This window comes from Helianthus annuus, chromosome 11 (genome assembly GCF_002127325.2).
Source record: "Helianthus annuus cultivar XRQ/B chromosome 11, HanXRQr2.0-SUNRISE, whole genome shotgun sequence".
NCBI lineage: Eukaryota > Viridiplantae > Streptophyta > Magnoliopsida > Asterales > Asteraceae > Helianthus > Helianthus annuus.
The window spans coordinates 102,676,207-102,748,295 of record NC_035443.2 but is presented as its reverse complement, the minus strand read 5'-3'; the positions used below and the strand labels follow the sequence as shown (position 1 = coordinate 102,748,295).

At 40.0% G+C, this 72,089-nt stretch overlaps 2 protein-coding genes across 2 annotated transcripts; both read left to right on the top strand.

The window, feature by feature from the left end:
- The first annotated feature begins 54,353 nt into the window (after positions 1–54,353).
- Positions 54,354–57,297, top strand: LOC110888176. The gene is made up of 2 exons (XM_022135716.1): positions 54,354–55,785; positions 55,901–57,297. The coding sequence occupies exons 1-2, from the start codon at positions 54,354–54,356 to the stop codon at positions 57,295–57,297; spliced, it is 2,829 nt and encodes a 942-aa protein (XP_021991408.1).
- Positions 57,298–69,465: 12,168 nt separating this feature from the next.
- Positions 69,466–70,635, top strand: LOC110888175. Its single transcript, XM_022135714.1, has 3 exons — positions 69,466–69,948; positions 70,164–70,186; positions 70,293–70,635. Exons 1-3 carry the CDS (start codon positions 69,466–69,468, stop codon positions 70,633–70,635), a joined length of 849 nt encoding a protein of 282 aa, XP_021991406.1.
- The last annotated feature ends 1,454 nt before the right edge of the window (positions 70,636–72,089 follow it).

Sequence of the window (72,089 nt, the reverse complement as noted above, 5' to 3'; positions counted from 1 at the left end):
CGGGTCCTGATCAATGTTTTGTTGAATCACATCCAACTTCAATCTAAGTTTCTCAACTTTCTTATGAAGATTCCCTTGCTTAAAAAGAAGCGACCGAAGCGGATTTTTCAGCAAACGCAGTTTCTTGACAACTTTGAACTGATGCACTCCATCAACATGAGTCCCCCACCACTTATTGACAATCTCGAAGAATTCGGGCTTAAAGACCAGAAAATTAGCAAATTTAAACGACCTCGGTTTCAGTTTCATAGCTTCCGGGATAGACAAAATGCAAGGGCAGTGATCCGAGAGCCGATAAGGTTTGAAAATAGCAACCGAATTCGGATAATCAGCCAAAAAAGGAGTGTTCCCCATTACCCGGTCAATTTTCTTCAGTAACCCAACCCCTTGCTTTGGATTTTGATTCCAAGTAAAATGAATACCTGAACGATTGATATCAACCACTTCAATATCATCTACACATGCCTGGAACTCCCTCATACCGATGGATATAGAAGACGTGCCCATAGACTTATCCTCTATATTTAGCGCCGAATTAAAGTCACCCATGATAAACCACGGACTATCCGCCACAAGGGTTTTGTGCATAGAAAGTTGGTGCCACAAATCCCTACGAGTTACATAATAGTTGGCTGCATAGACAATAGAACAAAAGACCATCCGCTTATCCAGTTTAAACACCAGCTGGAGATGCATAACCTGATCAGACTGAGCCAATATCATCACATCAAAAATCGCCGGATTCCATCCAACAATGATTCTAGTACCTTTGTCACAACAACCTCCATTTGAAGTCCAATCCCACGAGCGGAACACGGACTTACACACACTCGCCAAATTAGCAACATTTACATGGGACTCTAGAATAGCACACAAACTCAACTTATAATCCTTCACAGCTTGTCGAACCGCCAAATTAGCAACATTTACATGGGACTCTAGAATAGCACACAAACTCAACTTATAATCCTTCACAGCTTGTCGAACCTCCATTTGCCCCTTGTTTATTCTGTATTTTTTCCGTGCCTTGCTGCAGAAAATCATCCATTTCATTATACACATCTTCAACCTCATCATCCGTATCCTCCAGGCCCGTACCCGACTGCTTATTGCTTGTACCCTCTCCCGAATCAACTTGATTTAACACATCAAAAGGGTTATTCAATTTAACAGGCATCGAAGAAGGCCCATTATTACCTTTCGGCTGAGGTTTTGAGACCACCGGCCGATATTCAAATCTATTTTTCTGTTTATTCACCGGAATGCCCGTCTTTCTAGCAGCTTTCTTCCCATGAACTTCAGTATACCCATCCTGATCAACAATCGGAACCTTTTTCAATTGCATGCTCTTTTGAACATTACGAGTTGGCATGTCCTTCCTAACATTTTTCATTGGCCTCTTTGGACACATCTCAACCGTGTGACCAAAGACACAACATGTAGAGCAACGATGCGGACTCCATTCATACTCCACATACATAGTTTCCTTAATAAAACCCTCCCCTTCCGGTTCGGGTATCGCCATTGTAATCTCCTCACGAAACTCCTTGTCAGCCGAAATTTCCACCAACGCTCTAGCATAGCTGCTACGGCCCCACGAATCCGTACACATAGAAGTTGTAAAAGAATCCAGCATTTTTGGCTCACCTATTGTTGTAGCTATCAAACTAAGGCCATCTTCCGTGTATGCCGCAATAGGGACCTCATGAATTTTAACCCAAACCTGCACCTTCTTAACTTCTTTCTTTTCTAGCTTGGTAGTAGGAGTCCATGTGTTAAGGAACAGCGGTTGCGACCTGATAATCCACGGACCATCTTTGAGGACATTCATCATCCCACCTTCATCATTAAACTTAAAGAAGAAAAAACCATTTGCATTCATCATCGTCTTTTGCAAACCATACTTCTTCCAGTTACCTTTAACAAAATAGTCAACAACCAGGAAAGCGACCCGGTCCCCCAAAAAATACCCATATAAAGTATTAGACAATTTCTCCTGCACGGTTCAGACAGATTCCTTGGGTAGAACAACGTCACACCCTTCATGCACAACCGAGCTAGACAAGGAACGGAAATTAACTTTCTGAATGTTACTAGCTACCACCGAATCCGCATACGACTTAGGAGTGGAACTACTTCCATGAACATTAGAAGAAGCATGCCCAGCCGAATTAGGGTTTACCCCTTTAGCAGTCGACATAGGGTTTGCATGGGGGGCTCCCATTGCCGCCACATAGCTCCCTCCACATGCACGATCCTCGTTTAATTCAACAGGTTTAGAAATCTCGAACAACCCATCAATAACTGAATTACTATTAGTTGAGTACATACCCCGCCTAGGAAGCCAATTGTTGCCCTCAATATTCGTTACTCGCAATCCAATACCCCGAATCGGAGGTGACTTCTCTTCCGTCCCCGGAGTGACACCCTCCTTCAACGGATTTTGACCATCACTTCTACCCTCCATGCACCCGAATCACTAGAACACCAAAAACTTCCAGCCGAACCAAAGAACAATGACAAAACAGAAACCCTAATCCTGTAACCCTAGAGCCGAAAATCAATTCTTAGCACATTAATCCAGAGTATCAATCTAGCTAAGTTAAACTCAGTTAACCGCGACCAATAAACCCTAGATTAATACACCAGAATCTCTAATACAGCTACTATGGCGGCGATTCAAGAAAGAAAACGAAAAAACCCTAGATTCAGATTGATTACTATTGCTAACGAGTTCGTTATAGAGATTGAAAGAACAACCTCTAATCACAGACTGTTATACAAACGAATCTCAAAGAAAGTTAGGGTTCATGATGTGCAAAAATCGCCCAGGAGAGAGGGAGGGTTCCTTTATATATATATATATATATATATATATATATATATATATATATATATATATATATATATATATATATATATATATATATATATATATATATATATATATATATATATATATATATATATATATATATAAAATTGGATTCTAAAATAAGATTCAATGAATTAGAAGCATTCGCATTTTTCAGTTCGTTTGTCCTCATTTTTTCTCCTCATCGCTAGCCTGTTTCCAAGAGGGGGAAGAGAAGGTCTTTCAAGTTGGAGAGCATATGAGATTTCTCCGTCGTAGCATTGCATCTATCGACTGAACAAAGTAACTTTCGAAGTGGACTAGGAAGGTATGCGAATAGGTATTTCAATTGTTGGACTAAATGAATAGGCAAGGAAGGCAAGGCACTTGACTGAAAGGTCCTACCCGACTCATTCTTAGGACAGGCTTAGCTCCAGCTATCTAAAATGAAGAAATTGTACAAGGGATCAATCCTATTTCAAAAAGTAACTTCTCAAAGGTCGAAGGCGTAGTATCGATTACTTGTGTTGGACTACCTTTATAGGATAGATCTGATATACTGTTAGGTTTTGGTTGGGCTGCTTGGTATCTGACTGAACTAGCTGGTTTAGATTTCATTAGTTGAAAGTCTCGCACTATTTACACTATTTAAACAAAGATTGTGTAAAATGGATATGATATATAGGAAGGATTGACCTGTTGGTTGACTTCTCAATTGAGAAAAGACTGGAATGAAACTGGCAATGCTCTCTTCGGTTTTCATCCGGTTGGCAATCCTCTCTTCGGTCCTAGCTGAGTTCTGTCTTAGCTTTACGGTAAAGGGATAGGCTTAGCCTATTGAACGGGGAGAGCTAGGCTAGGCTGCATTCACCATCGAATAACGAGGTAAAAGGCTACTTTCAGATCTCTTTCCCTATAGTCGTACTATGACTTTCTGAGGGATTGAACTCTAGTCGTACTATTCGATATCATCTAGCAAAGAAGTCAGCTATGGGCAAGACTTGGGGCGGGCCACCAAAGCGGGTTTAACCAGTTAGAGCTCAGCTGACCCCTTCTTTATTCGATTTGGAAGAGCTCTTTTTCTCTTTGGCTCGCGCTTGCTCTATCATTGAATTTCCTCGTTTAAAGATCTCGCGCAATCTAGGGTTGAGCTCTGATTTGATCTCGATGGCCGATGGCAAAGGAAGCAAAGCGACAACCGCGACTATGTTCCTAATGTAGAGGAAAGAAAATGGAAGTTATGGAATTTCCCACAATGGCTTGCGGAAGCGCTGTTCGTTATTATAGATGCATCTGAGCAGCGGATCATGATGCCAGGGATTTGTTCACAGCGGAAGAAGATAAGTCTTCCTCAAATGGATCAGACAAGTATGTTTCACACAAAAAGAGATCTTTTTAGCTGCCATATTCCCTGTGTCTCTACTGATTTTAGTGCTCTGCCAAAGAAAGCGGTTTGATCCAAAGTCGGCATTAAATCTAAGGCTTTGAGCTCTTTGTCCGAGGACGATCTCCTAATTGCTAGTCCGAATAAAGGGCGAACTCACGATTTGACGGAAGCTGTACGACTGAGTAGCGGATCTCCTGACTCGACTAAAGAAGAATGGACGCACTCTGCCCCCAGCAAAGGACTTTGTTGGAGGAATAAAACCTAAACTCGATCAAAGAACTGAGACGCTTATAGAGTCTTTTTAAGACAAGGAAGTTCACTCCTAAGAAAGGCCTCCAGAAGGAAGCAAAAAGAGTCGTTACGCCGCATCTAATGCTGAGTAAGGCGACGGAACTTCTTAACCACGGTCTTAGAGAAAGAGCCAAAGTAGGGACTGAAATGTTGATGGCTGGGATTGATGCCCATAATCGGATGCTAAAGAATAAGCCAATAACAATCAAAGGGCATGGACTTCTTATTCTTAGACGCCTGCTTGATAAAGGACTTGTTTGCAAGCTAAGGGCGAGACAGATATTTAATTAATTAACAGATTTCACTTTGACTTCATCTTACTTCTTTGCACTAGTCTCATGGCAATATATCTTTAGCATCCCGACATTCCTTATTGCCCTAAGGCTAGTCACCTCAAGTCTTTGTATGGGCAATGTCTCTTGTTGTATAGCTATTTTCTTCGGGTTCTTCCCGAAGGGGCTAACCGTATTAATAGCTTATTTAAGGTAGTTGCTACTTCGTTGTTGAAAAATGGTTTTCTAGGGTGAACCATCCCATTAGGGTTGTTATCGGTTTTGAGTTCTCGTTGTTCTCTAAGGAAGTTGAGTGAGAAGAAGTAAGAAGTCAAAATCATTGGAGCAAGGCCCTTCAAGCTTAAAGACTAGCAGTTCCTCTCTTTCATGTCATGAAGCAACTGCCCAAAGAAACTCCTCGGCTAGGGGTTTATGATCAAACCCTAAAAGGGTTCTTGCTAAGACTGCCTTCTCTCTTCCGTATGTGAAATTTTCCTTTCAAGCAACCAACCACATTCAGCAGTGACATCGAAATGTGAGATTGAAACTTTTTCCTTCGCATTTGCTTGTTAACAATGAGCCAACCTTCTGAGGGTTGGGTGAAGGTCTCGTTCTTGGACTGTCCATACAAAATAAGAGTCTTCTTAACCATAGTAACAACAATTATTTATACTTCTTCTATAAGAATAAATCCGGAAAGACAGCATTAGATACCTCAGAACTAAGAAGAATGGCAGCCGATGAGATTTAGCCTATCCGGCCTAACTAGCTTGTTAAAACAACCTGATCGGGACCACTACCACTCTTGTAGATTACTGAACTATGCGCCTATCTTCGCTTTTCGATCAGCCGTTGCTCCCTAGCCTACGAACTCCGGCTCACTTCTAGCACTTCTGGCTCGCTTAGCCCTAGCTCGAAACAGCCAACTCACTTCGCCTATGCAACGAAGAGAAGTAGTTTACTTGCTTAGCTCGAACATGCTTCCGTTCACTTATGCAAGATTCACTCGTTTACTTGTTAGCTAGCGCTATTCCACATCTTAGCTTTTAGGGGTGAAAGAACGTAGTGGTGAACGAAGTTGACTTTGACATATAGCATTTCTCCTTCTCTTAGCTGAAGGCTTATCCATGAATCCGGACTTGAAGAACTTGAGAGCATAGGATTCAATCCAGCCACAGGATCTCCCTATGGCTACCTTGTTGCGAACGGATCTCTATTCTTCCGAGAAAAAAAGAAAGAAGAGAAAGAACTGGGAGTTGGCCTCTACATAACTGCTTGCTTGCTTACCAAGCCATCCTGGCAAGCTCCCCCAGTTCGATTATGATTCTTGACTTGACTTATTATAAAAACAACTCACTATCCAAATGAAAGACGATCGATTATCTACCCAAGAAGATAGAGAGTCCCACATACGAGAAAAGGCCACAAATAGAGTTGAACCAAGTAACATTGCAAAGGCATAATGATAGTAGGGTCGGGATATCCCTGCCCTCCGAACCGGACGTGAGGGTCTCCCCTCATCCGACTCTCTGTAGGGGAATCTCCACTCACTGCTTCCCCTAATATCCTCCCTTTACCACATCATGGGGGTTTACAGGAGATCCCAGAGGCTCGCTCGGAAAGGCTGCTATTCCATACCTTTTGACTTAACTCTACTCTAGTAGTCACTAGACTCACTATAGTAGTCCGTCCGGCTGCTCTTGCTGAAATCATTACTCTTCATTCTCCCGTGCGCTAGCAATTGCGCTCCCTAGACCACTACCATGTAGTTAGGTAGGGACAATCAATCCGGGAATCTAGGAATGAATGGGGATCCCTATCAATATCAAAATGAATTAAATAGAATGAAATAGATTACCTTTCTCTCACTCAATAGATGTATCTGGTCTGAATAGACCCAACTCATTTAAAGGGCCGACTCTTGAAACTAGAAACACATTCAGTGCTTTGAATGACGTACAGGATGAGGATGATTCGGATGTGGAAGAAGTTAGACTTACTACGGATGATGGGATGCAGAACCTTATGAAAGGAAATTTTGTAGCCAAAACAGGTGCAAGCACACCTGCTGAGAAGGTTACTAATGGTTAGTCTAGCCTCCTGGAATGTTAGGGGGTTGAACCGCCCTCTCAAACAAAAGAAGGTTCTTTTTTTTGGGTAAAGGGTTACCCCGGTGATTTTATATATTCACAAAACAAAACACAAGTAGTGAGGTGACGCCCTCACTAGTTCATTCATGAGCAAACAAAAGGAGGTTCAAAAGATGCTGAAAGAGAACGGGGTTCAGCTGTTAGCTATTTTGGAGTCGCATGTAAAGGTTGAAAATTTGGACAAGGTTTGTAAAACTGTGTTTAGGAATTGGGATTGGACTTCAAATGGTATGATGTGCTCGAAAGTTACGAGAATAATTTTGGGTTGGAACATGGATAATGTGGATGTTATGGTTCTTGATGCTAATAGTCAGGTGATGCATACTCAAATTATGTTAAAAAGTGACAAAAAGATGATTTATGCTTCTTTTGTTTATGCTAGTAATTGTTACAAAGAAAGAAGACAGCTTTGGGATTCTATGAAAATGCATAAAGGGCTGGTCAAAAACAGTCCCTGGGTTATCCTAGACGACTTCAATGTTGCATTAAATTTAGAAGATAAGTGCATGGGGAGTTCTATAATTAATACAACGATGAAGGACTTTAAGGAGTGTGTCGAGTATATGGAAGTTTTTGATGTCAATTCAAATGGAATACACTACACTTGGAATCAGCGATCAAAAAGGGAATGGGGATTCGGAAAAAGCTGGACAGAATCATGTCGAATGTCCAGTTTGCTGATGTTTATTCGGATGCCCATGCATCTTTTCTTCCTTATGGGGTGTCAGACCATTGTCCATGTGTTTTAAAGTTTCCGAATAGTCACCATGCCAAACCAAAGCCTTTCAAGTTTACTAATATGCTGGTTCACTAGGAGTTTATGGAGACTGTTAGAGGCAGGTGGGAAGTCATGGTGGATGGTGTTCCGATGTTTCGAGTAGTGAAAAAACTAAGAGGTTTAAAGCATGCTTTTAGATCTCTTATGCACAAACAAGGAAACATTCACACGAAGGTTCTCCACCTTAAAAAGGAGCTGGATACTCTACAAGGAAGCTTGGACGTGGACCCATATAATAAACAGTTAAGGGATGCTGAATCGGATTGTTTGAATAAAATACCAAGAAGCTTCACTTGACGAAGAGAGATTTCTGAAACAAAAAGCCAAACAAAAATGGTTGGAGGTGGGTGATGCAAATACTGTTTATTTCCATAATGTTGCTAAATGCCGTAACCACATTAACAAAATCCGCTCTATTAAAGATGTTGTGGGTAATCAACATGATGGGGAAGGGGTGACTGTAACAGCCCAGCGTAACCGCACCATGATATTGTCCGCTTTGGCGGCCAGCACGCCCCCGGCGTCCGCCCCTCACGGTTTTAAAAACGCGTCATGATGGTGAAGGTATCCAGCCCCTTATAAGGAAGCCTTAGTTCCCCTTCACAACCGATGTGGGATATCACAGTCCACCCCCCTTAAGGGGTCCAGCGTCCTCGCGGGACCTGGCACCATCGGTCCGGCCTTGGCTCTGATACCATCTGTAACAGCCCAGCGTAACCGCACCATGATATTGTCCGAGTTTGTTATTACATTGGGCCCGAATTTAAAGAATGTATCAAGAGTCCAAGCTTATGTGTGTATCATGACAGTCTGAGTTTATTGTATGATTACATGTACTATCTGAGTTTTGAACAGGGGAGACCCCCCCCATACTTGTCTGAGTTGTTGTGAGATACATGATCCTGTATATGTTCATATGAATTACGTGAATTGCATGAATGGGTTAACTGTTACGTGTTACATGATTGATACATGATAGTGCGTATCATTGCGAACATGAACTGATTTGTTATACGTGCAAACAATAGGACTTGATTAATTACTTGTGAGTGCATAACATAGCATACCGAGCAAACCAAGGTGAGTTCACACTCTTACCAAGGCATGGGATTCCCGGGGTGTTGGGAATGGGATTGAAAGGATAAGGTTGATTAGATACATTATTGACACTATGACTAGACTACCACATTACTATCCTCGGATGTGAAGGATACTTATACTGATCACTATCCTCGGTTGTGAAGGATACTTATACTGATCACTATCCTCGGTTGTGAAGGATACTTATACTGATCACTATCCTCGGTTGTGAAGGATACTTATACTGATCACTATCCTCGGTTGTGAAGGATACTTATACTGATCACTATCCTCGGTTGTGAAGGATACCTATAGTTACGAGTAGTCTAGTGGTTATACAACGTGGAACACCACCACCAGTAACGTGGAACACCACCACCAATAGAACATACAATCGGCCCAGTAGAGCCACTTGTTACAAACGAACTTACTATTACGCATTTACTTTCTGTGAACTCGCTCAACTAGTTTGTTGATCATTCTGTTACATGCCTTGCAGATCGTTAGGTACTTGGAGCTTGCACACGGAGGAGCTGGTCGTTGTGGGGCTTGGATCGTGATCACCTTGTTAAACACTTGTGATGTCTGATACTTATTTGCTATGGGTTTTACAATAATACGCTTCCGCTAAACAATGTTAACCTACTTATGTTTTGGAAACACCTTTCATATGGAAATGGTTTGGATTATAATGTGTTTACTTTACTTTATACAATGTTCTGTATGATTGGTGGCTTGATCCTGGTCAGTCACGCTCCCAAGCGGTGATACTCCGCAGGTGGATTTTGGGGGTGTGACAGATTGGTATCAGAGCCATTGGTTATAGAGAACTTGGTTTTAATATGGGAAAACGTTTTTATTAAAACCAGACTATAACCAGAATAGTGCTCTCAACGATCCACAACGACGCTTCGCTCCACGTGCAAGACTCAACTTCCTAGGTAATAAGGTTTACGTTTATTGCCTACATGCTAGAATTTGCATAGAACTTTGCTCGTAGTATGCTTACATTACCTTGCTCACAACTTGTCATTGCATGAGAATACTTATGTGCTTACACTCTTCTGTCATCGCACTATTCGTGAACCATTCTTACTTATGCTACCTTTACTGTTCAATCATGTCTGGACGTGTTGACATGACTCAAGCCCAGTTGACGGCTCTCATTAACGAACAAGTTGCTGCGGCACTTGCAGCCGCACAAGCAGGAGGTATAACCTGCTATTCCAGACCTATTCTAGGATGTTAGATCCTACTCTCGTGACCCAACTCTCGCGCTTAACCTTGACCTATCTTTCTCGCGCAACGGGTCAGAACGCATAGCAACATGCCTGCACATTCAAGAACTTCATGGACTGTCGTCCAAACACATTCAGTGGCCCAGAAGGAGCAGTTGGACTACTCCATTGGTTTGGGAAGCTCGAGTCGGTATTCGAGATGTGTGAATGCCCTGAGGCTCGCAGGGTCAAGTACGCCACTGGTACTTTGGAAGAAATCGCGCTAATCTGGTGGAACGCGCAAGTACGGATACTAGGGTTGGCAACTGCTAACGCCACCCCATGAAACGAATTCAAAGAACGCATTAAAAGGGAACACTGCACACGTTATGACATCCACAAGTTGGAAGTGGAGCTTTACCATTTGAAAATGACGGGGTCAGAAATTGATGCTTATACGAAACGGTCGAACGAACTGGCTATCTTGTGTCCAACCATGGTGGACCCTCCAAGCAAGCAAATCGAATTGCATCACAAGGGTCTAGCCTCAGAGATTCAGAGCTATGCTACATCGGCTAACCTCGACAATATCCAAGACATTCAGCGTCTTGCTCATCGCCTCACGGACCAGGCAGTGGAACAGAACAGGCTGCCTAGTTGTATCATCCCTATTACTATCGCTACCACTTCTGCTACCGCTTCCAGCAAGGGTTCGGCTACTGTTCAGTCTCAAGCATAGCAGCAGCGCAAGAATAGTGATCACCAGAGCGCAGCAGAAGCTAAGGATTCAGGAGTCCACGACCTGCAAATCGGAATCGCCAGCAGCAACAGCAAGCAGAAATCCCATGCAAAGAAAAGAAGTTGGAAGACCATCCAGCTGTACGCGACTTTCCTCAGGTGTTTCCTAAAGATTTACCTGGTCTACCGCCTCATCGTCAGGTCGAATTTCAAATCGAGCTCGCTCCAGGAGCAGCACCCATAGCTCGAGCACCGTATCGCTTAACTCCACCAGAATCGGAAGAACTATCGACGCAGCTACCAGGAATCTTGGATAAGGGATTTATCCGACCTAGCTCTTCGCCTTGGGGAGCCCCAGTGTTGTTTGTGAAGAAGAAAGACGGTACGTTTAGAATGTGCATCGACTACCGTGAACACAACAAGGTGACGGTGAAGAACCGTTATCCTCTTCCGCGCATAGATGACCTATTCGACCAGTTGCAAGGGTCGTGTTATTACTCCAAGATAGACTTGAGATCAGGTTATCATCAGCTGAGAGTCCGGGATGAGGACGTCTCCAAAACCGCTTTCAGAACTCGCTACGGTCATTACGAGTTTCTGGTCATGCCATTCGGGCTTACGAACGCGCCTGCAGTCTTCATGGATCTTATGAACAGGGTGTGCAAACCTTATTTTGACAAGTTCGTCATTGTATTCATCGACGACATCCTGATTTACTCCGAGAGTCAGGAGGAGCACGAGCAGCACTTACGTCTTATCTTGGAACTTCTTCGAAAGGAGCAACTGTACGCAAAGTTTTCAAAATGCGACTCCTGGCTTCGTGAAGTCCACTCCTTAGGCCATGAGGTGAACAAGGATGGGATTCATGTCGATCCATCCAAGGTGGATTCGATCAGAAACTGGCCTGCACCGCGCACACCGACAGAAATACGCCAATTATTGGGTTTGGCGGGGTACTACAGACGATTTATTAAAGACTTTTCGAAGATCGCGCAGCCACTTACACTACTGACACAGAAGGGTGCCACCTATCGTTGGGGAGATCCCCAGGAAACTGCTTTTCAGTACTTAAAGGATAGATTATGCAGCGCACCTATTCTCTCACTGCCCGAGGGCACGGATGACTTCGTGGTTTATTGTGACGCATCGATACAGGGGCTTGGTTGTGTATTGATGCAGCGGGATAAAGTTATTGCCTACGCCTCTCGTCAACTCAAGGTTCATGAACGGAACTACACGACGCACGATTTAGAGCTGGGAGCTGTTGTTTTCGCGCTTAAGATATGGCGACACTACCTGTACGGTACCAAGTGCACGATTTACACCGATCACAGGAGTCTCGAGCATATCCTTAAGCAGAAGGATTTGAATATGCGTCAACGACGATGGGTCGAACTGCTTAATGATTACGAATGCGCTATCAAGTACCATCCAGGAAAAGCCAATGTTGTGGCTGATGCCCTCAATCGAAAGGACACTTTACATCGGCGCGTGCGAGCGCTACAGCTTACGATTCAGTCTAGCCTTCCTGCACAGATACAAGCTGCTCAGACAGAAGCACTGAAGCCCGAAAACGTCAAGGCTGAAGCCTTACGCGGATCACGGCAACGAATAGAACAAAGGGAAGACGATGTTTACTATGTGACAGGACGTATTTGGGTCCCACTATATGGCGGCTTACGGGAACTTGTGATGGATGAAGCTCATAAGTCTCGCTACTCGGTACATCCAGGTTCGGATAAAATGTACCACGATATCAGAACTACATATTGGTGGCCTAGCATGAAGGCCCACATTACAACCTATGTCGACAAATGTTTGACTTGTGCGAGAGTCAAGACAGAGTACCAGAAACCAGCTGGTCTACTTCAGCAGCCTAAGATACCACAATGGAAATGGGAGCAAATTTCCATGGATTTTGTTACTGGCCTTCCTAGATCCCAGCGTGGGAATGACACTATCTGGGCGATCGTTGATCGACTCACAAAGTCTGCTCACTTCTTGGCTATCAAAGAAAACGGATAAGTTTTCTACCCTAGCAGACATCTACATGAAAGAAGTTGTTTCGAGGCACGGAGTGCTAATCTCTACCATTTCGGATCGCGATGCACGATTCACGGCAGAGCTATGGCAAGCGATGCATAAATCCTTTGGCTCACGATTAGATATGAGCACGGCATATCACCCTCAGACGGATGGGCAGTCTGAGCGAACGATTCAAACCCTAGAAGACATGCTTCGAGCGTGTGTTATTGATTTCGGCAACGGCTGGGAAAAGCATCTCCCTTTGGTGGAGTTTTCATACAATAACAGTTATCATACCAGCATTCAAGCCGCTCCATTCGAGGCATTGTACGGACGTAAATGCCGGTCACCTCTCTGTTGGGCAGAGGTGGGGGATAGTCAAATTACGGGTCCAGAGATTGTAGTGGACGCCACAGAAAAGATTGCACAGATACGACAACGCATGGCGGCAGCTCGCGACCGTCAGAAAGCCTACGCGGATAAGCGTAAGAGACCATTGGAATTTCAGGTCGGGGACCGGGTTTTGCTAAAAGTCTCACCCTGGAAGGGTGTGGTTCGTTTTGGCAAACGGGGCAAATTAAATCCGCGGTATGTTGGACCGTTCGAGATCATTGAGAAAATTGGCAAGGTAGCCTACAGATTAAACCTACCTCCTGAACTCGGTGCAGTTCACAATGTATTTCATGTGTCGAATCTGAAGAAGTGCCTGTCAGATGAGACCCTCATAGTTCCTTTTAAGGAACTCACTATCGATGAACGGTTGCAGTTCGTCGAGGAACCAGTTGAAATCACGGACCGGGATGTTAAGGTCCTCAAACACAAGAGAATCCCTCTTGTTCGAGTTCGTTGGAACTCCCAACGTGGCCCAGAGTATACCTGGGAACGCGAAGATCAAATGAAAGAAAAGTACCCCCAATTATTCGAAACCAATGCATCCACTACTGAGGCTGAAGCTACTACTACTGAATTTCGGGACGAAATTCCAAATCAACGGGGGGATGATGTGACACCCCAGGAAAACCAGTGAACGATGTAACTTATCTAGCTTCCTCAGTGAGTGCGTACCAAATTTCGGGACGAAATTTCTTTCAAGTTGGGGATAATGTGACAACTCAAATTTCCAAGATTATATTTCATATTTATTGCACGTTCATGTAATTGCACAATTGATTTCCATGAAATTATATATGTTTTGATTGTTTGATTGTGTATAGTTATTGGTTAATTGTGAAACTTGTCAAATGTGTAAACTTGGTGGTGGAACTATGAAACAGTAAACTTGTCAAATATGAGATGGTGTGCATTTGTAAATTATCATACTTAGGGATGTAGATGGTAATTAGGGAAATTCTAGATACTTAACCCTAATCTCATTTCTCTAATCATTTGCACACAAAACAAAAACACGTACTTTCACCTCTCTAATCCTCTAGCAAGCATCATCACCAAATCATTTGGCACAAGATAATCATCACTTGATTTCTCTTTCTCTAGAATCATTCAAGGTAATTGTTTAATCATTGTTGTGATTAATGGATTGATTGTTTGATTGTTTCCAATTCTTGATTCTTGTGAGTTCTTGTAAACCCTAGCCTTGATTTGATGGTCTTGTACACTAAATTGAGTATGATTATTCTGATTTTGATGATGTGTTAATTGTATAATCGATTCTCTTGATGATTTAAGATGCTAGATATGATGAATGGATGATTGTTGATTGATCAGTTCGTTGTGAAAATGCATGAGTTAGGGTTTGCATCGTATAAGAACGTAACTGTTATGATTGCCTCCTGTATTGAAATCCATGTTATTGATTGTCTGAGTTTAATTATCATGTATGGTCCGAAGTTATTTACTCATGAATAGTCCGAATATAATAGTTAACAACATGTCCGAGTTTATTGAACTTGCCTTGGCCTGAGTTTAATTCAAGGGACATTAGGTCCGAGTTTAATTCAAGGGACATTAGGTCCGAGTTTAATTCAAGGGACATGTAGTCCGAGTTTAATTCAAGGGACATGTAGTCCGAGTTTAATTTCAAGGCATGTGGTCCGAACATAAAGAGTTCATATGGTCCGAACTTAATTTCTTATGTGTGGTCCGAATATAATTGATCATCCTTGGACCGAGTTTAGTGGAAGTTGTATTGTCCGAGTATAGTTAATTCAAATGGTCCGAGTTTATTATATTGATGTGTGGTCCGAGTTTAAAGACACATCATGGACCGAATTTAAATGGATCAAGAATGGCCCGAGTTTATTGTTGAAGTGTGGTCCGAATTTAATATAATTAACATAATCCGAGTTTAATTGGACACATGATTGGGCCGAGTTTAGTGAAATGATTATTGTCCGAGTTTGTTATTACATTGGGCCCGAATTTAAAGAATGTATCAAGAGTCCAAGCTTATGTGTGTATCATGACAGTCTGAGTTTATTGTATGATTACATGTACTATCTGAGTTTTGAACAGGGGAGACCCCCCCCATACTTGTCTGAGTTGTTGTGAGATACATGATCCTGTATATGTTCATATGAATTACGTGAATTGCATGAATGGGTTAACTGTTACGTGTTACATGATTGATACATGATAGTGCGTATCATTGCGAACATGAACTGATTTGTTATACGTGCAAACAATAGGACTTGATTAATTACTTGTGAGTGCATAACATAGCATACCGAGCAAACCAAGGTGAGTTCACACTCTTACCAAGGCATGGGATTCCCGGGGTGTTGGGAATGGGATTGAAAGGATAAGGTTGATTAGATACATTATTGACACTATGACTAGACTACCACATTACTATCCTCGGATGTGAAGGATACTTATACTGATCACTATCCTCGGTTGTGAAGGATACTTATACTGATCACTATCCTCGGTTGTGAAGGATACTTATACTGATCACTATCCTCGGTTGTGAAGGATACTTATACTGATCACTATCCTCGGTTGTGAAGGATACTTATACTGATCACTATCCTCGGTTGTGAAGGATACCTATAGTTACGAGTAGTCTAGTGGTTATACAACGTGGAACACCACCACCAGTAACGTGGAACACCACCACCAATAGAACATACAATCGGCCCAGTAGAGCCACTTGTTACAAACGAACTTACTATTACGCATTTACTTTCTGTGAACTCGCTCAACTAGTTTGTTGATCATTCTGTTACATGCCTTGCAGATCGTTAGGTACTTGGAGCTTGCACACGGAGGAGCTGGTCGTTGTGGGGCTTGGATCGTGATCACCTTGTTAAACACTTGTGATGTCTGATACTTATTTGCTATGGGTTTTACAATAATACGCTTCCGCTAAACAATGTTAACCTACTTATGTTTTGGAAACACCTTTCATATGGAAATGGTTTGGATTATAATGTGTTTACTTTACTTTATACAATGTTCTGTATGATTGGTGGCTTGATCCTGGTCAGTCACGCTCCCAAGCGGTGATACTCCGCAGGTGGATTTTGGGGGTGTGACAGTGACGAATGCTTTGGTTGATCATTTCGGAGCTTTCCTTGGCAATGAGGGGAATGTTATTAAGAAACTGGACCCGAGTACCTTTTATACAAGGTTAGCAATCAGATCGCTGATCATATGAGTAGACGTGTCACAAATGAGGTTAAGGGTGCTATTTTTCCATTAATGAGAACAAGGCTCCTGGCCCGAATGGATATACGTCTGAGTTTTAATCATGGGATATCATTGGTAATGAGGTTACTATGGCTGTTCTCGATTTCTTTGAATCGGGTAGGTTGCTCCAAGAAATTAATCACACGTTCTTAGCGTTAATTCCAAAGGTTGCTTCTCCTAGTATTGTGACTGATTACAGGCCGATATCATGTTGCAATGTTATTTACAAAGGAATAAGTAAGATTATTACGAGCAGGATTCTTGAAGGACTCAATGAGATCATAAGTGAAAATCAATCGGCTTTTGTTCCAGGGAGAAGGAATTTCGGACAACATTCTTTTAACCCAAGAGCTCATGCACAACTATCATCGGCAAGTCAGCCCCCCCCCCCCCCCCCCCCCGAGGTAAGCTTTTAAGGTGGATATTCAGAAGGCATACGACACAGTTGATTGGGACTTTCTTCGTGATATCCTTCATGGGTTTGGTTTTAATCAACGTATGATTGTTTGGATTATGGAATGTGTCACTTCTGCATCTTTTTCGCTTAGCATAAATGGTAATATCCATGGTTACTTTCGGGGTAAGAGGGGATTGCGTCAGGGAGACCTAATGTCACCATACTTGTTCACTATGGTTATGGAAGTATTAACGTTGCTTCTCCGTAAAGCGGCTGACTTGGAACCATTGTTTAGGTTCCATAACAAGTGCGAAAAATAGATGATTATAAATGTGTGTTTTGCGGATGATCTCCTTCTCTTTGCTAGAGGAGACACTCACTCGACAAGGGTGATCATGGATTCTTTAAAGGAGTTCAAAGATGTTTCAGGTCTGGCCCCTAGTAACTCTAAAAGTTCTGCTTGGAAGAAATTGCTGAAGTTTAGACATGTTGTGCGTCCTTTCTTCTGGACAAAAATTGGTAATGGAGAAAAGACGTTTATGTGGTTTGATAAATGGTATCTTCTTTCAAGCGGAATTATGTCTTCAAGCGGAATTAACTCTATCTCGAACTGCGTGCCCTGATTTAACATTAAACCTACAAGACTCGATACAAGACGAAGTCGACAGACGTATGCACTAACAGGTGATGACTTTCACTCAGTTATACTTTGTATTTTGGCACGAAATCTACCCTCAAGTTAGGAGTGAATCCAAATCTTGAAGGAAATTTCCATATCATATTCTAGTGGACCCTTATGTTTTGATAAGTACCAACCACATTAGGGTACGATGTTATTAAGTTAGAGGTGAAACCCATATCTTGATAACTAGTCCCCCTCATCGATTTTCAATCTCGCCAAAGTTTCGATTTTCCCAATCGATTAAGGACGTGTAGTAACTGGAAGGACAAATATCGTTAGTCGCTCCTCGATGAGAGTATTTGTCTATTAGGCCAAAGCACGTCTCCTTAACTCGAAAAGGACTTCGATTTACTTCGAAGTAGTCTCATGTTACGTTCCGTGACGATCCAATTTTTATGTTAAATCTCTTTTATGCTATCTCAATTTTAACATGTTTTACATTTGTACGATATATCATTTCAATCTTGGAGGCACAATACCATTTAAACTTTCCCTTTTCAAAATTCAAAATTTATTTCACAACAACCTAACACATGCATGCTAATATGTTATACTTGATTCGTGTTTCCGGGTGATTCTTATGTGATAAACTTGTCATTAACTTCCTACGAAGCCTCACCTTAACATGTATAGCACTATGCGTAGTGCTATAGGAATAGCGCACCACCCGTATTCTAGATGTCATGTTAAGTCATTCAAATGCGGTACATGATGGGTTGACCTGTTTATTCACATGCCGGTAATGCGTGAATCTTGTTAACTAAGTATGTCATGTGAATTGTTCTAAATTTTTATGCTAGTACTCATATTCCCAAAAATGGAAGGCTTATCATCAAGATAGGAGTAGTTTACTTACATTGGCGATTAGCTCCGCTCACTTTTCAACTTCACCAATGAGCTAGGGGTGATTTCCTTACCTCAGTGATCGTTACCAACTTTTTTCTTCTTTCACAAAGAAACTTTATCATGCCAACCATACGGTCAAGTTTTTATCTTTTATGATTTTGTCAACAACTTATACTTACGCATTTTCAACACACTTCACACTTCAAAATTTTAGCCAAACATTTTAGTAGGAATGCCACCTTTTCAAAAGTCTTCCGCTAAATTTCAGGACGAAATTTCCTAAAGATGGGAGACTGTAATATCCTTCGAAATGGGCTCCCAAAATCCGACCCGTTTTGAAATCTGGATCCTAACATTTGAAACCTTGAGATTTTTTTTTTGTGTTATAAATCTTATAGAAAACACAAAAACATAAAGTTTTGAATTTATAAGTTGATGTAACAAAAACATGATGTTGTTTTACACAGTCTAGATCTCTAAGCTCATAAAAGCAAAACTTATAAAAGAAATTCATTTATATAAGTTAAAAAGTAATTTTATAAAAAAAAAATAGAAAACTAGAATAGGAAATCGTGACATTACCAAAAGTAATTTATGAGTGTAAGTTGTTGGGATGTTTTTGAAACTAACATCTAATCTCGGGGACCTAAGCTGACACACTTCCCAAACTCTAAAACAAAAATCCACCACCCAAAAAGATCTCTTCTTTGTTTCCATCCATCCATTCCGGTTGTTTTTTTTCCCGATTTTCCGACTTCATTCTGAAGCAACCAAATCAACGCCAATCACGGTCCCTTTGATCTCGAAATCTAGTTAGACAATTTCTAATATTATACACGTATTGAATCAGATCGTATCGATCAAAATATTGTCGTATTAAATCAATAATTAATTAGGATCTCTTGCCTTTTTTGCGATTTATTCCATAAACGATTTGTCGGTCGAGTTAATTATAAAAGCAAGACACTGTACGAACCTTCACAACATCATCTCACTTTAAATTGTAGTTTTCTACTCCGTTTATGTGATCTCGGCGTCTCGTCGGAGCACACATACTCCGGCCATCTCCTTGTTTGTGCTAAGCTTCGCAAATCGTAAGTCCCCGTTCGCTCAACCTATTTGTTTTTGCATGTAAAAATCAAAGCTCTAACACCAATTCATCCATCATTAAATTCAAATTCGCAATAAAAATATTTAGAGCTTATTTATATTGATTGGGAATAGGGAATGTTTGTTGCAAGATCTTGAAGGTATTTCTAAACTGTAATCATTCAAAAAGGCGAATCTGGTTTGGTGGTCTGTCTTGCGTCCGAGATGGAGCGAACCGGGTTCGACTCCATGTAAGCTTATTTTTCTTGCTTTTTATCCCAATCGATGTCTTTTTTTTACATCTCAACAGTTAATTTTAACGAGGCCAAGGTCCTTTTATATAAAACAAAAAGGGAATCAGTCTTTGAGTTTAATAATCTTTATACTTGTTTATTTATAAGCCTAAATGTTTACTTTATTATTGACCACTAAATCATGAAACTCAAGGAACCTTGCCTTTCATATTTCATGTCAGAAAAAATGTGTTTGTACGTTGGATTATCGGTTGATATTATGCTTATTTCTAAGAATAATCTTAAATACAAAATAAAATGTTCACTTTTTCCTCAAAAGGAATATATCATATTTCATATACATTTAATTGAATATGCAAACAAAATTTCGAGCATGTAAGTTAGATATTATTTTCGAGCATCTAATTTCTGAAGTTAATCATGGAGAACACATCATATCAACTAAGAGCATCCATCCCTTTATCTTTTAACAGTAAATAACTAAGATTCTAATACAATAATTATGAAAATAAATACTCAAGTTAACTCCTTCTTTAAATAATAAAAAAAAAGAAAATAGAGTTATTTATATAAAAGATGTAAGTTGCATCTTCATATTATATAAAAAGTAAATATGGTGCTTCGTTTGTTTTTACTGGTATAAAGACAAAGTTTTTGGAAGTTAAAAATTTATTTAACCGATAAATTTTATTTAACGAGGTCGTTATGTAGTATTTTCATATCTAGTGTAATCACTCTCGTACGTTCGGTTTTCTCAATTTTTTATTCGTGCGTTATTTTACAAGGAATCGCAAACGCAACCACTCGTAATCTCGAGACTCCACCAACGTTCCTCGCAGTTTAAGTGTACTTCGTACGCAAAACTGTGAGTATACTCAATCCCATTTTTCATTTTAAACACTTTGGGTGCAACATGTATTCTATATATAAACACGCAACACTCGAAACTTATTTATATTCACACTCTATCCACATTTATACATGAAAACATTGTTGATACTTGTTAGTCTCATATGCTATGTATACATTTTGTGTCTATATGCTCATTAACTTTGCTAGCCTACCTTAACAATTATAGCGCTATAAAATTTAACGCACCGCCCTTGAGTCTTGGGGTATTGTTAAGTAAAACATGTTAACCTCCCTTGAGTCTTGGGAAAAGGCAATTTGCGTTGGAAACTTTGGTTTGACATATAATGACACTGTTTCAGCATATTGGTAACTTGTATTATGTTATTCATGTTGGATATGAGCACATTTAATCATTTTATTCTATTTTATGCTATGTATCAAACGTGTATGCTCGCCAACATTATTGATCATTATTTTAATACATGTTCCAGGTTGATAGACGAAGTGATCAAGAAAACAAGCTAGGATGAACTTAGAAACCCATCTTAGAAATAAACATTGTTTTGATTACGTTTGAATCTTGTATGACATTTTAGTATTTTATGAAATCTTGATTAAATTATATTGTCACTATCAGCTTTGAGCGATTTGTTCGTCTCATCCCGATGTTTCCGCCATCGGTTGGGGTGTGACAACGGCCCCGTGGCCAAAGTGCCAAAAACAAAACTAAACAGAAAACTTACAGTATGGTGTACATGGGGGCATGCTGGTTGGGCACGACCCGTGCCACCTTCTCGGCAGAAAATTTTAGACATCAGATAATTGGGCATGGGGGCGTGCCTTGTGGGCTTGACCCCGTGCTGCAGACTCTGATTTGCAGTTTTTGAAGCGGAAGGCTCTGGTTTACATGCATGGGGTCCTTTTTTTCAACGTCCCTTTGGATTTTTCAACTTCTTTCAGACATTTATTATTATCACCATCAAAGACACTTCCATTTCATTCAAAAAAGAAATATACAAGGAGAAATAAAAAATAGAATCCTAAATTAGATAGATAAAGTCTTGAGAGATGCCCCCACAAGATCTTTTTCTAAACCCCTAATAGCTACTTCCTAGATCTAGGACTGGTTGGTGAAAATCGAGGTTAATCTTCGGAGGGCTTCAAGCTATTCCCAGAAATGCCTGTTTAGAGGTCGTTGAGCATTTCCTCTATCTCCCTCGGAAGGAAGATAAAAGGTTCCTCATCAACTTCTTCTTGAGGTAGGGGAGCGGGATTGATCGGAACCTCAAAGGCGACATTAAGAGGAGGGGGTTCCGGTATCTCGTCATCCCATCCGGTGGGGTGGATGACCTCGTTAGCAAGGTTCCAATCTTCTTGAGGCCAAATCGGTTCCATTGGAGGCACAACCAAGATATTCAACCTTTGATGTAAAATGTTGATTTCCCTGAAGCAATCTTCCAATGCCATGGAGATGTAGTTCGCTCAGTCAAATAGAACCTGAAGGGGTATGGTCCCAAAAAACCACGCAGACCATTTTCAGGTCGCGCGCTGGACCATACTCCTTAGTCCTTACTCAGAAAGCTGATCAATCTTTAGACCTGCCCGGGCTGCTCAGGCAAAGCCTGACCTCGCGCGATGTCACACCCCGACCACGTAAAACAACAAAACGTGGCGGAAACGTCGGGGAGTGTTGTAACAGAATCATTGTTTCACAAGCATGGATTAAACAAATTTTGTTTTATTGAATTAAATGAGTTACAATGTCTTAACAATAAAGAAACATAACAAAAATTAATTAGTCTTGCATCTTTTAATGTCACTAAGGCCTCGTCCAATCCTATGTGAGCATGCATCAATATCATCATCAATAGTCATCAACTATAGCACCTGAAACACATGTGAAAATACATCAGCATAAAAATGCCGGCGAGTACATAGGTTTTATGAAAAATAGGATTCATGACCTAGGTTTTAGAAAATGTTTAACAAAAACTTGTCATGAACCCAGTTTAAGTGTTTGCTTTTATAAAATGTTTGAAAATCGATGATAGATATGTATAGTTAAAAAGAATGATGTAAGGTTAAATGAATAACCAAGTAAAATGAGTTTGTATAAAACAAACTGTCTTGTAAAACAATGTCTTGTGAAAATATGTTATTTGTGTAAAAAAATGTATAAATCCAAATGAATGATTCAAATAACGCTACGCCATGTAATATAATACAAGCACTTATATATAGGAAGTACCAGCGGCGTATCCACCATGCTTGTATCATATTACACACATCTCGTTACTTAAATCACTTACCCACATAAACCACCAATGTAAATTGCCCATGTCTAAACTGTTGTCAAATGTCAATCAAGTAATGTGTAAACAAAATGTCATGTATGGCAAGTGAAATATGTAATAACCAAACCATAGGTAAGAATGCACAAACAATGTACTAAGTATGCGACGGATGGACATACATAGCATGATACAAGGTATAAGATGTCTTGTAAAACGATGTACTAAGTATGCACACAATGGGCATATATAGCATGTGATGTGAAATGTACTAAGCATGATGAACATACTTAGCATGTGATGTAAAATGTACTAAGTATGATGAACATACATAGCATGAAATGTTATGTAAAACGATGTACTAAGTATGCACACAATGGGCATACATAACAAAAACATAATAAAATCATGTACTAATAGTGTACTATTGTACATAGCAAGTATATGATATAAAAGCATGAAATCATGAAAGTAACAAGTAGGCACATGTGTTTCACCCCAAAATGTTTGAAAAACAGTAAAAGAGAGATCTATGTACTCACTTGAGATTGCTTAGAAGTCCTAGGATAACCACCAAGCAAAGCTAGAAGATCACGGAATCAAACGGCACCTATATAGGTATCTATATTAATAAACGGACCTATCGGAGGATCGGGTAGTACGAGGGTTCGTAAACCAAATAAGTATGGGAACTTATGTGATATGGTTTAACAAAGCCTACATACTAAAACGAAACCTATCCTATGTGCTTTTGACCCATTACGACCTGTTTAGGTAGCTTACGCTACTTTAACGCGTCGATCGCGTAAAACGCGTTCGGAAAGCCTAACTAGTCCTATGACAAGTATTATATGCCTTAACACGTCTAATATTGTTGCTAAATCAGTTTAGATGTCAAAAATTAAGTTACATATGCTTAAAATGAATTTATGCGTAAAAAGGGCATTTTGGTAATTTACCTAAGGCATATAAACTACCTATCACACAACTACTTAAATGATGTGACCATAAGGTATAACCTCGGAAGGTTATTCCCTATACAACTATGGTCACCTAAAGTGTTTGGTCGGATCCTAATGATCGACCAAATGGGTCGGGTTCGAAAGTATAAGCGATTGATTAGATCGCTTACCTTTACGACCCTAAACAAGCACAAATCTAAAAGCAACGAGCTAAACATGCTAGAACATGTTTAGTAAAGTTAGAAAACAGGTTTGGTATTAAAACAAACGGTTTTAATACCCTAGAGTAGTTTGGTTACAAAATACGCGGGAAAACGTATTTTGGCCAAAACTACGACTCGTCACTGAGCCTAGATAACGTGGTAATCAGTAGGTATAGTTACTAGGGACTATAACCATCGTGATTACGCTCACGTTATAAAGTTCAAACGAACTTCGCGTTGACCAAAAACTGGTCAATGCAGAAAGTCAAACGCAGTTTGACTTAAACGTTAAAACGAACGAAAAACGTGAAAGAATACTTACAGAAGGTCCCCGCAAGGTTTGATTCCAAGTAATCTCAGGTAGGAAGTGCACAAACACAACCACTTAGAGAAAACTCAGATCAAATGTGGGAAAAGAATGAAGTGGGGTTGGGTATTTATAGGAAAGGCACAACCGTTAGGATCGTTTCTCGATAATCGAGGTTCAATCTTGGCCCTCCACTTGTGCCCATTGTTTTACAATACAAGGGGTAACTAAAAACCATCAAAATCAGCCCCTAGATTGATCAAAACATGTCCAAGTTCAACGAATACAAGCTGCTGTTTCAGAAAAATGGTTTTCTGTTACTGTGCAACTCAGGCGGCCCGCTTCAGATATGTATATGGGCTCACGCGGGCCGCATGGGTAACTATTCAGAAATGACAGTTTAGCCCCTGCACTTCAGAAACATGTGTTTTGGCCCATTTTTGGCACGTTTAAGCTCCGTTAACCTCATTTCAAGCCTCTAAAATGAAGTTAAAGTATAGGGAACTCAAAACATGCTCAAAAATATCACGGATGTCGGTTCGTTTGGTCGTACGATCGCGATGTTCGCTTAATTACGACGGAATGCGCATAAGTGCGAAAAACGATCCAAATTGCGCGACGAATGGATTTTTCTCATGCCAAACATTAAAACATAATATTTTAATGCTTACATAAATTTTTGGATGTCCGGATGTATTCAGAACGTAAGTTATGCGCAAAAATGCAAACTTATGCACTTTTTGACGCTTTTAGTCCCTGAATGAGCATAAAGTTTATTTTTGCGCACCAAACACCTCAAAGCCTATTTCTAAGCTATGTAAAGGATATTTAGGGCATATTTAACTTATGATCAAGTTTCGGAGGGTCTGTTACAGTACAAATTGACATACTTTCGCAGTTTGTCGAATTTAGTCCCTGTAAGCGAATAAACTTGATTTTGGCATACCAAACCATCCAAAACTTATTTCTAAGTTATGTAATGGTTATTTAAGGTATGTTAAGCCTATTTCACTGTTCCGGAGTGTTTGTTGCATTAAACTGGTTATATTTACGCATCAGATAACCTTCCAGAAAGCGATTTAAGGCCCGAAATCGAACAAGAATCAATATGTGCAAACGATACACATATTTATACAAATACCAAGTATGAAATACAATATTTCATTGGTTTGGTATTTGTTTGATGGTCGTGGTGACACAGGTGTCACACGCGAGGTCCAAACAAGAGATGCCATCAGTTTCCACAATTAGTGTTCTGAATAAGAGCCTCGGCCGCTACAACCCTACGCGGGCTAATTACGTGCTCAGCAAGGGTCACGCAGGAGTTAGGGCGCAAGGCCACTTCAGAGAGTACAAAAGGTACAAGTGGCAGAAGAATAAGCCAATCAGCATCCTCTAGGCTGTGCTCTATCGTGCTCCACGATCGTCTGACGTGCAGGAGACAGAGAATACACAAGGACGCCTATGTGGCACCAATCAGGGGGAGGCAACACCTGCCCCATGATCTCCACTTACCTGCCGATGGCAGAGGGACAAGAAGGCCGACAACTGGGACACGTGGCTCCAATCATGGTGCACCAGCACCGGAGATCTTCTAGAAGACACTAACGGTCGATACCGGTGAGACAAGGAGGATATTCCCTGTTTGTCGCCTTCCGGCCCAAGGCCCATTAGCCCATCTCCTCTTACTCCTCTCCGGCTATAAATAGAGACCTCCATGCACAGGTTAAACATTCCATTCCCTCTACTCTCACTCTTAACACACTTATTTCCTCAAAGCAGTTACTTATTCTCACGCCGGAGTCTGGTTAAGAGGGAAACCCTCATATTCCCCTCTTAACGAACTAACTGTGTTACTGTTTTGCAGGAAGAACATATCAAATCGGAGCTCAGTGTCACACCCCGACCACGTGGAACATACAAAACGTGGCGGAAACGTCGGGGAGTGTTGTAACAGAATTAATTGTTTCAAATCCATGGCAATTGAAGTTCCGTTTTATTGATCAAACATGAAAGTTTACATTGTTTAAACAAGAACCAAATAGTACATAACATAAATTAACTAGTTCTGGTCTCGTTTTAAGTCACTAAGGCACAGGTCCGCCTAAGTATATCTTGATAAGTCCTATGCATCATCTCCTGAAAATACATGTGAAAATAGGTACGTCAGCATAAAAATGCCTGTGAGATACATTGGTTTTGTGAAAACGGAATTCATGACTTATGTTTGAGAAAATGTTTAGTCATGAACCTTGTAATTTGCTTTGTCTTGTAAATCATTTGAAAAACGATAAGATCAGATGATATGTATAAATAAGAGAACACTATATGGTTAAATGAATAACCAAGTAAAATGAGTTTGTATAAGATAAGTCGTTTGTAAAACAATGTCTTGTGAAGAATATGTTATTTGTGTAAAATGTAATGTATCTAAACTGAAATGACTTGGATAACGCTACGATATGTAATACTATACAAGCATTTATATATAGGAAGTACCAGTGGCGTATCCACCATGTTTGTATCATATTACATACGCCACGTTACACCAACCATTTACCCAAACCATCCACCATGTAAATTGTTCATGTATAAACCAAATGTCAAGTGTTATTGTGTAAACCATGTCGAATTATCTATGTTCAATGTAAACCACCAAGTATGTGTATCAATGTCAAAATGTTTATGTTCAATGTAGATAATGTGATGTGTACCCAAAATATATCTTGTATGGTAAGCGAGATGTATCAACTCAACCATATGTAAAATGCACAAAACAAGGTGTTGAAGTAAAACATGGTTTAAATCAACGTTATGTTTCGTGGAACAATGCATGCTCTACTGATATAAACATTTGTACGGTATTGTGAAATATGCATACATCCAAGCCTTGAGACTGTGGCGATAAACCCTTAAACAAATCAAAGGTTTATCTAAGTTATGTATATCGAATTCGGTCATTCCTTCCAATCCAAACAACCCAGGATTTCAGGAACGGGAGTTGTCAATTCCTATGGTACCACTACCTACTAACGAACGGCGTAGCTAATGTTAATGAATGTATTGTTCCATGTTAAACAAACCAAATGCTGTACCAAAATGAAGGCATGTGATGTAAACAATTGTACTAAGTATGCACACAATGGGCATAAATAGCATGAAATGCAATGTGAAACTATGTACTAAGTACGCACACAATGGGCATACATAGCATGAAAATGTAATGTCAAGCAATGTACTAAGTACGCACACAATGGGCATACATAGCATGAAATGTATTGTAAAGCAATGTACTAAGTACGCACACAATGGCATACATAGCATGAAATGTATTGTAAAGCAATGTACTAAGTACGCACACAATGGGCATACATAGCATGAAATGTAATGTAAAGCAATGTACTAAGTACGCACACAATGGGCATACATAGCATGAAATGTAATGAAAACATGTACTATAATGTACTAACGAACATAGCTGGTATATGATGTGAAAACATGGAAAGCATGAAAGTAACAGATAGGCACATGTGTTTCACCCCAAAACAGTTTGGAAAACAGTAAAAGAGGGGTTCTATGTACTCACCTGAGATTGCTTTGTATTCCTTGTGTAATAATCACACAATGCTAGAGATCACGGGATATCAAACGGCACCTAATAGGTAGCTATATTAATATACCGGACCAAAATCGGAAGGATCGGATAGTATGCGGGTTCGTAAACCAAACGAGTATGGAGACTCGTGTAATATGGTTTAACAAAGCCTACATACTAAAATGAAACCTAACCTAAGTGCTTACGGCCCATTACGACCCGTTTAGGTAGCTTATGCTACCTCAACGCGTCGTTCGCGTAGAACGCGTTTGGAACGCCTAACATCGTGACCACAAGGTATAACCTCGGAAGGTTATAGCTATGGTCACCTAATGTGTTTGGTCGGATCCTAATGATCGACCAAATGGGTCGGGTTTGAAAGTATAAGCGATGGTTTAGATCGCTTACCTTACGACCCTATATATCCACTAAACTAAAAGTGACGAGCTAAGCATGTTAGAACATGCTTAACTAAGTTTAGAAAACAGGTTTGGCATCAAAACAAACGGCTTTGATGCTCACGAGTAGTTTGGTTACAAAATACACATGAATGTGCATTTTGGCCGAAACTACGACTCGTCACAGAGCCTAGATAACGTGGTAATCAGTAGGTATAGTCACTACGGACTATAACCATCGTGATCACGCTCACGTTATGAAGTTCTAATGAACTTCGTGTTGACCATAGGCTGGTCAATGCAGAAAGTCAACAAAACATTGACTTTCGAACTCGAAAAGCGAATAAAAGAACGAAAGAATACTTACGGAGGGTCCCCGAATGCTAATCTAGATCAAAGAGCTCAGGTATGAAGCAATGGCATCAACTTAGAGCATTTTGATCAGATTTGTGTGGGTTTTACATCAAAGGGGGGGGGGGTATTTACAGGAAAGGTAGAGCCGTTAGGATGGTTTCTTGAATATCGTGCCACGATCTTAAGCGTACACTTGTCAAAATGTTGTGGTGCCTTATCTTGACCCTTAGCTCCTGAGATGGTGTAAGGGCATTGCCCTTTGGTGTGTTTGAAAGGCCAAGTTTGCAAGAAAGACAAGATTTTTGTTACTGGAAGTGCCATGCGGCCCGCATCAGGATCAGACAAAACTCAGGCGGGCCGCCTGGCTATGTCTGATCTGCACCAAGTTTCAGAATTAGCAGTTTTGGTCCCTGTTGCATGTTTAAGCCATTTCCAACACTTCTAAGGCCCGTAAAGCCAAATTTAAGGCCCTAAAATGATGCCTAAACATTGTGGACATGAAACATGCTCAAAAATATGTCGGATGTTGGTTCGTTTGGCCGTACGAATGCGATGTTCGGTTAATTACGACGGAATGCGCATAAGCGCGAAAAACGATCCAAATGACGCGACGAATGGATTTTTCTTATGCCATACACTAAGGCATAATATAAGGATGCTTACATAAATTTTTGGATGTCCGGATGTATTCAGAACGTAAGTTATGTGCGAAAGTGCAAACTTGTGCACTTTTTGACACTTTTAGTCCCTGAATGACCTAAAAGTTTATTTTAGCACACCGAACACCTCAAAGCCTATTTCTAAGCTATGTAAAGGATATTTATGGTATGTTTAACTTATGGTCATGTTCCGGAATGTCTGTTACAGTTCAAATTGGCATACTTTCGCAGTTTGTCAAGTTTAGTCCCTGTAAGCGAATTAACTTGTTTTTGCCATACCAAAGCCTTCAAAACTTATTTCTAAGTTATATAAATGTTATTTAAGATATGTTGAGTATATGTTGATGTTCTGGAGTATTTGTCGCATTAAACTGAGTACGTTTACGCACCAGTTTGCGTATAATTCCCCAGAAAGCAATGTAAAGCTTGAAATCGAACAAGAGTTGATATGTGCAAACGATACACATATTTATACAAGTCCAAAGTATGAAATACAATATTTCATTGGTTTGGCGTTTGTTTGATGTTTGAAGTGACACAGGTGTCACAGTCTCCCCTACTTTAGGAAATTTCGTCCTGAAATTTAGTTTTAGAGGAAACTTGTGAAGACAGCTGTGACGGTTTCGCTTTCAGACAAATCCATTGAACCCTTAGGTAAAACTCTAGGCCATGTTAGGATCCTTAGCGAAAATTTCAACCCACAAAGTGAAGTCCTTGTAGTAACAAAACGTGGAGTTTCGAACTACGGGCAGGAGAACGTTTCCCGTGAAGAGTTATCATAGGAAACTTGTGTGTGCTTGAAATCAGAATTGGGGAGTGTAAGGATAAATGACATTGGTCAAAATCCAAGACTTCTCCCGTATCATTACTCTTGTCACTGTAGGTCTTAACACATGACAAAACTCCCTGTGGTTTCTGTGCACTGAATTCCATAATTATGTAGGCCTCCATAATTACGTACTTCCTTGCACAGTCCGCACAGTTCATTTCATAATGCGTATGGGAAAAAATCAAACGAATAATCTCTTCAGCTAAACTACCCAAGAGAAATATTTAACTACATCAACGTAGGATGTCTTTAACTAGATTGTCGAACCAATCTATTTAACTTAGATCGACGTAGGATCTCTTTAACTAGACCACCCGAGGGCCTTTTTAACTATATCAACGCATGATATATTCAACTAGATTGTCGAACCAATCTCTTTAACTTAGATCAACGAATGATCTTTAACTAAACTACCCACGGGGAATATTTAACTACATCGATGTATGATGTCTTTAACTAGATTGTCGAACCAATCTCTTCAACTAAATCAACACATATTGTCCTTAAACTTTGGAATAGTACTTTATAATCCAAGGGACTTAACTACAACGTAGAAGTCCATTAAGGATTTAAGATAGTACCTTTTTGAATATCCTACTACGAATCCCTCATATGAAGATATGAAAGATTCCACGAGGATTTGGATAACGAATATCCAGAGTATACAAAAACACAAAATGCATAATAGAAAACACAAGATGCATAAACACATAGTCATATAACCACAAAGATTGTTTAACTTGATTTGTTATCATTCTGTTAAATTGTTCTGCTAACTGTGCACATGTATTCAAAGCACACCAGGTGTCCAATCAGTGGATTTTGATTGGTGCTTTAAATATTTCTAAGAATCTAACTATAAAGATAGAAAGATCTTAAAGAGAAAATTTGATTTCGATTCTAAGGAACCGAAATGATCGAATTTTGGTACATGAGGAATCCAATTAAGGACTCTAATTCGTATGATAATCATCCACAAGGGTCTAATTATGGGGATAAAAGATCCCATATGGATTTTTAGAAGTTGAAGATGTTTCGAAACCTTGCACAGGACGTGTTTAAGTCAAAACACGAAGTAAAATGCTTATGAGGTTGAGATGCTCTATATGCCATGGCAACATATGGAGCGGTGTTTGAAAGTTAAATCTAGGTATGAGGATAAATATTTTTGAAACTATGTATGTTTGAAGAAATCAGAACGTAATGGGTATGAAGATATCCTTGGTTATTTGAACAAGGATTCAAAGGTATAGCAGCACGATTACTCATAACGTCACTTTATTTCCTGTACTTCGTTTCTAAGAATAAAACGAGTACTTAGAAATTACTAAGAAAGTCATGAGTAAACGCAAAAATGGGAAGAATTTTCACGAAAGTAGTTTGCAAGGATCATAGTTCCTTAACGTAGGCATTATAGGGGAATGCCATTCATACTTGTAACCATACTTGTATATGAGAATTGCGAACAACAACTTTTATTTATGAACGGGACAGATTGTTTTACATAACAAGTAAAATAGAAGAAACAAAAGCATAAGACAACAGCATCTTCTAAACAGCCAATTGTTCATCCGTGGGTTAGATTTGCCTTAGCAAACTTTGGGCAATTTCTTTGGAAATGACCCATCTCGCCACAGTTGAAACAAGAACCTGGTAGGAAACGACCTTGAGCGGGATTGTTGCCAGCTTGGTTTGGTGCAGCTGCGGCTGTGCAAACTCTTGCTGTATGGCCTATAAGTCCACAAGTTTGGCATTTGCGGTACTTTACATTGACATGATGATGGAGGCTACATTGGTTGCACAAGGGTGCAGTTCCGTTGTATGGCTTCCTAGCAGGGGGTTGAGCTGGTTGGTTGGGGATGTCTCGACCATTGCGAGTGACCCCGGCGAAGTTCTGAGAAGCCTTTTGCTTCCTTGACCTCTTAGGGGATCCAGTCTGTTCATCCATGGTCTTTGATTCCTTGATTGGTTTCTTGGCTGGTGGTGCAGGCTTGACTTCCGCTTCCTTTGGTGGCCCTTGAGTGGCTTCATTGTTGAGACGAGACATGGCAAAGCCTAATTCAACAGTCTTCAGAATTACTTCGCCTATCCGCTGGGCAAATTTGGCAGTCTGCTCGGATATCTGCGCATCGTTGCGATGGAGAGACATTCTGGAGGAAATGAAGGATATAGGAGGAAATAAATGAAATGTTATCGGTAAATAAAACAAGATGACAACGCATAGAAATTGCGATCATTTGTTTTTTACCTAAGGCAAACAAATGAGACGGTGTCTAATCAAAGTAAGCAGGTCATATTAATGTATCGCGAAGACATGCTTTAGCCTATAAGTGGACACTCACCCCAAGAGTTCCCAGGTAAGAGTGACTGGTCCGATTATGTGGATTTGTACGAACACTCTAGCCTTAGACAGAAAACTCAGAGTACAGGCATCCACTCTTCCAGATTGCACGTGTTCACACAATAAGACCCAAATTTTGACGAGGTTTTGAATGTTCAAAGGGGTTCAAAACCATATAACAGAGGGTTCAAAACCTTACAATAGAGGGTTCAAAACCTAGTAATCAATCATCCTAGAACAGATGATTAGTTTTCGAAGCGGTTTTGAAATTTATGTTCTTGTTGTGGTCGTCGCCTAAGGATAGGTGACGGTATTGTTTTATGACTAAACGCAAGTGAACTCGCGTTAGGGTCCTAGGAAGGTTATAGACTAGGTCAAAGCATTACTAATAACCTAATTCCCTATAACCATTGGCTCTGATACCAACTTTTCTGTCACACCCCGACCACGTGGAACATACAAAACGTGGCGGAAACGTCGGGGAGTGTTGTAACAGAATTAATTGTTTCAAATCCATGGCAATTGAAGTTCCGTTTTATTGATCAAACATGAAAGTTTACATTGTTTAAACAAGAACCAAATAGTACATAACATAAATTAACTAGTTCTGGTCTCGTTTTAAGTCACTAAGGCACAGGTCCGCCTAAGTATATCTTGATAAGTCCTATGCATCATCTCCTGAAAACACATGTGAAAATAGGTACGTCAGCATAAAAATGCCTGTGAGATACATTGGTTTTGTGAAAACGGAATTCATGACTTATGTTTGAGAAAATGTTTGGTCATGAACCTTGTAATTTGCTTTGTCTTGTAAATCATTTGAAAAACGATAAGATCAGATGATATGTATAAATAAGAGAACACTGTATGGTTAAATGAATAACCAAGTAAAATGAGTTTGTATAAGATAAGTCGTTTGTAAAACAATGTCTTGTGAAGAATATGTTATTTGTGTAAAATGTAATGTATCTAAACTGAAATGACTTGGATAACGCTACGATATGTAATACTATACAAGCATTTATATATAGGAAGTACCAGCGGCGTATCCACCATGTTTGTATCATATTACATACGCCACGTTACACCAACCATTTACCCAAACCATCCACCATGTAAATTGTTCATGTATAAACCAAATGTCAAGTGTTAATGTGTAAACCATGTCGAATTATCTATTTTCAATGTAAACCACCAAGTATGTGTATCAATGTCAAAATGTTTATGTTCAATGTAGATAATGTAATGTGTACCCAAAATATATCTTGTATGGTAAGCGAGATGTATCAACTCAACCATATGTAAAATGCACAAAACAAGGTGTTGAAGTAAAACATGGTTTAAATCAACGTTATGTTTCGTGGAACAATGCATGCTCTACTGATATAAACATTTGTACGGTATTGTGAAATATGCATACATCCAAGCCTTGAGACTGTGGCGATAAACCCTTAAACAAATCAAAGGTTTATCTAAGTTATGTATATCGAATTCGGTCATTCCTTCCAATCCAAACAACCCAGGATTTCAGGAACGGGAGTTGTCAATTCCTATGGTACCACTACCTACTAACGAACGGCGTAGCTAATGTTAATGAATGTATTGTTCCATGTTAAACAAACCAAATGCTGTACCAAAATGAAGGCATGTGATGTAAACAATTGTACTAAGTATGCACACAATGGGCATAAATAGCATGAAATGCAATGTGAAACTATGTACTAAGTACGCACACAATGGGCATACATAGCATGAAAATGTAATGTCAAGCAATGTACTAAGTACGCACACAATGGGCATACATAGCATGAAATGTATTGTAAAGCAATGTACTAAGTACGCACACAATGGCATACATAGCATGAAATGTATTGTAAAGCAATGTACTAAGTACGCACACAATGGGCATACATAGCATGAAATGTAATGTAAAGCAATGTACTAAGTACGCACACAATGGGCATACATAGCATGAAATGTAATGAAAACATGTACTATAATGTACTAACGAACATAGCTGGTATATGATGTGAAAACATGGAAAGCATGAAAGTAACAGATAGGCACATGTGTTTCACCCCAAAACAGTTTGGAAAACAGTAAAAGAGGGGTTCTATGTACTCACCTGAGATTGCTTTGTATTCCTTGTGTAATAATCACACAATGCTAGAGATCACGGGATATCAAACGGCACCTAATAGGTAGCTATATTAATATACCGGACCAAAATCGGAAGGATCGGATAGTATGCGGGTTCGTAAACCAAACGAGTATGGAGACTCGTGTAATATGGTTTAACAAAGCCTACATACTAAAATGAAACCTAACCTAAGTGCTTACGGCCCATTACGACCCGTTTAGGTAGCTTATGCTACCTCAACGCGTCGTTCGCGTAGAACGCGTTTGGAACGCCTAACATCGTGACCACAAGGTATAACCTCGGAAGGTTATAGCTATGGTCACCTAATGTGTTTGGTCGGATCCTAATGATCGACCAAATGGGTCGGGTTCGAAAGTATAAGCGATGGTTTAGATCGCTTACCTTACGACCCTATATATCCACTAAACTAAAAGTGACGAGCTAAGCATGTTAGAACATGCTTAACTAAGTTTAGAAAACAGGTTTGGCATCAAAACAAACGGCTTTGATGCTCACGAGTAGTTTGGTTACAAAATACACATGAATGTGCATTTTGGCCGAAATTACGACTCGTCACTGAGCCTAGATAACGTGGTAATCAGTAGGTATAGTTACTACGGACTATAACCATCGTGATCACGCTCACGTTATGAAGTTCTAATGAACTTCGCGTTGACCATAGGCTGGTCAATGCAGAAAGTCAACAAAACGTTGACTTTCGGACTCGAAAAGCGAATAAAAGAACGAAAGAATACTTACGGAGGGTCCCCGAATGCTAATCTAGATCAAAGAGCTCAGGTATGAAGCAATGGCATCAACTTTTTTTTTGGGTAAAGGGTTACCCCGGTGATTCTATATATTCACAACAAAAAACCCAAGTAGTGTAGAGAGTCTACACTAGTTCAATCATGAGACATGCCCCATGAAAGTAAACAAGCAAAACAAAAAATGACCCAATGACAACCAAAACAAGGGAAACCAACTAGACAAAAATCTAGACATAGCAAGAAAAATAAAAACTAATCAGCCCCCATCGTCCTCCTTATCTTCCGTATGAATCTCCCATTCTCTAAGAAGGTTACGCACCCTAACGGTATTCTTCAGCTTAGCTCCCATCAACTTGTATCGCACTATATTCATGATTACATCACTAATCGTCTCAGGAGGTCTTAACTGATTTTTAAATAGCCTGGCATTCCTCTCTTGCCAAATAGTATACGCTGCAGCCGCTACAAGTAGTTTAGCCACATAAGTATCGGCCATTCTTTGATGATCACGATTACAAAGCCATTGAACAATATCCATCCATCTCGGCGAAACAGAACTCATCCCGACCCGGTCTCTAACTTTAAGCCACACTTGAGTTGAGTACTTACATTCAAAAAATAGGTGCGGATGAGAATCAACGTTCTCATAGCACAATAAACAGCACATCATATTCATGTTTTTTCTCCTAGAAAAATCCCATTGCAGAATTTTATCTTGCGTAAGGAGCTTACCTTTCATAATTAACCACATCATGAATGCGTGTCTAGGGATACACTGGGCAAACCAAACAATGCTACACCAATCCACTTCCGGTTCTCTATGCCGAAGAGAGTGCCAAACACCAGAAGAAGAAAATTCGTTAAAGTCACTACCATCTTTCCATAACAATCTGTCAACTTTCAAGGGATCTAAATGAACATGATCAATTTGATTTAGGACAGGAAAAATATCCCTCCCAGCAGTAGGCCACAACCAAGAACCTTCAGCATACACATCGGCCACCCGGTTTTCCAATCTAAAATCAGCATCAGAAATATTTCTTGGCGATATAAAATCACCAAGCAGACCCAACTCATTCCAATAATCAAACCAGGCTGATGTATTACGACCATTCCCAAGCTCCGACCATATATGATTTCGAATTAAAGGCCTCAACTGAATAAGTTTTCGCCAAGACCAACAACTATTCGTAGGCGTTTTACAAATCCAGAAGCTCTTATGTTTTAAATGATAGGAATGAACCCATTTAACCCACAGAGAGTCACGATTGGAGACAATACTCCAAATATGAGACGACATCAGAGCTTTATTCATATCCCCAATACGCCTAATGCCCAAACCCCCTTCATATTTAGGCGTACAAACCAATTTCCAAGAAACTTTTGATTTACCTTTACTGAAAGCTGAATCTTGAGACCATAAGAAATTCCTCATTTTAGCTTCTAATTCCTGAATGATCCGAGCTGGCAAGATAAATACCGAAGACCAATAAATATGCATTGAAGAGAGCACAGAAATAATAAGTTGAAGCCTTCCTGCAAACGATAAAAGCTTATTCCTCCAATGCATAATTCGCTTTTCTAATCTTTCAACAAGCACACGACAATCATTATAACCAATCCTAGCCGAAATCAGGGGCACCCCCAAGTACTTCACCGGTAACTTTCCTTCTGTAAAAGGCATAATATCCAGAATAGCTTGTTTGACTTGATTCTTTACATTACAGAAGAAAACTGTGCTTTTCTGGTTACTAGGCACTAATCCCGACATCTTTGTGAATTTCGAGAGAGAGGACATAATACACCTAGCCGAATTCACCTCTCCTCTAGCAAACAGAAATAAATCATCCGCAAAACACAGATTAATAATCCGCTGCCTTTCACATTTGTTATGGAACTTGAAAGAAGAATCAATTCTGACCGAATGATGAAGAATACTCGTTAAGACCTCCATAACAAGAGTAAATAAGTAAGGAGACATTGGATCTCCTTGCCTTAGCCCACGATTACCCTTGAAAAAACCATGCACTGCACCATTGACACAAACCGAAAAAGAGGTAGTAGACACACATAGCATAATCCACTCCACCATTTTACTGTTAAACCCAAAACCAATCAGCACACTTTTAAGAAACCCCCAATCTACTGTATCATAAGCTTTCTGAATATCAACTTTAAACGCACATCTTGGAGGACCCACATCTCTATGATAATTATGCATTAATTCTTGCGTTAAAAGAATGTTATCCGAAATCTTTCGACCCGGAACAAAGGCAGACTGGTTTATACTGACAATACTATCAAGAGCTCCCTTTATTCTTTCTGCAATAATCTTACTGATGCATTTGTAGAAAACATTGCAACAAGCAATCGGCCTAAAGTCCGTAACAAGCAACGGAGTCGAAACCTTAGGGATAAGCACAATAAGAGTATGATTCAATTCCCGGAGCAGGTTACCAGTATCAAAAAAATCTTTAACGGCATTATAAACATCATTGCCAAATAAAGACCAAGCACTTTTGAAAAAAGCAGCCGTATACCCATCTGGCCCAGGAGCTTTTTTTTTTTTTGGGTAAAGGGTTATCCCGGTAAATATTATAAATAACCAATAAGAACAAAGCATGTGCCTGACATAGCACACGCAACTACCAATAGAAAACATCGCCTTCTTGACCTCCTCCACCGTTATCTGTCGAACCATATAAGTAGCAACATCATGGGATAACCTTTTCGGAAATAAATCCGGAGCTGGCTCAAGCGATATGTCACCCTGAGAACCAAAATTTTTTTCATAATGCTGAACAAAAGCTTTATACACCATGTCACCCTCATAGAGTGTCCCTCCCGAGTCACTAATAACATCAATTCTGCTAAAATGATTTTTGGCTTTCAAAGAAGAATGAAAAAAAGCAGTATTCATAGGAAAGGTAGAGCCGTTAGGATCGTTTCTTGAATATCGTGCCATGATCTTAAGCGTACACTTGTCAAAATGTTGTGGTGCCTTATCTTGACCCTTAGCTCCTGAGATGGTGAAAGGGCATTGCCCTTTGGTGTGTTTGAAAGGCCAATTTTGCAAGAAAGACAAGATTTTTGTTACTGGAAGTGCCATGCGGCCCGCATCAGGATCAGACAAAGCTCAGGCGGGCCGCCTGGCTATGTCTGATCTGCACCAAGTTTCAGAATTGGCAGTTTTGGTCCCTGTTGCATGTTTAAGCCATTTCCGACACTTCTAAGGCCTGTAAAGCCAAATTTAAGACCCTAAAATGATGCCTAAACATTGTGGACATGAAACATGCTCAAAAATATGTCGGATGTTGGTTCGTTTGGCCGTACGAATGCGATGTTCGGTTAATTACGACGGAATGCGCATAAGCGCGAAAAACGATCCAAATGACGCGACGAATGGATTTTTCTTATGCCATGCACTAAGGCATAATATAAGGATGCTTACATAAATTTTTGGATGTCCGGATGTATTCAGAACGTAAGTTATGCGCGAAAGTGCAAACTTGTGCACTTTTTGACACTTTTAGTCCCTGAATGACCCAAAAGTTTATTTTAGCACACCAAACACCTCAAAGCCTATTTCTAAGCTATGTAAAGGATATTTATGGTATGTTTAATTTATGGTCATGTTCCGGAATGTCTGTTACAGTTCAAATTGGCATACTTTCGCAGTTTGTCAAGTTTAGTCCCTGTAAGCGAATTAACTTGTTTTTGCCATACCAAAGCCTTCAAAACTTATTTCTAAGTTATGTAAAGGTTATTTAAGGTATGTTGAGTATATTTTGATGTTCCGGAGTATTTGTCGCATTAAACTGAGTACGTTTACGCACCAGTTTGCGTATAATTCCCCAGAAAGCGATGTAAAGCTTGAAATCGAACAAGAGTTGATATGTGCAAATGATACACATATTTATACAAGTCGAAAGTATGAAATACAATATTTCATTGGCTTGGCGTTTGTTTGATGGTTGAAGTGACACAGGTGTCACACTCAGGAAAGCTTAAGAAGATTAACCCTCATGTTTGAAACATAAACCAAACTAATTAACCCTAAGATTAGTCTCGTGTTTCTTCATTTTTGGGTAAAGGGTTACCCTGGTGATTCTATTAAAACAATCCCAAATAAGTACAAGTAGTGAGGATGAATTCCACACTAGTTCATATACAGGACATGCCCCATATATGTAAGCCAAGCAAAAACAAAACCACAATACCTATGACACCACATAACCTAGCCTACTACACATTATGGAAAAATATCTAGTAGACAAGACAAAACAAAACAGAACAAAAATCATCCTCCATCATCAAAAATGAAACTGCCACAGACCAGCAGCCCCTTGACACGAACCAACAACACTCTATCCATTGGAGAACTTCGTGGACGAGGTGCTTGCCCCTGCCTTCGATAAACCGGAAGTCATAAATGCATTAGTTTCATTATAGCTTCCAATAACCTCCTCATCATCCGAGTCCTGCTGGTCATGTTGAACTTCACCAATTTTATCCACATTCTTACCCTTATCCGATAATACATCAAATGGATTGTGCGTTTTGACACTAGATGGCGGACCCGAGGTAGTAGCCCCACCATGAGGCTTGGATCCAATCGGCCGATATTCAAATTTCTGCTTCTGCTTATTAACAGGAAACCCTGCTTTCCTAGCCACTTTCTTGCGATCCACATCCATAACACCCTCTTTGTCTACAACCGGCTGCTTCACTTGATTCTGAGTATTGATTCCCTCTTGTTTGTACTGATTAGTGACCGGCCCCTTAGGAGCCCTCCTAGTCTGTCTCGGACATGTATCGTCAGAATGACCAAACACCTTACAATGAGCACACCTAAGAGGACTCCATTCATATTCTACCGACAATTTCACTTTACTAAAACCTTCCCCCTCCAATTCTGGAACCGCAATAACTATCTCCTCCTTAAACCCATTTTCAGCTGAATTTCTACTAGCGCTCTCGCGTAGCTACTCCTTCCCCAAGTATCCGTGCACATTGAAGAAGTGTACGAGTCCAACATTTTAGGCTCACCAATAGTCGTAGCAATCATACTCAATCCATCCTCCGTGTATGCCGCAATCGGAACATCATGGATTTTGACCCATACTTGCAACTTCTTTACCTCCTTCTTTTCTAGCTTTGAAGTAGGATTCCAGATATTCAAAAACATAGGCTGAGATCGGATAATCCAAGGACCTTCCTTAAGAACATTTATCATTCCCGCTTCATCAGCAAACTTAAAAAAGAAGAACCCATTAGCATTCATCATGGATTTTTGTAGTCCAAACCTCTTCCAACGAGTCCTCACAAAATAATCCACTACTGGGTATGCAACTCTGTCCCCTAAAAAGTAACCATACAGAGTGTTCGCTAACTTATCCTGTACCGCTCTAACCGAATCGCGAGGAAGAACCACATCACAGCCCTCATACGAAACAGGACTTGCAAGAGTTCTGAAATTTACCTTGACGGGCTTGGCTGCTAAAACCGAATTTGCATAGGACAAAGGTTTTGACGTGATACCTCCATCGCATCGATTACCCTGAGATACACTATCATCCAATGTTCCCGAATCCTTAGCATTTGGCCGCTCAGTCTCCACGGGCACTTGAACAGTAGACTTTAGCAATTCATCGATAATATTAAGTTTCCTTGGTTCAGTTTGAGCCGTCTGCACTACTCCCCGACGAGGCAGCCATGTATTACCCTCAACATCCAACACACGGCTGGCTAAACTCTCAAAAGAGAGTATAGGTTTACCACGATCATCCTGAGAAGAGGCCTCATCAATTTTACGTACATCCATTCGGCGAAAACCCTAATCCGAACAGAGTTTGAATGTCAAAACAGCCGCCTCAAAACTATACGCAGATAGTGGAGAACCCTAATCTGACGTAACACTGAATATTACCCCAAACCACGGTTGAAAAGTATTAATTGGAGACCAATCAATCAGCCGCAACCGGAACTGGACTGCCGTAACCCTAGTGAGAATGATTACTGGACAACCGTTTACCCAGAAAATTATTAGAAAAACAAAGAAGACAACGGAACCCTAGAATACGGCAACCCACTCTAACATCAACAGATTAGAACGATCAATCGAGACGAGGGATTGAATGAAACGGCTAGGGTTTCACTATTTCGCCAAAATCGCCCAGAGCCTCCCCATTCTTTTTGATTTTCATACGAAACAGGACTTGCAAGAGTTCTGAAATTTACCTTGACGGGCTTGGCTGCTCTCGTGTTTCTTCATTGGCGCCCACCGATTTTTACAATCATTTCATCTTCTTTTTTCTGAGTTTTTTCTGTTCTCTTGATCATGGCTTGTCAAGGGATAATCCCTGATTTCGGTTTCGGCACAAACTCTAACGTAGGATTGGGGGAGGACAATCCCAATGTCCAAGTCCAACCTACTGAGGAGATAGGTGAAATCGAAGCAACGAACACTAGGGGACCCTGCGCGAGCATCACTCGCATCACTCAGACGGGAACCCCAACAAGCATTGGCGCTGGTCCTTCAAACCCAGCTCCAAACCCGAACATTTCGGCGCTACTAGGGCTACCAGAAGGCAAAACTCTAACTTTCTGGTACGCCAAGCAGATTGTTACTATAAATGCTGCATTTCAGTCTTTGAGCGCACAACAAGCAATTTTGCAAGCAGAACCATCCTTGGTTACCCCTCCGGGTCCAAGCCAGGGGGCGCGCTAGTGTAGGATCGTTTTCAGACCCGAACGAGTCGATCAGAAGAGTTTTACTCAGTTTGAATGGCGGAAACAGACAAACTGAGGTAAATTCAACAGGAATACACTTTAAACTGTCTCTTTGATTGATAAAATGACTTTTACAGTGTGACGACACTTCGGCAGCACTTCGTCGCAAAACCGGAAGAATTGTTACATGATTTCGCTTGAACGGCACTATATATAGACAGTGAGGTTCCGCTTGAACAAGTCTCAAGCGGAATCACTAGTGTTGTTTCAAGCGAAATCAGTTCCTTAATCTCGAGCGGAATCAGCAACTATGTGATTTCGCTTGAACATGGCCTAATGCCATTTCAAGCTGAATCAGTTCTAAACTCCACTATCTCGTTTTTTGTGCCCTGATCTAACTAGCTCTATACAAGACTCAATACAAGACGAAGACGACAGACGGATGCACCAACAAACTCCCCCTCGGATGTTGAAGGAGTCTTCAGTGTCGAGTCTTCGCATCTTCAGTCTTTATCTGTGACAACCCGAACTTTCAAGGTAAAGTTCCATCTTTTAATCCTTATTTCTCGTTATCTTTCCCGATTATGATTAAGACGTTATGATCTTATAATCTTGTCAAACTGAATGATGCGATAACTTATCTAGTAATGTTTCGACATTTGGGCCGCATACCAAATGGGTCGCATCTTTACATGTTATCACTCGGCAACGTATTCAGCCCTCCACATGGGCCACCGAGCCTAATGAACATGTAAATTAATCTTGGTTCGAGACTGCGCATTACCGGTTGATCTAGGCCCACTTAAATAATTGACTTCGGCCCACTACGTGTTCTATTTTATTAGGGAATGTTGCATGTTCACCGGCCCACTTGTGATATAAATCACGTAGACCCTATTCACAACCTAAAATATCATTTAGCAAACCCTAGACCCCTAAGAATATCGACGGCAGCAGCTCTTGAAGAACCATCCCTTCGTAATTGCTCTAGCATACACTACGTCATCATCGGTTAGTATATTGTTACTGATTTCAATGTAGACTAATGACTTGTGATTTTGTGTGCTAATACATGATGTAATAATGTTAGAAATTATAAGTTGTTGGCTGTTATCGGTTTGTGTGATATCATTTTGTGTGCACAATTTTGTTAATGGATGCCATCGGTTGTGAGGATCCATGGAAGGAAGCCACATGGTTACACAAAATTTATATTCTGAAGGTGAACTGGGCGGCCCATGTGCGACTAAACCAAGCACGTGAACTTGGCGGCTCTTGTCTGTGCTGTATGTTGGCCATGTGCAACTAAAAAGTAATTTGTATATCATAATCACACAAGGTAACCGATTGGGTAGAAGATTAGGAGATGGGGGTTTAGTTAGTGGGTCTCATGGGCGGCTTGTAAGAGTAACAGCCAATGAACAAAAAAAGGGGCGGCCATGTTCAAGTAAAATTGTGTAATGATTAATTATTGAGGTGAGAATGTGGGTCGGTTGGTTGTGAGCATGGATTTTGATTATAAAATTTATAAAGGAAATCGAATTGAATTTCATTGGACCGATTGTTAACACTAAATGTAAGTCAGATTCCTTTTAGTATTGAAAGGAGGGAAATGCTTTTGTTTGTTATTGAACCGACCATACCATGATAATGATGATGCTATGTTGGGTTTATATAGTTCGTTCACAAATCAGGAATGGGGGATTGGGCCGCACCAGAATTGTCTAATGCACACATTTAAATTAGTCTATTAGATGTTGGGCTGCACACGCTATGTATGGGCCGGGTTATAGAATGGAGCATACTACATCGCACATCTACGTAAATAGGAATGTTATTTGTATAGTATGCGAACTCCACATGTATATACAGTCACACATTAGAGGCTCGGTCACACAAATCACCTTGGGCCTTAAATTGATTTGAGTTGCGCACTGTTAAGTTGCTAGTTGGGATATGAAGTGAATATGAAATTGCATGGTTAGACTGTATGTAGTATCTTATGTGATGCTATGCGTTGTTTGTGTGTACTATGTGATGGTAACAAACTGTTATGTACATAATTAATTGTTATGTGTACTCTTGATACATCACTAGTGTAATATGTGCAACGGGTATGAAATCTGCGTGCTACTAAACTGACCATTATCGATAATTATATTAGGATTTGGTTGATCGACTATAAACGAGTAACTAATCATACCGAGCAATCTCAGGTGAGTTCACTACATCCGAGCATGCGTCCCAGTGGTTGGGGACAGTCAGTGGGTATTCCATGGGGGGATAAGGCTTTGGGTAAAAACGAGTATATTGGTTAATGATCTCACCTATCATCTTTTGTAAGTCCCTCATCGGGTATTAGTTAGTAGCGCTACTTAGGTTTGGCACCCTCACACCGCTCCTGTAGAGGACGGAAGTGAACTAATGACCCAGTCTGGCCCAGTACTAGATAGGAGTACGTGGGAAGGGCAGTCGTGTATTTCAGGAGCCGTCATTGTTCGGAAATGAGATATTAACAATATTACTTGCTTTGGTTATTGAACTGTTTTACAACGGGTAACAAACATTTTCTAAAACTGTGAACTCGCCAGCTTTGTCTGATACGTGTGTTACATGCTCGCAGGTCCTTAGGTACTTGGAACGCGGGAACTTGCTGGCTGGAGGGCGCGAGTGGTCATGGTTGCTTTGCTGAGTTATTTCACAAACATTTATTTACTTTGATTGTGTGAAACATATACTTTGTTACACGTTAATGCTTCCGCTGAACTTATGGTTTTTGAACAACTTATGTTGGGATTTATTTATTATTAAATGATGAAACTTTATTTCAAACTTGTGATTCAATGTAATTGGTGGCTCATTGCTAGTCGTCACACGCCTAACAGGGACACTCCCTAGGTGGTAATTTTGGGGGTGTGACAGTTTGGTATCAGAGCCGCTGGTTATAGTGAATTTGGTTTTAAAACTGATTTATAAAACCAGACTATAACTGAACTGATACGACATTGACCATGACACTCAGCTCCAGGCAGCAAGGTTCGTCTCTTGTTTACGATTACATAGCATAGTTAGTACATACTTATGATTAGTGTTACACTCGAACGCACACTTGATATTGCAAATACGAATTACTATGCTAACTGGTTATACTACGTGTTTTAAGAATGAGACTCTACTTGAACTTACATGCTCTATGTTGTGATGTCGTTGGTCGTACTGCATGAATTTGGGGAAACCTTTCTAACAGGAGTAGGGAGGAACTGAGATAAGCATGCAAATCAGGTTATTATTATGGGTGCACACATAATACTAACGTGGGGTGCATGTGAATCCCAGTAAGTCTCGACTGGTGTGAAAAAGGAATCCCACGTTGTTAGTCAATCTTGTACTAGAACCTCGAAAACTATGAATACTATAGCAATACTTGACAACTGTTTGAAATGGACTGTTAAATCGTTCCTTCTTCCCATATTTGTAGAATCATGAACGGACGTGGTGGAGGTCGTCGTGGTGGACGTAATGGAGGCCGCGGTGGTGGACGCGGTGAAATCCATATGACCCAGGCTGAGCTAGAAGCATTACTCAACGCTCAGGTGGCTGCAGCCTTGGCAGCTTATCAGGCTGGTTAGCCAGCGCCACAAAACCAGCCTCCCCCACCGGTCTGCACTTTTAAAACTTTCATGGATTGCAAGCCACAGACCTTCAGTGGCACTGAAGGGGCTGTGGGACTTATACGCTGGTTCGAAAAGGCGGAGTCAGTGTTTGCGATATGTAACTGCCCAGTTGGGGATAGAGTAAAGTTTGCAGCAGGCACGCTTCAGGATGGTGCCTTGACCTGGTGGAATGCCCAGGTCCAACTGCTAGGTATTGAGGCGGCGAACGCCACTACGTGGGATGATTTTAAAGAAATGATGAGGGAGGAATACTGTCCTCGAGACGAAATAGCGAAGTTAGAGAATGAGTACTATCATCTGACAATGGTGGGGTCCGAAATCGAGGCGTATGTGAAGCGGTCATATGAGTTAGCTGATTTGTGTCCAAACTTGTCCCGACCCATGCCACGAAGAATCGAGTTGTTTATTAAGGGGTTACCTCCACGGGTGAAGGGTTTAGTTACAGCAGCGAACCTCAATAACCTAACCCAGATTGTTAGGTTGGCACATAAAATCGTTGACCAGGAGGTGGAGAGCGACTCATTGCCACCTCGTATTTCTAGCACTACCACAGCTGCCACTACTTCCACTGCATCTGCTGCTGATAGCAAACGTAAGTGGAACGATACAGACAAGGGGTCCAACTCCGCACAGCCTCAGAAGAAGACGGATACTGGCAGCACCCGCGGTTCCAGTCAGACAGCATCAGTGAATCAGAACTCGAGTAACAAATCAGGGCAGGGATCATACGCAGGGAAGCTACCCTTGTGCAGCAAGTGTAACTATCATCACAAGGGACAGTGTGCTCGTGTTTGTCATCGATGTAATCGACCAGGGCATATGGCTAGGGATTGTAGGGCCACTTTTCCAGCTCAGCAGCAGTCATCACAGCAGTCGGGTAGACAACAGACTCAGCAGAACCAGGGTACTCAGAAGGGGTGTTTTCAGTGTGGGGCTGAGGGGCACTTCAAGCGAGACTGCCCTCAGCTGAAGCAGAACACAGGGGGTAGTAGCGGGAACAACAATGCGGGTAATGTCGCGCGTGGGCGCGGGTTTGTGTTGGGAGCTGGTGAAGCGCGGAACGACGGCAACGTGGTTACTGGTACGTTTTCAGTGAATGGTGTTATTGCTTCTATTTTATTTGATTCTGGTGCCGACTGGAGTTACGTGTCTTTGGGGTTCAGTTCTCAGTTAGGGTTAAGTCCTACACTTCTCGTAATGAAACACATAGTAGAAATCGCAAATGGTAAAACAATCGAAGCTACACATGTTCTACTGGGGTGTAAAATCGATCTTCTGGGTCAAGTATTCGACATTGACTTAATACCTATTACTCTTGGAAGCTTCGATGTGATCGTTGGAATGGATTGGTTGTCCAAGTATCAAGCGGAGATTCTCTGTAAGGAGAAGATCATACGTGTTCCCCTTCCTGGTGGGGAATTTTTATCTGTTCAGGGTCATCGCAGTGGGACCCCGGTTAGCATTGTTTCAGCAATGAAGGCTCAGAAGTATCTGCGTAAGGGTTATCCTGCAATTTTCGCTCTTGTCACTGATTCACAGTCAGATGAGAGGAAGATTGAAAACCTCCCAGTTGTTCGTGAATACCCTGATGTATTTCCTGAGGAACTCCCTGGTTTACCCCCACATCGTCAGGTGGAATTCCAGATCGACCTCGCCCCAGCGGCAGCCCCGGTTGCTCGTGCTCCTTATCGTCTTGCGCCAGGGGAGTTACAGGAATTGTCAAACCAACTCCAAGAGCTATTGGATAGGGGTTTCATCCGACCTAGCTCTTCCCCTTGGGGAGCCCCAGTTCTATTTGTGAAAAAGAAGGATGGGTCTTTCCGGATGTGTGTAGATTATCGCGAGCTCAACAAGGTGACGATTAAAAACCGATATCCTTTGCCTCGTATTGACGATCTGTTTGACCAGCTGCAAGGGTCAAGTTTTTATTCAAAAATCGACTTAAGGTCGGGATATCATCAGGTGCGAGTTAGAGAAGAAGACGTTCCCAAAACAGCGTTTCGGACGCGATATGGTCACTACGAGTTCTTGGTTATGCCCTTCGGGTTGACCAACGCACCAGCGGTCTTCATGGATCTCATGAACCGCGTGTGCAAGCCATACCTTGATGACTTCGTTATCGTTTTTATCGACGACATTCTAATTTATTCCAAGAGCAAGGAAGATCATGAGCGGCATCTGCGCCTCATCTTAGAACTCCTGAGGAGGGAGCAACTGTATGCAAAATTTTCGAAGTGTGATTTTTGGATACGGGAGGTGCATTTTCTGGGGCATATAGTTAACGAATTGGGCATACATGTGGATCCTGCCAAGATCGACGCCATTAGAAATTGGGCGGCACCAAAGAATCCTTCGGAGGTGCGGCAATTTCTCGGTCTAGCAGGGTACTATCGTCGTTTTATTCAGAATTTCTCGAAGATTGCTCAGCCACTCACCTCATTAACACAGAAGAAGGTAGTTTATTCATGGGGAACGAAACAGGAGGATGCATTTCAGCTTTTGAAACAAAAATTATGCAGCGCGCCGATTCTATCTCTACCAGATGGTACCGAGGATTTTGTGGTTTATTGTGATGCTTCGATTCAGGGACTCGGTTGCGTGTTGATGCAACGCGAGAAGGTGATAGCTTATGCTTCCCGTCAGTTGAAAGTACACGAGAAAAACTACACGACACACGACTTGGAGTTGGGAGCAGTGGTCTTTGCACTGAAGATTTGGAGGCATTATCTCTACGGCACGAAATGCACCATCTATACTGATCACAAGAGCCTTCAGCATATCTTCGATCAGTAAGAGTTGAATATGCGTCAGCGTCGCTGGGTGGAGTTGTTCAATGATTACGAGTGTGCCATCAAGTATCACCCGGGTAAAGCTAACGTTGTAGCGGATGCTCTTAGCCGCAAGGAACCAAAGCCGAAGCGTATTCGTGCCCTACAGCTTACTATTCACTCTGATCTACCTGCTCGGATCCGTTCAGCCCAGATTGAAGCATTGAAGGAAGACAACATCGAGGCTGAAGGATTACGAGGTCTACACAAGAAGAAATTCGAGCAACGGTCTGACGGTATCTACTACTTCATGGAACGAATATGGGTTCCTTTATTTGGTGATCTTCGAGAGCTTGTGATGGACGAAGCACACAAGTCACGATATTCTATTCACCCAGGGTCCGATAAGATGTACCAGGACCTCAAGGTTTTGTATTGGTGGCCGAATATGAAAGCTCTCATCGCAACATACGTGAGTAAGTGCTTGACTTGTGCTAGGGTTAAAGCAGAGTACCAGAAACCTTCGGGTCTACTTCAACAGCCGGAGATACCCATGTGGAAATGGGAACAGATTGCTATGGATTTTGTTACGGGGTTACCGAGAACGCAGGCTGGGAACGACACTATATGGGTGATTGTCGATCGTCTCACCAAGTCAGCACACTTCTTAGCGATCAAGGAAACAGATAAGTATTCGCAACTCGCAGCGGTGTATCTTAAAGAGGTGGTTTCTAGGCACGGAGTGCCGACTTCTATTATTTCTGATCGAGATCCTCGTTTTACTTCGGAGTTATGGCAGGCTATGCATAAGTCGTTCGGCTCGCGTCTCGATATGAGCACGGCCTATCACCCACAAACGGATGGTCAGAGTGAACGCACTATTCAGACGCTAGAGGATATGCTGCGGGCATGCGTTATTGATTTTGGGAAAGGATGGGAGAAGCATTTGCCGTTGGTCGAGTTTTCCTACAATAACAGCTACCACACCAGTATCAAGGCGGCACCATTTGAGGCACTGTACGGGAGGAAGTGTCGTTCACCTCTTTGCTGGGCTGAAGTGGGTGATAGTCAGATCACAGGTCCTGAGATAGTACTCGAAACTTCAGAAAAGATCGTGAAAATCAGAGAACGTATGGCAGCTGCTCGTGATCGCCAGAAAGCCTATGCAGACAAGCGTGCCAAGGAGGTAGTGTTTGAAGTGAATGACCGAGTTATGTTAAAAGTCTCACCGTGGAAAGGGGTTGTGCGCTTTGGGAAACGTGGCAAGCTGAATCCACGTTATGTTGGGCCGTTTAAGGTTCTGGAACGTATCGGTAAGGTGGCTTATAGGTTGGAGTTACCTACTGAACTGGGTAATGTTCACGATGTATTTCATGTATCACAGTTAAAGAAGTGTTATGCTGACAACCCATTAACGGTACCTTTTCAAGAATTAAAGATCGACGACAAGCTGCGGTTTGTAGAAGAACCCATCGAAATCATGGATCGTGAGGTCAAAGTCCGTAAACACAGTCGTATTCCCATCGTGAGGGTTCGTTGGAACTCAAGACGTGGACCGGAGTTCACGTGGGAGCGCGAGGATCAAATGAAATTAAAGTACCCTCATCTTTTTCCCAAAGACAAAGCAGAATCAAGCAAAACTGGTGAATCTCGGGGCGAGATTCCTTTTCAAGTTGGGGATGATGTAGCACCTGAGCAAATTCCGCAACAATCTTGATTCGTCACTTCGTTTTCCGTACCTACTTGTCAAATTTCGGGACGAAATTTCTTTCAAGTTGGGGATGATGTGACAACCCGAACTTTCAAGGTAAAGTTCCATCTTTTAATCCTTATTTCTCGTTATCTTTCCCGATTATGATTAAGACGTTATGATCTTATAATCTTGTCAAACTGAATGATGCGATAACTTATCTAGTAATGTTTCGACATTTGGGCCGCATACCAAATGGGTCGCATCTTTACATGTTATCACTCGGCAACGTATTCAGCCCTCCACATGGGCCACCGAGCCTAATGAACATGTAAATTAATCTTGGTTCGAGACTGCGCATTACCGGTTGATCTAGGCCCACTTAAATAATTGACTTCGGCCCACTACGTGTTCTATTTTATTAGGGAATGTTGCATGTTCACCGGCCCACTTGTGATATAAATCACGTAGACCCTATTCACAACCTAAAATATCATTTAGCAAACCCTAGACCCCTAAGAATATCGACGGCAGCAGCTCTTGAAGAACCATCCCTTCGTAATTGCTCTAGCATACACTACGTCATCATCGGTTAGTATATTGTTACTGATTTCAATGTAGACTAATGACTTGTGATTTTGTGTGCTAATACATGATGTAATAATGTTAGAAATTATAAGTTGTTGGCTGTTATCGGTTTGTGTGATATCATTTTGTGTGCACAATTTTGTTAATGGATGCCATCGGTTGTGAGGATCCATGGAAGGAAGCCACATGGTTACACAAAATTTATATTCTGAAGGTGAACTGGGCGGCCCATGTGCGACTAAACCAAGCACGTGAACTTGGCGGCTCTTGTCTGTGCTGTATGTTGGCCATGTGCAACTAAAAAGTAATTTGTATATCATAATCACACAAGGTAACCGATTGGGTAGAAGATTAGGAGATGGGGGTTTAGTTAGTGGGTCTCATGGGCGGCTTGTAAGAGTAACAGCCAATGAACAAAAAAAGGGGCGGCCATGTTCAAGTAAAATTGTGTAATGATTAATTATTGAGGTGAGAATGTGGGTCGGTTGGTTGTGAGCATGGATTTTGATTATAAAATTTATAAAGGAAATCGAATTGAATTTCATTGGACCGATTGTTAACACTAAATGTAAGTCAGATTCCTTTTAGTATTGAAAGGAGGGAAATGCTTTTGTTTGTTATTGAACCGACCATACCATGATAATGATGATGCTATGTTGGGTTTATATAGTTCGTTCACAAATCAGGAATGGGGGATTGGGCCGCACCAGAATTGTCTAATGCACACATTTAAATTAGTCTATTAGATGTTGGGCTGCACACGCTATGTATGGGCCGGGTTATAGAATGGAGCATACTACATCGCACATCTACGTAAATAGGAATGTTATTTGTATAGTATGCGAACTCCACATGTATATACAGTCACACATTAGAGGCTCGGTCACACAAATCACCTTGGGCCTTAAATTGATTTGAGTTGCGCACTGTTAAGTTGCTAGTTGGGATATGAAGTGAATATGAAATTGCATGGTTAGACTGTATGTAGTATCTTATGTGATGCTATGCGTTGTTTGTGTGTACTATGTGATGGTAACAAACTGTTATGTACATAATTAATTGTTATGTGTACTCTTGATACATCACTAGTGTAATATGTGCAACGGGTATGAAATCTGCGTGCTACTAAACTGACCATTATCGATAATTATATTAGGATTTGGTTGATCGACTATAAACGAGTAACTAATCATACCGAGCAATCTCAGGTGAGTTCACTACATCCGAGCATGCGTCCCAGTGGTTGGGGACAGTCAGTGGGTATTCCATGGGGGGATAAGGCTTTGGGTAAAAACGAGTATATTGGTTAATGATCTCACCTATCATCTTTTGTAAGTCCCTCATCGGGTATTAGTTAGTAGCGCTACTTAGGTTTGGCACCCTCACACCGCTCCTGTAGAGGACGGAAGTGAACTAATGACCCAGTCTGGCCCAGTACTAGATAGGAGTACGTGGGAAGGGCAGTCGTGTATTTCAGGAGCCGTCATTGTTCGGAAATGAGATATTAACAATATTACTTGCTTTGGTTATTGAACTGTTTTACAACGGGTAACAAACATTTTCTAAAACTGTGAACTCGCCAGCTTTGTCTGATACGTGTGTTACATGCTCGCAGGTCCTTAGGTACTTGGAACGCGGGAACTTGCTGGCTGGAGGGCGCGAGTGGTCATGGTTGCTTTGCTGAGTTATTTCACAAACATTTATTTACTTTGATTGTGTGAAACATATACTTTGTTACACGTTAATGCTTCCGCTGAACTTATGGTTTTTGAACAACTTATGTTGGGATTTATTTATTATTAAATGATGAAACTTTATTTCAAACTTGTGATTCAATGTAATTGGTGGCTCATTGCTAGTCGTCACACGCCTAACAGGGACACTCCCTAGGTGGTAATTTTGGGGGTGTGACATTATCAGTCGTTGGGCTTCTCTTCGAACACTTTGAAGTATCTGACGCTGTAAGAATCCTCAATCTTTATCTTCTCTTCTCTTTCATCACCAACAAACTTTTTCCTTCGGATGTTGACGTCTTTTCTATTCATCAGCATCAACATACACTCCCCCCTCGAATGTTGAATCTTTAATCTCGTCAGCAACAGCAATCTCAGGATCAGAACCTGGCTCTTTGTCATTCAGACTCCCCCTCTCAATCAGCTGGGATCGCAGTCTGGCTTTCACAGGTTCAAGATCGTTGCCTGACTCAAATCTGCACATTCTCTACCACAAACATAAGTTTTATGATATTTAAACTTTAACACACTCAGACACCACTTATAAAATCACAAAATGATTTATCTTTTAGATTCTGATGAACCACTTGCAGGAGTATCATTTTCAAAACTTCTTATGACCACTTGTAAGATAGATTTTAAACTCTTTTTATTCAAACTCCCCTTCACACAATGTCATCATGTTTAGCACTTGGAATTTTGAAAATCAGCTCTCCAACACCAGTTGTCGAAAATCTTTTTTAATTTTTCAAAAATTTATGCTAAAACACACTAAAATCTTTTTGGATTTTTAAAATTCAAAACTGACACCACATGTAGGAATACAACTATGCAACAATGTAATCTATACAGACAATATTTTTGTGAGTTTGTGTAAGAGGATCATATCAGTTTAGTTTATGAGACAAATCACCAACACCGTTAAGCTTCATTTCATTTTAAGTTCTAAACAATTCACCTAGATTGTCAGTATACTGGTCCACTTAAATTTTCACACAAAGTTCAATTGTTTCGAGATACGATATTAATGTCTTGGATACTTAAACTTATTCGCATGTCCCACCACTTGAATATACTCCTGTATCCAGATCCCAATATTCAGTCTTACAGGTGAGTATACCTAGATGATATCTGTAAGGGGTTAGATGCAAAACCGTAAAAGCTCAGGTCAGAACTTCCGTTCAGCAGAGAGATGACGGTTCGACTTTTGGTGTGTCCCCTTTAGAGGATCTTTTCTTCAACAGCAATGATTATCAATTTTATTGTTTCATCATTTTTGCTGAGGGTGGTGCTACATTTCAAGCATTTGCAGAAAGTATTATACGGGGACTAGGTCAGAATTTCCATTCAGCAGAAGTCCCGGGATAATACCCCAGATATCACTGAGTATAAAGACCTAGTATCTCAGAAAAAGGGACCTTTCAAACAAGATTTCGGGGGTTACTCATATATCCAAGAAATGTTACCCACGAGACATTTTACATGCACATATGGCTCTGGGCGAAATTGGCGACCGTGTGAAACCCTAGTTTTCTTGCTCGTCTGTTCATACTGATCTTCTTCTTGATCGATCTGGGTTAGCAATTGTGGTGTTGTCGTTCCTTCTGAGTAAGGATACTAGACTTTACCTTGGTTACTAATCTTTTGACGTCAGGATTAGGGTTAGTTTTTATTTCTTTTACTGCTAGGGTTTGTTGTCAATTCGCTTTGGTTCTTGGTTATTCGTATTTTCTTCCTTGCATGGTTCTAGATTTATTGTGGTATGGATTATAGTTACTTCAAGCCGTCGGATATGGATGCAAGACATGTCAAGCCGCCGGATATTCTGTCTTCCTCGTCAAACCCTAATAAGGGTTTTGCTACTAGATTACTGAACATTGACGGCAAAACATTCTGTCCGCGTAGGGGTGTTGTGTCTGATCAACAACAGGGACCGAAGGTAGTTAATGTCATAGATGAACTTACCAAAATCACAGTTCCAGTCAATCTTAATGCCGATGATCATGATGTCGTTAAGCCTAATGCTGTGCATGATGAGGTTTTCTGGGAAGCTAGTAAGGAGGAGAAAACAGTCTCGTATGCTGAAAAGGTGCAGTCCACTCGTAAGAAAAGGGAGGTAAATTTCAGACTCTTGGAACCTAAGGAAACGAGAGATGATGCTGATATTGTTATACCGAAAGAGGTTGTGCAGCAGGTTCAAGACAAATTCGATAATGTCCTCTATGGTTATTTTTTAGGGAATAGATTGCCGTTTCCTGTGGTTGAGTATTATGCAAAGAATGTCTGGGCAAAGTTTGGGTTTTCAAAACTTATGATGAACACGTCAGGTTTCTTTTTCTTCAAGTTTGACTCGAAGGAAGGATTGACTAAGGTGTTGGAAGGAGGACCATGGTTAATACGAAAAGTCCCGTTATTTCTGAACATATGGTCTCCGAAGGTTACACTCAAGAAAGATAGTATCAAAACCGTTCCAATATGGGTTAAGTTGCACAATGTGCCGATTTCAGTTTATACGGATGATGGATTGAGATTGTTGGCTTCGAAGCTAGGGGTTCCTAAAAGGTTAGATTACTATACAGCTGATATGTGTGTTGAAAACTGGGGAAGGAGTAGTTATGCTCGTGCGATGATTGAGTTAAATGCTGATAACGAGCTGAAGGATCACATTACTGTAGCTATCCCTAAAATGGATGAGGATGGGTTCATTTTGGAACGGGTTAAAGTTGAATATGAGTGGAGGCCGTTACGCTGTAGTACATGCTGTTTGTTTAGTCATGATGACAATACGTGTAGCAAGAAACCTAATGGTAAGGCTAAGATGGTTACTGTTGATGAGGAGGGTTTTGTTACTGATAAAAGGAAGATGGCGAGGTACTCGTTCCCTCAAAAGAAGCAGAAACCTAAGGTTGTGTATAAACCTAAGACTAATAAATATCATGCAAGTACGTCTGGAACGAAGGGGGATAATTCGGCGGCTGTGCAGTTGTCAAACTCCTTTGCGGTGCTTGATAATGATAAGAATAATGAGAAAAGGGATCCGACTAGTGCCAAGTCGATGATTGATGAAAATCATGGTACCCGTATACAACAACCTGATGAAGTTAAGGAGTTGAATCCGACAGAGATGGCTGATTTTATGAGTGGTAACATGAATAATCAAAATTCTGAGGGGGCAAGCACTCCCGGTGACAATGGTTTTAATGGGTAGCTTAGCTGCTTGGAACATAAGGGGTCTGAACCAACCCCTGAAACAAAGTGAGGTTCGCCATTTTATTGCGGAGAATCATTTAAGTGTTTGTGCCATTTTAGAGTCTCATGTGGCTGTTAATAAGCTGAATAAGATATGTGAGAAGATTTTTCGGAATTGGAAGTGGACATCGAACGGAGGTATGTGTCATAGAGGTACGAGGGTGATATTGGGGTGGAATGCGGATGATATTGATCTTATGGTTATATCCCAATCAGACCAGGTTATTCATGCTCAGGTATTGTTAAAATCGGTCAAAAAGAAGATATTTTGTTCTTTTGTGCATGCGGAAAACAAATATCAGGATAGGAGAAGCTTGTGGGCTGATTTGTGTAACTTTAAAGGCCTCACTCATGATACCCCTTGGGTTGTAATGGGTGATTTCAATGTCGCTTTGAATATGGAGGATTTTACTATGGGGCCGTCCTCCCACACAATAGCTATGCGAGAATTCTATGATTGTGTTCAAGAGGCAGAATTGATCGATGTTAAGAGTCATGGGTTGCATTATACTTGGAATCAAAAACCAAAGGATGGGGTAGGAATGCTAAAGAAGATTGACCGTATTATGGGTAACATCAAACTCTTAGATGTTTTCTCGGATGCTTATGCTATGTTTCAGCCTTTCCGTGTTTCAGATCATGCTCCTGCTATCTTGAAATTATTTTCTATGTCTACGGACCGGCCTAAACCTTTTAAATTCCCAAACTTTATTGTGACAAAGCCTGAGTTCCGTCAAGCTGTGATGTCCGAATGGACTAAAACTGTGGAGGGTGCTACCATGTTTTCTGTGGTTAAGAAAATGAAGGGTCTGAAATCACATTTTAGGAGGATATTGCGTAATCAAGGTAATCTCCATAAAAGAGTTACTGACTTACGGAATGAGCTGGACCAGATTCAAAAACAGGTGGAAGCTCATCCTTTTGATGCTGCTATTCGGTCTTCTGAGACTATCTGTTTGCGAGACTTCAAGTCAGCGGTTTATGATGAGGAGTGTTTCTTGAAACAAAAATCTAAAGTGCAATGGTTATGTGCGGGTGATTCAAATACATCCTACTTTCATAATAGTGTGAAAAGTAGGAATGCTAGAAATAAAATCAATTGCATTAAGGATACGAATGGGAACCAGTATGAGGGAGTTGATGTCGCGGCTGCTTTGCTAAACCATTATTCAGCTTTCATGGGCACCGAAGATAAAGTGGCTAGGTTGGATGATGCAGATTTATTTGTTAATGTTTTGCAGCAGAATGTGGCGGAGACTATGGTGAGACAGGTTACCGATGATGAAGTTAAACAGGCTATGTTCAGTATAAGTGAGAATAAGGCTCCAGGTCCGGACGGATACACTTCAGCGTTTTTTAAAAATGCCTGGGATGTTGTGGGCGGTGAAGTTAAAAAGGCGGTGTGTGATTTCTTTAATACGGGCAAATTCTTAAGCAGATTAACCATACGATTTTAGCGTTGGTGCCAAAGATGGATACTCCAAATACAGTTCTTGACTACAGGCCAATATCATGTTGTAATGTGATATATAAGTGTATCAGCAAAATAATCACTAATCGTGTGAAGGGGTGTTTGGGGACTCTAGTGAACATTAACCAATCGGCGTTTGTTCCTGGTAGAAAGATATCTGATAATATTCTTATTACGCAGGAGCTTATGCATAATTATCATGTGGATCGTGGTCCTCCGAGGTGTGCTTTGAAGATTGACATCCAGAAAGCTTATGATACTGTAAGCTGGTCTTTTTTAGAAGCTATTTTAGTCCGGTTTGGTTTTCACCGGAAAATGGTTGCTTGGATTATGCCGTGTGTCACAACGGTATCCTACTCGGTTAGCGTAAATGGCGAGTTGCATGGTTATTTTTCAGGGAAACGGGGTCTTCGTCAAGGAGATCCAATGTCCCCGTACCTATTCACGTTGATTATGGAGGTGTTATCTCTCATGTTACAAAAGATGGCGTTAAACCCTGCTTTCAAGTTCCATAGTCACTGTTCTAAACAAAAGATTATCAACGTATCATTTGCTGATGACTTATTTGTTTTTGTTAATGGAGATACTGGATCGGTTAAGCTTGTTCGGAATGTTTTGGAGAAGTTCACTAGTGTTTCGGGCATGGTCCCTAGCTTGCCCAAGAGTACGGTTTTTTTCTGCAATGTTCCAAGCCAAGTAAAAGCTGAAATCCTGAGCTTGTTGCCGTTTCGTGAGGGTGAACTTCCGGTTCGCTACCTCGGGGTTCCCTTAATCTCTACTAAGTTATCTTTTAGAGATTGCCGGGTTCTGGTGGAACGTATGGAGAGGAAGGTTGATAATTGGATGTCTAAATTGTTATCGTTTGCAGGTCGATTGCAGCTCCTTAACTCTGTTCTTGCAGCAATGTATACGTATTGGGCCTCGGTTTTTATTTTGCCAATGCGTATAGTCAAGGATCTGGAAAAGAGAATGCGAAGGTTTCTTTGGAATGGGGGGGCTCCTGGGAGTATTCGGTCTAAAGTCGCGTGGAAGGACGTTTGTTTGCCTAAGGATGAGGGGGGTCTTGGAATCCGAAATATCTCAGATGTGAACAAAGCACTTATGATGTCGCATATTTGGAGCATTATTACCAACCGGGAATCCTTGTGGGTCAAATGGATCCATTCTTACAAGATAAAAGGCAGAAATTTTTGGGAGATTCAAAGTCGTGGGGTTTTGACTTGGAGTTGGCGAAAGATTTTATCTATTCGTCCGTTGGTCAGACCTTATGTTTGGAAGTTAATTGGGAGTGGTTCCCAAACAAACGCGTGGAGTGATAATTGGTGCTCGTGCAGTCCGATCCGAAACTTTATTACACCAAGGAGAATTGCCCAAGCGGGTTTTAATTTGCAAACTACTGTTGCAGAGCTTGTAGACGCTAATGGCAACTGGCGGTGGCCTCAGGCATGGTATGACTTATTCCCAGTACTCATAAATGTCATGGCTCCTTCTCTTGTTCCTGATTCGGTTGACAGACTGGGATGGAGAGAGGTGGGAGGGAAAATTGTGCATTTTAGCTCTTGGGAAGCTTGGAATAATCTTCGGGCAATTGATCATATTGGGAGGAAACCCTAGCAGAGGGGCGATTCTGGGCGATTTGGGGGAAAACCGTGAAACCTTCAACTTCTTTCATCAAATCCTAGTCTTGATTGATCTGTTTAGCATCTAGGGATATCGATTTTCATCAATCGATCCTCTATTTCTAACCATTTGAAATCAGATTAGGATTATTGATTTTTTTAGGGTTTCGGTTTTTGTTAACTTTATGTTCGTCTGTCATTTGATTACGGGGTTAAAGGGCTGAAGCTTATTACATCGTCGATTTGTATTAGGGTTTCAGTACTTTCAATCTTTGTCCTTTTCAGATCAGGGTTGTGCGGCGCTTCAGATTAGGGTTTGCGGCGCTGATTATACTCGTTTTTCTGATTCGGTAGGGTTTGTTGATTTTGCGAACTAGGGTTTGGCGGCTGGATTACTCTCCCGATTGCGGCTGATTAGTGGTTGCGGCTGCTAGGGTTTTTAGTCGGCTTGCTTATTGAACGAAATTCTGGTTTGACAACTTTGGGATGGATGATTTAGATGGCTCTGGTGGAAACCAACAGCCCATTCGTGGGAAGCCACGGGCAACGTTTGAACAAATTGCTGCTCGTTTTCTCGATGTAGATGGGAATTCATTGCAGCCAAAGTGTGGTGTACCGATTACAACACAAAGTGACCCCAAGGCTACAAACATCATCGATGAACTCACCAAGGTCACAGTTCCGGTTCGGTTAGAAAAACGGGATGTTCAAAAGTCAGATAATTTTTGGGATTATCCTAGCAAATTTACGCCAAAATCAGACCTCTTTGGAGCATCTTTCTCGGCTGATAAAAGGAAACAAACAGGTTCTGGGGCCGTGGAACAACTATCCTTTGCGAATGTTGTGAAGGATAATACTGAGAAAGTTAAGGTGAACTTTAGGGTGATGGAATCGGTTGAGGCTGTTGACGGAGCTGATGTTGTCATTCCATTGTCTTCAGTTAAACAAGTCACTGACAGGTATGCGAATACTTTGTATGGTTATTTTCTGGGTAAACGGCTGGCATTTCCTGTGGTTGATTTCTTTGCAAAGAATAATTGGGCGAAATATGGGTTGTCAAGAATGATGATGAATGCTCACGGGTTTTTCTTCTTTAAGTTCAAAACAAAAGAAGGGATGGATCAAATGTTAGAGGATGGACCGTGGATGATAAGAAATGTTCCAATAATTTTGAAAGAGTGGTCGGCCTCTATCAAGTTGGAAAAAGAGGATTTAAAAGCTATCCCAGTTTGGGTCAAGATGCATGATGTCCCGTTAGCGGCATTTACTGAGGATGGGCTCAGTCTACTTGCATCTAAGATTGGGGTGCCTATAATGTTAGATACGTATACTGCCACAATGTGTGCGGAATCTTGGGGAAGAAGCAGTTATGCTAGAGCTCTTATTGAAGTTCAAGCGGGGGCTGAGTTAAAAAAGAGTGTTACTGTGGCTATTCCATCTATGGATGGTAGTGGGTATTCAAAGGTGGAAGTCAAGATTGATTACGATTGGGAGCCTCTTAGATGCTCCTCTTGTTGCGTGTTTGGTCATGATGACAACTTGTGCCCGAAGAACATTCAGGTATCTTCTAGTGGGGATGCTGAAAAGCATAATGATGAATTTCAGGTTGTAGGGGGCAAGAAGAAGAAAGTGAACAACCAAGGCATCCACATGAAAAATCAGAAGCCTAAGGTAGTTTACAGGCCAATTGTTAACCCTAAACCAAAATCGTCCTTAAAGAACCCGATGCAGAATCAGGTTTCAACATCTAACCCGTTTGATGTTCTGAGGGATGATACTGGTGAACAGGGAGGTACCACTGTGGGTCGCGTGGAGAAGAAATCGTCGAGTAACAGGCAAGAATCGGATGAGGAGGAGGTTGAGGAAGTATATAATGAAACTAGTGCATTTATGACATCGGGTACTCATCCTTCTTCTTCGAAAGCAGGGGCAAGCACCTCTTCTACCAAGTCTCTAATGGATAGGCTGTCTGCTTTTCGTCTGAAGGGGCTGCTGTTTTGTGGCTTCTTTATTTTCGATGATGGTGGCTGAGGATTATGTTTTATGGTTTTGCATTTTTGTCTACTAGATGTCGTGTCATGATGTATAGTAGACTAGGTTATGGGGTGTTTTAGGTCTTTGGTTTTTGGTTTTGTTTTGTTTTACATATATGGGGCATGTCCTGTATATGAACTAGTGTGGAACTCATCCTCACTACTTGTACTTATTGGCGGTTGCATTTTAATAGAATCACCGGGGTAACCCTTTACCCAAAAAAAAGAATAATCTTCGGGTAAGGGATAACAAGGTGGCTTGGGTGAATATGGTGTGGTATGGCCAGTGCATTCCAAGACATTCTTTTCATCTTTGGTTAGTTCTAAAGAATAAGCTGAAGACACAAGATAGATTGGCAGTTTGGGAAGCGGGGAGTGAAACAAATCTACGTCTTATGTGCTGTCCTCTTTGTAACTATGGACGAGACTCAAGAGATCATTTATTCTTTCAATGCTCTTATGCGGCCAAGATTTGGAGCATTGTCAAGGAAAAAGTTGATATGGTAAATGTAAACGATTCATGGAGCTCAATCATGGCATGGATAGAGCTGAATGCGAGTTCAAAGACTCTGGAACACATTGTGTGTAAGCTGGTGGTAGCGGCCTCTACATACTTTATATGGCAAGAACGGAATAACCGGCTGTTTTCCAACATTCACAGGAAGGAAGAGATGGTGGCACAGATTATTTTGGATATGGTGCGGCTTCGTATAATGAGTTTCAAGATCGGACGTCACGGGAATTATAGGAAGCTTTTGGAAACCTGGGGAGTAAGAGAAGACGAACCGGGCTAATTGCGAGTCTAGTTTGCTAGTGTTTGCAGTTAGTTAGTTTTGTTTTTCGGGTTGTTTTGTTTGTTTGGGCCGCTTGTGAGTTGTTTGTTTTGTGTTGCCTAGGCTTGGCCTGTCAAGCCTAGTAGTGTGTGTCAAACTCTTGTCGCACCCTGTTCTTTGATTCTTTATAATATTCACCGGGGTAACCCTTTACCCAAAAAAGTTTGAAATTTTTAGGTTTATATCTTGTCACAATCTACTAAATGTGCAAAAACCTACTGACATATCCGCAGTGAGATTGTTTATCACATTTTTACTATACATTTCTTTAGCGTGTTGTGATAGTCCACTGATGTACTATCATTTCCTCTTCTTCACAACAAAACTCATTTTGATTTTATCATGTTTTTGACTTTTTCAAATTTTTCTAATGTTTTTGGATTTTCTGAAATTCTCTACTCCCCCTAAAATGCAAACACATTTAAAGAAATTTTAAAACAAAATTTACAAGAAATGTGACAACCGATATCAAATCGCCTCAATTTGCCATCCACTTGGCGTAAACAATCAGAACTCCCCCTTTTAACAAACTATTTTCTCATTATGATTTCAAAACACTTAAGTTTGTTTTAATCAAAATGATTTTTCCGGAAAATAAGTTTAGTTAACTTTATCACTTGTAGGTATGGAGATCCAATGTCTCCTTATCTATTTACTATGGTGATGGAGGTGTTAACTTTGATTCTCTCAAAAGCTGCTGTGTTGGATGCATCCTTTAGATTCCATAACAAGTGTGAGAAGCAAATGATCATTAACTTATGTTTTGCTGATGACCTCTTCCTTTTCGCTAGGGGTGATGTGGGTTCGGTTAAGGTCATTGTGCGGTCCTTGAAGGAGTTTCAGGAAGTTTCAGGTTTGATCCCTAGTAATGCGAAGAGCACAATTTTTTATTGTAATGTATCTAGCTCGGTTAAGGCCAAAATTGCTCATCTCGTTCCATTTGAGGAGGGGAAACTCCCAATTAAGTATCTTGGAGTTCCTTTGCTGGCATCGAGGCTTTTAGTCAAAGATTGCAAGGTTTTGGTGGAGCGCATGAGTAAACGGATCGCTGATTGGAAAAACAGGTTCCTTTCGTTTGCTGGTAGGCTTCAACTTGTGATATCGGTGCTTTCGTCTATACATGTTTACTGGGCGTCAGTGTTCAGTAACATCCATCAAAAACGAATATTCAAAATCCGACCCGTCTTGAAATTCGGATCCTAATCCGTTCAAAAAATCGGGAATTTATATGTTAATTCGGTAAATTACCCAAAATTTTGGGTTAAAATAAATAAATATTATTTATATTAATTAAATAAATTAGTATTGTAAATAAATAAAAGAATTATGAAATTGGTTTTAGTTAAAATGGTTAGTTTAAATCTAACTTAGTTAGTTAAATCATAGTTATATGCTAACCAGGTTAGTATTTAATACAAGGGACCACTAACTGAGTTAGAAAACTCAGTTAGTCCAGTTAAGTGCCAAAAACAGAAAAAAGGGGGGGTTCCTCTTTAAGGAACCGGCCCCTTGCATGTCTCGAACCCGCGACCTCCGCGTTAACAGACGAACTCTTAACCACTCAGCCGGGCATGCCACATCCGAACATATTAGGAAACATATTAATTTTATACACAAATTCGATTTCAAACTGGATTCAGCTTACTGCCAACGAATGACATCAGCAACTTTCCTTCTTTTCGACCTTCTGATTGATCGGTAATTGACAACCAAAACCGCGTGGTCCATGATCACCATTTCCTTATCTTGATCGATTGCCAATCATACGAACCAATCACGAATCTATTTCCGTAATTACGAAACCGTTTCCATTTAAACCGACACCCGATCACCCCTATATATACTGAGCCTCACCACCATCTCGACACCCACTCTCTCTCACTCTCACAGTCACCGTTCGCCGGAGAAGGACTCTCACCGCCGCCGGAGCTATCGTTGTCGCCGGAGAAGACAACCGGAAGCTCGGAGGTTACAACCCAGGAACCCGCAGCCCTTCTGTTCAAACCGCTGCCTTGCCGGAGCTTCGCCGGAGTCGCCGGAGAAGACGACTCGATCCGGTATCAATCCGTTTCCGTTTCCTTCTTTCTTTTTATGTAATTGTAGTTTCTGTATTCTGTTATTCTTACTACTGTTATTATTATTATGATTATAGTTATTATTGTTAATATTATAATATCACCATATTATTACTATTATAATTATTATTATTATTAGTATCTGTAATATAAATGCAGATTTTTTTTTATTAATAATAATTAGAATTATTGTTATTAATCTATTTCATTATTATTAATAATCAGATATAACTTTTAATATTTTAATAAATATTCTGAAGTAATATTATTATAATTATTAATTTCAGAAATTATTATTAATCAGATTATTATTATCATTATGTATTAGAATAAATTATTATTATTATCAATGGTATTACTCAGAATTATTTATAAAAAAAAAATCAGGATCTTTATTATTATTTTTTAATCAGAATTTTATTATTATTAATCAAGATTATTATTATTTTTGTTATTAATCCGAAATATGTAGCATTACTATTATTTTCAGAATTGTTATTATTGTTATTATCAAGTGTAAAATCAGTATTTATCCAATTATGTTTAATAATTTTTTATAAAAATTAGTTATTCTTAGTAACGACAAAATATGTTGAATTATTATATAAAAAAATCAGTTACATTACTACCATTATCACAATTATAACATCAATAAATATTTAGATTATTTATCTACTTTAATATTAACATTTTATTATCCTTCATATTATTGGGTATCATTATGGATTTCCACTAAAGTTCTATTATCATATTTAATTTGTCAATATTATTTAACAAACTCCCAATCACAATAGGGTAAATCTCTTGTGCTCGTTACAATTCTCTTGGACAAACTCTTGCTCTTATTCTTTACCAAGAAACGCAACGCAATCTAAGATGAGTATACATGACCCATCTTCTATTTTCCACTTTTGGGTGCAATATGTATTCTATATCAAACATCACAATCACATCAAACATTTTACGCACACTCAATCCTTACCCTATGTGATACATTTTAATCATGTTAGACATGCTATGCTAATGTAAACATTCATGACTATGTGTTCATTAACTTCGTACAAGCCTCCCCAAACAATGGTAGCGCTATAGGTTGAGAAACGCCCCTCTCGTTATATTAACGGGTATTGTTAGGTTAATCTATGTTAAAACCACCCATACTCTTTTGGGTAGGCACGTTAATTGCGTTAAACTTTGGTTTAGACACGTAGAGTAACATCGTTTCGAGTATATACTGTCAATATGATATTGTATTTCACATTTGGATATGAGCAACATTTTAAACACGTACTATGCTATGTATGAAAACTTGTATACTCGCCAACATGCTTTTGTTGATTTTATTTAAATACATATTGCAGGTTGAATGATCAAGAAAACAAGAATCAAGCTAGGATGGACATTAGAAACCCACTTAGCATTTTTGATTATTGTTGAATGTTATGTTTATTTATTTGGAACTATGTACTCCACTTTACAATTTATGAAATGAATTTAGTAATTTATTGTCACAATAGTGTTATGTTGTTTTGAGCAATTTGTTCGTCTCATCCCGATGTTTCCGCCATCGGTTGGGGTGTGACAGATTGGTATCAGAGCCATAATTATAGGGAATTAGGTAGAATTGCCATACTTTTCCCTAGTATATAGTAGGAGTACTCTGATACCAGATTGGTATCAGAGCCATAACTATAGGGAATTAGGAATGTCTTGCCTAGTCTATAGTTTAAGAGCTTTCTCACTATGTGTTGCTTAAAACAACTTCCTTTCTATCTTCTTTGCTTCCCTCTACTTTCTTTTGGACTCTTAATATACATGCCTTTCCTAAGGCTAACACAATACACACTTGGAGGCTTTGAAGACACTCTTACAACACAATCGAAAAGACTCATCAAGATAGGGGTGATTCCCACACTTGGTGATGATTTTCACTCAGCTATACTTTGAATTTTGCACGAAATCTACCCTCAAGTTAGGAGTGATATCCAAATCGTTAAGGGAGTTTTTCCATTTCATACTCTAGTGGACCCTTATCTTTTGATAAGTACCAACCACGTTAGGGTACGATGTTATCAAGTTAGAGGTGATACTCGCATCTTGTTAACTAGTCCCACTCCTCGATTTTCGCTCTCGCCAAAGTTTCGATTTCCCAATCGATTAAGGACGTGTAGTAACTGGAAGGACAAATATCGTCAGTCGCTCCTCGATGAGAGTATTTGTCTATTAGGCCAAAGCACGTTTCCTTAATTCGAAAATGACTTTGATTCACTTTGGAATTGTCGTATGTTACGTTCCGTGACAATCCATATTTTACGTTAAATCTCTTTTATGTTATCTCAATTATTATGTGTTTTACGTTTGAGCGTTTCATTCATTTCAAGCTTGGAGACACGTTACACACTATCGTCGCAATCTAAAACAATTAATGATACTCTCTCGTGAACAAACTAAATTTATTACGCTTTCATTTTACATGTTACTCTATGTAAATAATTCATGTTACACTATGTGGAAACTCATGTTATGCTATGTGGAATTATTTGGAAAACTATATGTTATGTGTAACTATTTGAAACATTACATACTATGTGACACATTCATAGAAACAGTTTTTCTCAAATAATCATTATGAGCAAGTCTCATTTATTCTCTCTCTTAAATCCTTGAATCTCATCTTTTCTAAAGTGATCCTCTTAGATTTCGAGGACGAAATCTCCTAAAGTAGGGGAGACTGTAACATCCGTCAAAAACGGATATTTAAAATCCGACCCGTCTTGAAATTCGGATCCTAATCCGTTCAAAAAATCGGGAATTTATATGTTAATTCGGTAAATTACCCAAAATTTTGGGTTAAAATAAATAAATATAATATTTATATTAATTAAATAAATTAGTATTGTAAATAAATAAAAGAATTATGAAAATGGTTTTAGTTAAAATGGTTAGTTTAAATCTAACTTAGTTAGTTAAATCATAGTTATATGCTAACTAGGTTAGTATTTAATACAAGGGACCACTAACTGAGTTAGAAAACTCAGTTAGTCCAGTTAAGTGCCAAAAACAGAAAAAAGGGGGGTTCCTCTTTAAGGAACCGGCCCCTTGCATGTCTCGAACCCGCGACCTCCGCGTTAACAGACGAACTCTTAACCACTCAGCCGGGCATGCCACATCCGAACATATTAGGAAACATATTAATTTTATACACAAATTCGATTTCAAACTGGATTCAGCTTACCGCCAACGAATGACATCAGCAACTTTCCTTCTTTTCGACCTTCTGATTGATCGGTAATTGACAACCAAAACCGCGTGGTCCATGATCACCATTTCCTTATCTTGATCGATTGCCAATCATACGAACCAATCACGAATCTATTTCCGTAATTACGAAACCGTTTCCATTTAAACCGACACCCGATCACCCCTATATATACTGAGCCTCACCACCATCTCGACACCCACTCTCTCTCACTCTCACAGTCACCGTTCGCCGGAGAAGGACTCTCACCGCCGCCGGAGCTATCGTTGTCGCCGGAGAAGACAACCGGAAGCTCGGAGGTTACAACCCAGGAACCCGCAGCCCTTCTGTTCAAACCGCTGCCTTGCCGGAGCTTCGCCGGAGTCGCCGGAGAAGACGACTCGATCCGGTATCAATCCGTTTCCGTTTCCTTCTTTCTTTTTATGTAATTGTAGTTTCTGTATTCTGTTATTCTTACTACTGTTATTATTATTATGATTATAGTTATTATTGTTAATATTATAATATCACCATATTATTATTATTATAATTATTATTATTATTAGTATCAGTAATATAAATGCAGATTTTTTTATTAATAATAATTAGAATTATTGTTATCAATCTATTTCATTATTATTAATAATCAGATATAACTCTTAATATTTTAATTAATATTCTGAAGTAATATTATTATAATTGTTAATTTCAGAAATTATTATTAATCAGATTATTATTATCATTATGTATTAGAATAAATTATTATTATTATCAATGGTATTACTCAGAATTATTGATGGGAGCTAAGTTGAAGGATACCATGAGGGTGCGAAGAATTCTTGAAGAATGGGAGATCCATGCGGATGAAAAAGGCGACGATGGGGGCTGATTAGTTGTGTTTGGTTGTTCTTTATCTAGAGTTTAGTCTAGTTGTCGTTTCCATTTCTTTGGTTGTTGTGTTTTGGTTTGGTTTTTTGGATTCACTTTCATGAGGTGTGTCTCATGATTGAACTAGTGTAGACTCTCTACACTACTTGTGTTTTTTGGTTGTGAATATATAGAATCACCGGGGTAACCCTTTACCCAAAAAAAAAAATTATTTATAAAAAAAATCAGGATCTTTATTATTATTTTTAAATCAGAATTTTATTATTATTAATCAAGATTATTATTATTTTTGTTATTAATCCGAAATATGTAGCATTACTATTATTTTCAGAATTGTTATTATTGTTATTATAAAGTGTAAAATCAGTATTTATCCAATTATGTATAATAATTTTTTATAAAAATTAGTTATTCTTAGTAACGACAAAATAAGTTGAATTATTATATAAAAAAATCAGTTACATTACTACCATTATCACAATTATAACATCAATAAATATTTAGGTTATTTATCTACTTTAATATTAACATTTTATTATCCTTCATATTATTGGGTATCATTATGGATTTCCACTAAAGTTCTGTTATCATATTTAATTTGTCAATATTATTTAACAAACTCCCAATCACAATAGGATAAATCTCTTGTGCTCGTTACAATTCTCTTGGACAAACTCTTGCTCTTATTCTTTACCAAGAAACGCAACGCAATCTAAGGTGAGTATACATGACCCATCTTCTATTTTCCACTTTTGGGTGCAATATGTATTCTATATCAAACATCACAATCACATCAAACATTTTACGCACACTCTATCCTTACCCTATGTGATACATTTTAATCATGTTAGACATGTTATGCTAATGTAAACATTCATGACTATGTGTTCATTAACTTCGTACAAGCCTCCCCTAACAATGGTAGCGCTATAGGTTGAGAAACGCCCCTCTCGTTATATTAACGGGTATTGTTAGGTTAATCTATGTTAAAACCACCCATACTCTTTTGGGTAGGCACGTTAATTGCGTTAAACTTTGGTTTGGACACGTAGAGTAACATCGTTTCGAGTATATACTGTCAATATGATATTGTATTTCACATTTGGATATGAGCAACATTTTAAACACGTACTATGCTATGTATGAAATCTTGTATACTCGCCAACATGCTTTTGTTGATTTTATTTTAATACATATTGCAGGTTGAATGATCAAGAAAACAAGAATCAAGCTAGGATGGACATTAGAAACCCACTTAGCATTTTTGATTATTGTTGAATGTTATGTTTATGTATTTGGAACTATGTACCCCACTTTACAATTTATGAAATGAATTTAGTAATTTATTGTCACAATAGTGTTATGTTGTTTTGAGCAATTTGTTCGTCTCATCCCGATGTTTCCGCCATCGGTTGGGGTGTGACTGTTCATCCTTCCGGTTAGTATAATAAAGGAGCTAGAATGCAAAATGAAATGGTTCCTTTGGGGTCACGGTAACGTATCTAAAGGAAGAGCTAAAGTAGCATGGAAAGAGGCTTGCATCCCAAAACTCGAGGGTGGATTGGGGATTCGGCGTATTTCAGATGTAAACAAGTCCTTGATGGCGTATCATATTTATAGTCTTCTAGCGGGCAGAGAGTCTTTGTGGACTAACTGGGTTCGTAACTATAGGCTTCGTGGCCGTAGTTTATGGGATGTTCCGATTCAAGCCAACTCCCCTTGGGGTTGGAAGAGGCTAATGAAATGCAGGCATATTTTTCGGGAGTTTTTGTGGTGTAAAATTGGAAATGGCCAGACTGCTTTTCTTTGGTTTGACAAATGGAGTGCTGAATGTCCGCTTGCAAATATTGTTACCCCTCGCCAAATGGCCAGATACGGATATTCTATTAAATCAAAAGTTGTTGACGCGATTCATAATGGTGAGTGGGCTTGGCCAGAAGAATGGAGGACGGTATACCCGTCCTTGTTTTAGCTTCGGTCTTTGAACCTATCGGATGCCAAAGATAAAGTCTTGTGGATGAATTCGGAGGGTAAATTACTCCCTTTCTCGTCTAGGGAGGTTTGGGAGTCTATCCGTACTCGAAGAGAGCCGGTGGATTGGACTAAGGTGGTTTGGTCGTCTTTTAATATTCCAAAACATGCATTTTTATGTTGGCTTATCTTCAGGAGGAAACTTTGGACACAAGACCGTATGATACAATGGCAGCATAGAGTTACGGGTTCTATGAACCAAATGTGCTGCTTATTGTGCTATGCGGATATAGAGACACATGACCATCTATTTTTTCAATGTAGTTATTCGAGATCAGTATGGCATAGTGTGCGGAACAAAGTTGACATGAACTCGGTTCAGGAATCGTGGGATGAGATCACGAGTTGGCTGGTTCAGAGAGCAAAGTCAAAAGCTATTTATGCGGTGGGTAGCAGATTGCTTGTTGCAGCGGCGGCTTATACCATTTGGAATGAAAGGAACTCGAGATTCTTTAGTAACAAGCTGAGGCCTCCGGAGAAGATTGTTGACATTATTATAAACATGGTGAGAACGAAATTAATATCCTTCAAGTACAAGCAAACATCCAATGTTAAGCGCTTTTTGGAGGAGTGGAAGCTGAACAAGGAAGACCTTCTTGAAGATTGAAGACCATGTATCTAGTTTGTGTTTTATTCTAGATTTGGTTGTTTTGTATGGTTGTTTCTTGTTTACTCTTTAGTGGTATGCCGCTAAGAGAACTAGGAGGCATTTGCTAGCCTTCCTACTTGGTTTTAATGTTTGTTATAAAATCACTGGGGTAACCCTTTACCCAAAAAAAAAAATGAAGATTACATCAAGTTCAAATTAATGACCTTGATTAATCACGCTGTCAGAACCAACCTCTGTACCACTTGTACGTAAAAACAATCAAAAACAAAGAATAATACCGATTCATGTTCCATTCTTACCAACCTGGGAACTCCGGCAAGTCAGGTTTTTCATTCAAAGAAAATATCCACCCAAGCCTGACCAGCCTTGGGTGTTACCGAGCTACCAACACTCGGTTTTTTACCGCCCATCTTCTTCTCATAGAACTCTTTAACCCCTTTGACTTTTCGATCAACCATTTTACCAAATATATGTTTTACCTTGGGGTTAAAGGCCTTTTCAACATCAAAAACCTTTTTATCATAATAAAATTGGTTAGAAATTTCAACTTTTCCAATTTTCTTCTTAAAATTTTCAGCTCGAAGTGGTGGAAAGTTCTCATCATCCACAGTCGGAACTGATTTTTCACCATTTTCCTCAACCTGTGGCTCCTCTGATTTTGTGGAATCAGATTCATCACCAGAAGATAGCTCCTCTGACTTTGACCTATCAGAATCATCGCTAGAACTATCAACAGACCTCTTAACAACCCATTTCTTGTTATCAGATTTAGCTCTTTTCTTGTAAAACCTATCTGAACATTCACCAATTTCAAATTTTGAATTTTTGAATAGTTTTGTTCTGTCAATTGGTGGTTCAAACTCAATCACTTTTTCTTTCAGTTTACGAGATACTCCCTGTTTTGAGTATATTGCCTTAGAACAATCTCTGGCAATATGTTCAATAGAATTGCATTGGAAACAGGTTCTCGTGTCTTTCTTCTGAACAGCAAACTTCATATCTTCTTGCTTCTTAGCAAGGAACTCTTTGTTTGATTGTCTCCAAAATTCTTTCTTTTCTTCTTCATCTGCTGATGTACCTGAAACAAATGTCATTTTTTATTTAAAATCTCGAACATATTTTTCATTTTTTTTTTGTTTTTCTGTTGGAATAAAACCTAAACCTTTCTTTTTGAAATTACCGTTATGGTTTGGTTTCTTTTGAAAACCAGAACCAGAACTGTAACCCTTTTTCTTGTTTTCTCTTTGTTGAACTCTTGAGGTGTATTTTTTAGGTTTATCAGTAAGATTTAAATCTTTTATTTCAAAAATATTAATTTCTGTTAGTTTGAAAACCTTTTTAATCATTTCAGTTTTAACACCTCTTATTGGAAATTCCTCATCAGAATATAATTTGTCTGAATCATTCAAAGTATATGCCACTTTAAATGTTTCATTATTCAAATTAGATTT

Excerpts from the sequence above, each read along its gene's own strand:
- LOC110888175 (XM_022135714.1), top strand. The coding sequence starts at position 69,466 with ATGAAATGGTTCCTTTGGGGTCACGGTAACGTATCTAAAGGAAGAGCT. Across the intron at positions 69,949-70,163 it reads GGCCAGAAGAATGGAGGACG|GAGGAAACTTTGGACACAAG; the intron begins GTATACCCGTCC and ends GCTTATCTTCAG. Across the intron at positions 70,187-70,292 it reads GAAACTTTGGACACAAGACC|TTATTCGAGATCAGTATGGC; the intron begins GTATGATACAAT and ends TTTTCAATGTAG.
- LOC110888176 (XM_022135716.1), top strand. The coding sequence starts at position 54,354 with ATGGATTATAGTTACTTCAAGCCGTCGGATATGGATGCAAGACATGTC. Across the intron at positions 55,786-55,900 it reads AAGCACTCCCGGTGACAATG|AGTCTCATGTGGCTGTTAAT; the intron begins GTTTTAATGGGT and ends GTGCCATTTTAG.